Below are 72089 nucleotides of genomic sequence, written 5' to 3'. Positions count from 1 at the left end.
AGTTGAACTTGAAATAATTTTAGAAGAAAAGGCCCAAGGGATCTATATGCGAAGGCTAAGTGAACCCAACAGCAAGAGGCTATAAGGGGTACGTCATACGAAGTAAGGAAAGCCTCTTGAATTATCATTTGAGAGTGGGAAGAGGGAAAACAAGGAGAACTAAAACTACTCCACATTCATAAATAAAATTATAATTCCATTGTAGACATTTGTTTTATGACTATATGGAGTTAATACTGTATTTGTTTTCTCCTTATCAATTTATTTTGTGCTAATCCTGAAAATTATTGCTTTGTAGGGGTAAGTGTGTGTGTGTGTGTGTGTGGTGTGCACATGTTTGATAGAACAGTCAGGTGTTGGATACTGGGAAAGTAGGGCCATGTGTGTCACTCCCATAGGGGGACATATTGAAGGATAGTTAACATTAGTAGATCTCATGACCACTCCTGGATGGTCCCACCGACCTTAGACTGTCAAAAACCACTGTAGAATGACTATGGAGTTTATCATTCCAAAGTGCCTGATCTATTTCGAGGAAAATTGGCTTTGGGGTAGGAGAGAGAGGTTCATCCATTTGATCAACAATTATGTATTGAGGGCCTATTATGTTTAGAATAAAACTAAAATAGAGATCACTGCACTCATAAGGTTACATTCTACCTGGGGAGATTTATCTGATATTACACTATGAGGAAAAATGGATAGTGAAAAAAGGATGTGGAAAAGGATATTATCAGAGTGATAGCAGATGCTATTTTATATAGGATGGATGGAGAAAGCTTCTGTAAAGGGGGAAATGTTTTTCTTAATGCCCTTTTGGTCCCTGGGTAGGTCTTAAAAGAAAACTGACAGAGAAAGAGAAGAAAAGGATACATATTTTTTTGATTTACAATGTTCTGTCAATTTCTTCTGTAGAGCAAAGTGACCCAGTTATATAGACCCCAGGCTAGGGGTCTAATCACAGCTGCAGCTGCCAGCCTATGCCACAGCCACAGCAATGCCAGATCTGAGCTGCATCCGTGAACTACACCACAGCTCATTACCACACAGGATGTTTAACCCATCAAGTGAGGCCAGGGATTGAACCTACATCCTCATGGTTACTAGTCAGATCCATTTCCACTGTGCCACAATGGGAACTCTGAGAATGGTTGTTTTCATTGTTATTTGTCTCAAGTTATTTTTTAATCACCCTTTTGATTCCTTGTTGACCAATTGGTTTTTAGTAGCATGTTGTTTAGTCTCCATAGTCAGTTTTTTTTCTTATTTCTTTTTCTGTGGTTTCACACCACTCTGATCAGAGAAGATGCTTGAAATAATTTCTATACTCTTAAATTTGTTGAGGTTAGTTTTGTGCCCCAGGATGAGAATGTTCCATGTGCACTAGAAAAGCATACATATTTATTTAAGTTTTACATGATACAGAGCCTTCAGGAGGAAATGAAGACCCAATGAAATTGTTGGATGTGAGTATTTTTATGCTAGTTGATGAAGAATGGACAGCCAGGTAGGTGAAGTTACCTGGGAAAATCTAGCAAGATCTCTTCAGAGTCTTCTCCATGTACCTTTGTTTTCAGAGGTAAGGATGCTCCTTCCCTACTGGTGTAGGGAGGGCAACTCTTACATGAGGGTTTTATGACCTGTTTCGATGGAAGAGGGAGGAAGGAAGGTCTGATCTTGCTTCTGCTATTTTTCTCAAACTTCTTTAGCTTAAAGGATTCATTAAGCCAAGTCCCCATATTTTGGAGTACCATGTCTTGAACTTTCCAGGTAAGGTAACAAGTGAGCACCAACAATATTCAAATATTTAACAACCTCTAAGGCAGATCGTTTCTCAGTTAGAAAGAGCTCTGATTACTCATGAAGATAAAACTGCTGCATGACACTCAGCAGGCTTTAATGGCAATAATTCACTGAATTGCATCCTTCCATAAGAATAGCTTAAATAATGGGAGAATAATGCCTTTGACTATCTGGAGCCTGAGCCAAATAGGCATAGGGAACAGTGAGTACACAGAGCCCAGGACTGCTAAATGCTTGGTAAGTGTGAAGATCAGTAAGAACCTGAGTGGGAAGGAGAAAAGTAAAATGAGAGAGAGCTGGGGACAGATCATACAGATCTGATAAGACATGTATACAAGACATTTAGATTTTTTCTCTATGTGGTGAAGAAAGAAATACAATATATTTTTTTAAGAATCCCTTTGGAATAATGTGGCAAAACAACAACAACAACAACAAAAAAAAGCAGGGAGAAAATTTAGAAACGTATCATGAGTTTTCAGGTTGGGAGACATAATTGTAGTACAGAGTAGGATACAAGATGAGAACTTATTGAGGAGTGGTCAGTATATTTAGGATAAAATTTGAGACCACTGTCAGGCTAAACAATTTTCTAGAAAGACTTACAGAACTCAGAAAAGTTGTTATACTCATGGTTACTTATAACAGACAAGAATACAAATCAGCAAAGGAAAAAGTACATGGAGCAAAGTCCAAGAGAAACCAGGTGTGAGTTTCTAGCTGTTCTCTCTCTGAGGAGTCACATGGGTACAGTTAAGCACTTAAATTTCCCATAATGGCATATGACAGCACGTGAAAATACTGTCCGGATATATGCCCAAGAGTGGGATTGCTGGATCATATGATAGTTCTATGTGTAGTTTTCTAAGGTACCTCCATACTCTTCTCCATAGTGGTTGTACCAGCTTACACTCCCACCAACAGTGCAGGAGGGTTCCCTTTTCTCCACACCCCTTCCAGCACTTGTTATTTATGGACTTATTAATGATGGCCATTCTGACTGGTGTGAGGTGGTATCTCATGGTAGTTTTGATTTGCATTTCTCTAATAATCAGGGATGTTGAGCATTGTTTCATGTGCTTGTTAGCCATCTGTATATCTTCCTTGGAGAAATGTCTGTTTAGGTCTTTTGCCCATTTTTCAATTGAATTGTTGGCTTTTTTGCTGTTGAGTTTTGTAAGTAGTTTTGTATATTTTAGAGATTAAGCCCTTGTCAGTTGCATCATTTGAAACTATTTTCTCCCATTCTGTGAGTTGTCTTTTTGTTTTCTTTTTGGTTACCTTTGCTGTGCAAAAGCTTATCAGTTTGATTAGGTCCCATTGGCTTATTTTTGCTTTGATTTCTGCTGCTTTGGGAGATTGACCTGAGAAAACATTTGCAAGGTTGATGTCAGAGAATGCTTTCTTTCCTTAAAAAAGACACATGCACCCGCATGTTCATTATAGCACTGTTCACAATAGGCAAGACATGGAAACAACCCAAATGTCCATCCACAGAGGATTGGATTAGGAAGATGTGGTGTATATATACACAATGGAATACTACTCAGCCATAGAAATGAACAAAATAATGCCATCTGCAGCAACATGGATGGAACTAGAGACTCTCATCCTGAGTGAACTAAGAAAGAAAGAGACAAATACCACATGATATCACCTATATCTGGAATCTAAATATATGGCACAAATGAACCTTTCCACAGAAAAGAAAATCATGGACTTGGAGAACAGACTTGTAGTTGCCAAGTGGGAGGGGAGGGAATGGGATTGGGAGCTTGTGGTTAATAGATGCAGACTATTGCCTTTGGAATGGATTAGCAGTGACATCCTGCTGTGTAGCACTGGGAACTATGTCTAGTTACTTATGATGGAGCTTGATAATGTGAGAAAAAAGAATGTATACATGTATGTGTAACTGGGTCACCATACTGTACAGTAGGAAAAAAAATGTATTGGGGAAATAACAATCGATTACAATTAAAAAAAGAAAAAGCACTGTCATTCAGGGAAGAAGCCCTGATGTTCAGAATTTTTATTTGGGTGGGTCACGCAGGCATGTAGCACCTGTGTGTGGGATTTCAAGTACTCAGACTTTAGTCCTCCAGAGAAAAAATATTAATTACCATTAATTGCATTGTTAGCATAAACTATCCCATCAAAATTGAAACAACATGGCTTCAAATCTCAGGCTTATAAAAACACTCTTATCAGGCAAAATATTCCAAGGTCACAGAGATCATCTCCCAGGGCCTAGCAAAGGGCTAGTCCTAAGGATAAGCTTTTCTTGAGAATGCACAGGGGAGGAAAAATCCAATCCTGCTGAGTTTGCCTTTTCCAGCACAGTAGTCAACAATAAAATAAGGCCAACTGGCATGGGTCTAGCACAAAAGCCAAAAATAAAGCAGGCTAAAAACCATGAAAAGAACTAGAGGTATAGAAATTGGTACTGACTAAAAGTCAATAGTCCAGATATATAAAGTATTTGAGGAAATTGCTCTGATAAAGAAAGAAACAAAAGGAAGGAAGGAAGAAAGGAAACTGACAAAAAAAAAAAAAAAACCCACATAATTTTCTAATCTCTAAACTAGTAGCCATGGAAGATATACTCTCCGAGATCCTTTCCTGATTATTGACTCAGATATAGACTGTGTAAGAAAAATAAATGTAACTGTACTTTATGTCAACATTCTGTTGGTCTCTTTAGTGGAAAATCTTAAATTTAATTCTAAATAATAGAATTCTAAAAACAAATCTATGAAAATGTTCCATATGGAAAAAAACTTAGAGCTCACTGTAAGATATGAAGGAAACCTAAATAAATCAAGAGATGTTCTCATGTTTATGGGTAGAAAGATGTCACTTTTCTTCAAATTGATCTGTTATGCATTTTAACTCTAAACAACTCACAAAAATTTAATAGTGTTAGTAAGATATAATTGACATGCAGAAACTTAATATATATAAACACATCATCAAAGTATTCAATTTGAAATGTGACAGACATACGTATCCATGAAACATCCCAGTAATGGGATATCCATGTCATCTATAAAGAAAATCTAAGACAACTGCAAAATCTATTAGAAGTAATTATGAATTTAGCAAGTTTGAAATATATGGAATCATTATTCAAAAATCAATTTTATTTCTATCTATATCCAATAATTAAGTAAAAATTGAAATTGCAAACAATACACTTGTACTAATAAAATCATAACCACCACTACAATCATGATAACAAACACGAACAACATGATAACAAAAATTGAAATTGCAAATAATACACTTGTATTAATATAAAATCATGATATCCACCACTACAATCATGATGACAAACATTTCCAGCATACTCAAAAGTTTTCTCAGCCCTTTTGTAATTCATATCCTCTCAGTTCCTCTCCCCACAAGCAAAGCACTGATGTGCTTTTTGACACTATAAATCAGTAAACAGTTTATGGAATTTTATACAACTAGAATCATACTGTATGAACTTTTTTTTCCCTTGGTTTCTTTCACTAATAATTATTTCAGGATTCATTCATATTTTCGCATGTATTCATTGTTCTTTTTAACACTGAGTATTGTATTCTAAATATAAATCATTGGTTAAATGTTTTCTCCCAGCGGGTTTGTTTCTTTTTTACATTCTTAGCATTGTTCTTTGAAAAGCAAAATTTGTAATACTAGTGAAGTCTAATTTATTGATTTTTTTAATGTTTTTTTGGTGTTTGTATTCTTTGCACACAAAAAGTCACCAAGATTTTCACGTTTCCTCCTAGAAGATTTTAGTTTTCCTATAAGATTATAGTTTTAAGTTTTATACTTAAACCTATATTTAGTCAAGTTAATTTTGTGTGGCTTCAGGAAAAAGATTTGTTTGTCTTTAATGGTTGTCACAGCATCATTTGTTGAAAGATTTTGTTTTTGCTATTGAATCTCCCTGGAACTTTTGTCAAAAATCAATTAGCCATATACACATGGGGCTCTTTCTGAATTTTGTTCAGTTCTATTGATCTAATTATCTATGTCAGTATTATGTTGTTTTGACTACCATAGCTTATTTAAAATCAGGTAGTGTAAATCACCAGATTTTATTATGTTTTAAACTTTTGGACTATTCCAAGTGCTTTACATTTTCAAGTATATTTTAGAATCAGCTTAGCAAGTTCTACAAAAAAAATTCTGCTGAGATTTTGATTGGATTGTGTTGACTTCATAAAAATTTAGGGAGTGATGACATTTTGAAAATATTATTTCTCACAGTCTATGATCATGGTATATCTTTCTAATTGTTTAGATAGTATTTAATTTCTCTCAATGATAATGTTGAAAGATTTACTGTATAGGTCCTACACATCATCTATCAAATTTATTCTTAAATATTTCATAATTTTATATTAGTACAAGTATATTGTTTACAATTTCAATTACTTATTGGATATAGAAATAAAATTGATTTGTGAATAATGACTCCATATATTTCAAACTTGCTAAATTCATAATTACTTCTAATAGATTTTGTAGTTGGCTTAGATTTTCTTCATAGATGATCATGTTATCAGAGACTAAGAGACTCTACTTTCTCCTTTCACATCTTTATATTTCCAATTTATTTTTATTCCTGATAATACTGCAGAAACCTCTAGTTAAATGTGATGAGATGAGACAATTTTGTCTTATTCCCAATCTTAGAAAACAATCTTTCACCATTAAAAACTATATAAGATATAGTTTTTTCATAGAAGACATGTATTGCATTGAGGTTTCCTTTTATTAGTTTGCTGAATTTTTCTCAGAAATACATGATGAAATATATCAAATATTATTTCTAAATCTGAGATTTTATTTTTATCCTATTATGAATTATTATATAAATGAATGCAAACTTGCATTGTTGATGAAGCTGTATTTGTCCAAATTTATTCTTTTTAATATATTGTTGGAGTCAATTAGTGAAAATTTTTGTTAAAAAAATTTCTATGTTTGTGAGGGATATTTTTCTGTATTTTTCTCTTTAATGATCTTTTTCAGCATTTTTGTCTTAGAGAGACCTGGCATAATAGAATGGTTAAAAAGTATTTCTTTCTCTTCTATTCTCTGAAAAAGTTTATCTAGAATCAGCATTATTTCCTCCTTAAATATTTGATAGAAACCACCAGCACAGGAAGCTGGACCTGGAGATGTCTTTGTAGAGAGAAATCTTAACTATAAATTCAATTTCCTTATTATAGCATATTAAGTAATCTATATTTTTCTTGGAAAAACATTTATAGGAACCTGTCAATGTCATCTAAGGTATTGAATTTATTTGCACAAAGTTATTCATAATATTCTTTCTTTTATAAGCTACCTGTAGTAACTATAATGATGCCTCCTTTCTATCTCCTGCTATTCACCATTTGAGTCCTCTCTTTTTTCCCCAGTCTTGGCTATAGTTTAGTTTTGTTTTGCTTTTTGGGTTTTTGTGTTTGTTTGTTTGTTTGTTTTTGTCTTTTGAGGGCTGCATCTGTGACTTATAGAAGTTCACAGGCTAGGGGTCAAATAGAATTTGTAGCCACCAGCCTAGGCCAAAGCCACAGCAGCGCCAGATCTGAGCCGCATCTGTGACCTACACCACAGCTCACAGCAATGCCAGATCCTTAACCCACTGAGCGAGGCCAGGGATCAAACCTGTGTCCTCATGGTTACTAGTCAGATTCGTTTCCACTGAGCTACAATGGGAACTCCCAGTTTCGTCAGTTTTATTGATCCCTCTGTCTTAATCCATTCAGGCTTCTATAACAAGTATTCAATAAATGGGTGGCTTAAACAACAAACATTTATTTCTCACAATTCTGCAAGAAACTCTAAGATCAAGGGATTAGCAGATTCAGTGTTTAGTTAGGGTCCACTTTATGGTTCTTAGATAACCGTCTTCATACTATTTCCTCACATACTAGAAGGCACAAGGGAGCTTTCTGGAGTCTATTATTCTATTATCAAGGGTTCCTGATCACCCACCTATAGTCCCAGCTTCAAACATCATGACATGAAGTGTTGATTTTTTCAATCCAGGAATTTGGGGGGATACAAATATTCAAAGAATTAGGTTTTGGCTTCACTGGTTTCCTTCATTTAAAAAAAATTGATTATGCTCTTATTATTAACTCTTCTGTTTATGTATATATAACTCAGTTTTGTTTCTCTAGTTTAAGGCAAAAAATTATTTCATAGATTTTTAAAATTTTCTTTGCTAATAATATATTTAATAAGCTTTCCTCTAAGTACTGGTCTAGATGCATCTCACAAGTTTTAATGTGTTGTTTTAAAATATTTTTACTAAAAATATTTTCATATTACTTTTGTGATTTTTTTTTTTTGACCTACAGGTTATTTCGATGTATAAGTGGTTTTGTTTTGCTTTGTAGCTTGCAAATATTTGAAGATTTTTCAGATATCTTGCTCTTATTAACTTCTAATTTAATTCCATTATAGTTATTATTCATGAATGATACTTTGTATGATTTTAATACTTTTTTCTTTTTATGGCTGCACCTGTGACAAATGGAAATTCCCAGGCCAGGAGTTGAACTGGAGCTGCAGCCCAGGCTTATGCCACAGCCACAGCAACACTGTATCCAAGCTGCCTCTGCAACCTACACTGAAGCTTGCAGATTCTTAATGCACTGAGTGAGGCTAGGGAACGGACCCACATCCAAACAGAAATATTGAGTACTTAATCACTGAGCCACAACAGGAAATCTAATTTGAATACTTGTGAAATACACTGAAGCTTTTCTTATGATCTAGAATACCTCTTTTATGGGAAATTTTATTTATATACTATAATTATTTTTGAAAATAATTTATATTTTTCTGTTGTGCTTGCAGTGTTCTAAATATGTTATTTAGGTCGAGCTGGTTGATTAATTTATTCTTACTGATTTTCTATTTACCACATGTTATTTCAATTATCAAAAGAGTAGTATTGAAATGTCTTGCTACAATTATAGATTTGCCTACTTCTCTTTGAACTTCTAATAGTTTTTGCTTTATATATTTTGAAACTTTTTTATTATATTTATAAACTTTTAGGATTGCTAAGTCCTCTTAATGAATTTATAACTTTATCACAATTAAAAGACCTTCTTGATCCTAGGTACCATTTCTTTCCTGTGATAGTAGTGCCCATATATTGAGTGTTTTGAGCCCCTATTATAAGTCTGTCAGTGTAGGGGTGGATTTCATCAGCGTCCTAAGGTTACATATAGAGAATATGTAACGTACTTAGGAAGAACTTGAGATTTGCTATCATGCCAAAGCAATCTTCTTGCTAGTAGTGGACTAAGGGGCCTGAGGGAAATTAAATCCATACAGGTGGGTTGTAAGACTTATAAGAAGATGAGTGGAGGTTTTTCACAGATGAGATTAGAAGTGAGAGACTGAGACATTAGACAGGAAAACGTAGCTGTAAAGTTTGGAATAGGATATACCTTTGAGGGAACAATCCTATGAATATTCAACCCTTTGATTTCTTTTCCCCTTAACTTTAAGAATAGCTATATCTTTTTAGTAATTTAAAATTAATTTATTTTTCTGTCATAATTCCATTTTTCCCCCAAACCTACAGAAAATAACTTTATTATACAGAGACTTTTGTGGGATAAAGTGATGGTTGAAACCAAAATAGTAGTTATTTCTGCCCAAAATTAAACAGCCATGTCTACCCCATGTACCATGTTGCTATTTCTGATAGGTCCACACTGAAGAAGGTGCAACCCACATTTTCCAGGCTGCAACAATAGTGAAGTAACAGGTATCCTTGAAAAAATTACATTTAAGCCGAAATGGGAGATATGAGTTCTATTTAGCTTTCTTTTTTTTTTAACTTCTCACTATATACATGTGACCCATGTATGTTATATTTCACTTACAGTCTTTTTAACCTCTCACTATGTATTTGTATTTGTATATATAAATCCTCACATACACATAGTGAGAGATTAGATATGTGTGTATATTTACATACAAACACAGAAATATATACATATGTGTGTATATATACACAAAATATATGTATGACATACACATATGTACATATGTGTATATACACAGCATATATAAATACATGAAGGATATAGCATGTGTATAACAAATGATTTTAAATGAATAAATAAAATATGCAGGCAAAAAGATTACAATAGATGATAATATGCTTATAAATAATTAATTCTCACAACAGAAGGAAGTAACTGTATAGCTGATTCAATTGTAACTAGCTCATAAGATTTCAAAAGTTAATAATGAAAAAGTTACTGAGAACAGTTCTTCAGTTATTCTTACTTTAATACATTTTTGAATGCTGCATTGTTAAAAGATGAAATAATTCACTACAAAAAAAGAATTGAATGATTTATTAATAATAGACCCATCTTTGTGATTCATATGACATTTAGTTTGTTAAATAGCATAACTTACAATCTATAATTGTCAACAAAAAAAAACTATCCAAAGTAAAATAAAGGGTATTATATACTACTTAATGTTTGTCATATTACTGTTAAACATAAATTTTCAGAATTTTGAGGATGAAAGTGTTTTATAAAGGCAAGAAAAACATTTTTTAGTAAGCTATGAATAGCTATAATTAGAATAAATGTTACTTCTTTATATTTCTACATTTTTTCAGCCTTGACTAATTTGAAGTCAATGGTTTGCTTCTTGAAAATAATATCTCCTTAAAGACGTTCCAAAAATTTCCAAACCTAAAGGTTTCTCTGACATTTTCCCCTATGTGAAACTTTTGTATACAAACAGGTTTTTGCTCTAGGATTCATAAATAGCTAAGACAGCACTTGCATTGAACCAGATAGAGTTCTAAGTGTTGTCCCACGAGATTTGTATAATTATCTTCCTATTTTATAGAAAGAAAACTGGAGCAAGAAAAGTTTAGTAACTTCCTCAAAACCACACAAGTAATAAAGGTAGGGTCCAGATTGAAAAGTCTGACATTAAAGCCCATGAACTTAGCTTAAAACATTTTCCAATGCCCTAGTGCTCACTTCTCAGAAATTTTAATATTTGCCTTCAAATCTTTTTATTTACTTCTAATTTTCTTCTACTATGGTGTTAAACATACTTAAGGTCAAAATATAAATAATAAATTTTAAATCATCCACAACTAATATCAGAGTCAAAGGACTACTTTCTTTGAAATATAGTTATTACAAACCAGTAAGTTCAATGTCAAAAAATTAATAGAAATAGAATAGTAAATAGGATTTGCTTGAACAACTAATGCTTTAGGAAGATATTTGTGGTTTACCAAAATATACTACTACATAATATTCTAGTTAAATATCTTAAGAAAAAAAATGACCTGGTCTAGAGTAAAAGAAAGGGTAAGGAAGTTGCTTAGATCTAGATATCTGTTAGATCTACACAGAGTATAAGAGAAATGGGAATGCCAACTAAAAATTGTCACTTGCCATCTGCCTCTATAAGAATTAGGTCACCAGCCTTCAGTTGCTGACTTTCAACACTCCCTGAAATGAGTTCAGGGTAGAAATCAGGAGTGAGGCACTCTATGCTCTGGGAAAATGTGAAGAACAGGCCTCCAGATAATTAGATATTTGTAGAAGAAGATTTTAAAACTCCTATTTCTTGCATCTTCTCTTACCTGGAAAAGCAATGAAATCACTAATGGAGACATCTACTTCTCATGTCTAGCAGAAACCTTGTGACTAGCAACAAATTTCTGCCAAAATGGGTGCTATTTGCAAGTACCCGTCTTCACCAAAATCACAAATATACTGACCTTGCCACTTATCTCTTTGAAGTAGTCCCTCAAAGCTCTGAAAGCTGTCTCCCAGGCTGTGATCTTCATTTCACCCCAAATAAAACTTAATTTATAACTCTTATGTTTTGCATTTTTTTCAGTCATCAGAATCAAGATAATAAATAATTTTTTTCATTTAATTGATTTATATTTTGTTCAGTTTTCTAGATGCTTAAAGTAAGAAGGGAAATTCAGTCTGTCTTACTCCATTAAAGACAAGAGTAGAAGATTCCAATGGATTCTATTCATTGGATAGAATGGAGGAGTAAATGGAAACAGATTGTCATCATTTTCTTTCATTGTTTATAAAGTCGTAAAAGTACTAACTTAAGGTAACTTACCAGGCTGAAAGAAAATTATCCAAGATAGAATTATTATAGAAATTAATACAGAAGAAAATTATTTGAAATAGATAAGTCTAGACATGAAAAATATAGTTTGTAGAAATAAATACATGAACATATCTCTCTGATCTTGGATTAGACAAAGTTTTTTTTTTTAAAAAAGGACACAAGGAATTCCCATTATGGCACAGCAGAAACAAATCTGACTAGTATCCCATGAGGACACAGGTTCCATCCCTGGCCTCTTTCAGTAGGTTAAGGATCCAGCTCTGCCATGAGCTGTGGTGTAGGTTGCAGATGCCACTCAGATCTGGTGTTGCTGAGCCTATGGTGTAGGCCACCGGCTATAGCTCTGATTCAACCTCTAGCCTGGGAACCTCCATATATCAGGTACGGCCCTAACAAACAAACAAAAAAGGAAAAACAGAAAAGAAAAACAGTACACAAAACCTATACCATTAAAAAATTCCACACTGATCCATGATGGAGTAAACAATTCTCTCTTACTTTAAATAACTACAAAATCTGACAAAATATTTGAAGCAATTATTTTTCAGATACTGGACAACTGGCAGCAAAGCTATCTCTGAGAGAAGAGAAAAATTGAGGTGAGATCTACAGTTAACTCAGCCTACTGCCTGGAGAGAATTTCCAGGCAAAGCACAGAGAAGAGGAAAGAGACTTTGTATTATAAACTCAAATTTTGGAGTTCTAAGAGGGCAAGTTGGGCAGTATTTGAGAGGCAAAATATTCAATAGGAGGGAGCTTCAGAGGAGAAAGAGAGAGAGACAAACTCTAGGATCTGCATAATGGTCCCCTCAAGCATTTTGATTGGGTACTTTATGGTGCATGCATGTGAAAAAAAAATGGTCCAAATCTAGAGAAAGAACAACCATAAAAAAAGGTCCAAATCTAGAGAAAGAACAACCATAAAAAGTCAACCATAAAAAAATTACTGGAACTATGCAATCTGGGAACAGTTCACGATCTTCCTAGCTAGGGTAAAATGCCCACCTAATAGAGAAAACATTATTAAATCCTCAGAACAGTTTTTCCTTAACTGTGGAAAAAGGAGTAGCACTGTACTAAAAACTGATATGGATTCATTCTTACAAAGATTGAAAACAAATTTGAAAAGATCACACTGATTACAGGTAAGTTAATGGCAATATCTTATAGGAAAAAGATAAAGCTAAAACCTAACAAAGTAAAACTAATAATTCAGAAATCATAATAATCTAAAAAGCATTCATAGAAACAAGAAAATAAGGACCATGACTAAGAAAAAAAAAATAGTCAATAGATTCTGACTTAGAAATGACATAGTTTATAGAATTAGCATGTAAGTTAGTAAAATCAGCTATTACAAATATCAACTATAGGTCAAAAAATAGAGGAACACATGAGTATGTTCATGAAATATAAAATAAAAAATAAACTTATAGAGATAAAAAACATACAATGTGTGAAAAGGAAAATATACTAGATGGGATTGACAATATATTGGGCATAGCAAAAAAAAAGTTAGTAAACTAGAAGACATCCAAAATAAAAAGCAGATAAATGGTCAAAACAAAATAGGAGATTAAAAAGGGACTCTATCCAAATGAAAAGTGGAGATAAGAGATCTCACGAAATAAAACAAGGAAGGCATCTGTGAACTGAAGGACAATGTTAAGCAGTGTAAATATGTATCATTAGTGTACACAGAGAAGAAAGACATTAGGGCACAGAAAAATATTTGAGGACATAATGGTGGATTTTTTTCATGCTTGATGAAAATATAAAACCACAAATCAAAATCATCAACAAACTCTAAGCAGAAAAATATAAAGCAAAGCATATCAAGACACATAATTATCAAGTTGCTGAAAAAACCATCTTAAAGCAGTCAGTGGAGGTTGGGAGAATGCATTATGTACTGAAGAAAAAGATTAAAAAAAAAGCAGAGATTTCATCAGGCACTCTGCAAGTGAGCAAACAATGGAGCAAGACCATTAAAATCCTAACAAAACAAAATAATTGGCAAGAGAATTCAACAGAGCATTTTAAAAATAGGAGATATTTTAAAACAGAAAAACCTAAAACAATTTATTTATAACATAGTTATTATACTAAAAGAATGTTAAAACAAATTCTCAGAGGGAACGAAAATTATACTAAGATTGGGATCTACCTTAGTATACACAAATGAATAAAATAATGAGAAATAATAATTAATAAATATAATTATATTTTTCTCATTTTTAAAAGACTTTAAAAATTATTGACTAAAAACAAAATAAAGAAGTTTAGTTGATAATTTATTAGTCAAGATCAGTTGGAATTACAAAAATATTCACACCAAAGAAGTTTGGAAAAGATGGGGAAAAAAATAAAGAAATTGATGAAATTTAAAAAAAGCAAGATGGTATACTTAAACTCCATTATAGCAACAATTAAATTAAAAAATGCAAATTATCTACACACTGAAATTTAAAGGTAGAGACTTTTTAATTGCATCTAAAGCAAAATCTAATCATATATATGTGTATATGTATAATATTATATATATATATGCAGTTCCTATTTTAATATTATGCAATGTAGATTTCAGAGCAAGAAATATTACTGGGGATGAAGAAGAACATTTTATAATGATGAAGGGGCAATATATCTGGAAGACATAATAATTCCAGTGTGCATGAACACAACAGTAGAGTTTTGAAACACACAAAACAAAAACCAATGGAGCCACGAGGAGAAACAAATTTTACAACTCTAGTCAGAGATGTCAATCCCTCCCTCTCAAAAACTGCCAAAGAAGTAAATATAAAACTGTTAATAACAGAGAAATCTTGAGCAACACCATGAAAAAAGCTTGACTTTTCCGTTATTTCTAAAATACTCAACTGATTTAGTCCAACCATAACATACTACACTTGCAAATTCATCTCAATTCTGCTATTTTCCTGATTATATCTCTTCCTCTTTTCCTCCTGGTCTGGTAGTATTTCCTCAATTTTCTTAGAACGCACCACCATATGGAACATATTGTAAATGGATTTTAGGCTTTAAACTCTAGTTACATCCAACTCTCTGTGGCTTTGTTAAGGATGTTTCAAACCCCAGGAGAGAAAAGAAAATTTTAGTGAAATTTTTGGATTATATTGGGATGTATATCTTTACTATGTTCCTGGTATCTACCAATATGTCTATCTTTCTGTGGGACCAAGAAATTAAAAAAAAAAAAAAACAATAGGTTCAATAGGTTCAATGGCCAATCTGTATGATCCTTAAAAGAATTTAGAAGTTAAGGAGACTTTAAGTTGATATTTGCTGACAATTTAAAAGGAAGGGTCACTGGAAAATTAATTATCTTTAATTTCCATCTTACTAAAGCCCAATATTCAACAAAATCAATAAAATAAACCATAATTTCAATAATGACCTTGTTTACTAATTCAAGACAAGGAGAAAAGCAGTATACAGAGCTTTTGAAATGATTTTAAAAGTCTTTAAATTTTGGTATATCAATAGAGATATTTACAAATTTTATTAGAAAGAAGTACGTGTAATATTCTTGCCAAATAAAATAATCACATGGAAAAATGTTCAACATCATTAGCCACTAGGGAAAAGCAAATGAACTGTAATGAGATATTATACAAACTAACAGAATGCTAAAATTAAAAAATAAATAATGCTAGCATCAAAGGTTGGTATGGATTTGAAAAAAAAAACCCATAAATTTCTAAATGTAAAATTATTCAGATACTGGAATACAATTTGGCAGCTTCTTCAAAAGTATGTGTTTACTATATAACTCAGCAACTGTACTCCTGTGTGTTCATCCCAGAAGAAAAAGTTTATGTTCATATCAACACTTTCATACAAACACATGAATGTTTATATAAACACATGAATGATCATAGCACCTTTATTTATAGTGATACCCATAAACTGGAAAAAAAAAAAAACAAAACTAAAAACCGCAATGTCCCTCCACGTCCCTCCCTGGATGAATAATTAAACAAATTATAGTTTGTACACACCATGGAATACTACCCAGTGATAGAAAGGAACAAACGATTGATATATGCGACAACTTGGATGGGATATCAAGGGAATCAGGTGAAGGCGGAAAAAATGTTATATGCTATATAATTATATGGTTGCCGGAGGTTAGGAAGGAAGCTTGGAAAGAAGGTGACTGTGACTAAAGTCAGTAGCACAAGGGATTTTTTTTCTTTTTGGCCTCCTCTTGGCACATGGAGCTCCTGAGCCAGGGATCATATCCAAGCCACTGTCCCAAACTAAGCCACAGCTGCGGCAATGCCAGATTCTTTACCCACTGTGCCCGCCTGGGGATCGCACCGGTGTCCCAAAGCTCTCAAGACTCTGCTCCCAAGCTCCTGTTTCTCCACAGTGGTAGGTCCCAAGGGATTTTTTTTTTAATAGTGTTTTCCTATATTTTGACTGGTAGCGGTAATACAAATCTACACATTTGATAAAATTACAAAAAAATAAAAATAAATGCACATACACACATGCACAAATGAGTGTTTGTGGGAAGCTAGTGAGATTGGAATAAAGTCAGTAGATTGTATCAATGTCAATTTCCTGGTTATGATAGTGTACTATAGTTATATGTTACCATTGGGGAAAGCTGAGTGAAGAGTATGTAAGGTCTCTATAATTTTTCTTACCACTGCATGTGAATTCACAATTATCTCAGAATAAAAAGCCATGAATAAACAAATCAAAAGGGAAATTCAATCATTTGAGTTAATTATGTGTAATTAATATATACTAACACAAATGTGTTTTAAGGAGTATATTCTTTTCATGTTAAAGGAATATCTAAGCACAAAGGCTAACTTTGTCAAAGTTTTTAGATATTAATAATTTTTTTCTATTGGGTTCAGCATTAATATACTTTATGGGACCTATTAAGTACTCTAGGGATCTGCCAGTGATCTCATTATTTTTCTCTGCATCAAATATCACTATCCTTCGCTCCAACAGCCTGAACCCAACAACTCTCCTTCCCCTTTCTCAGAAAGGAAAAATCTCACCATTTAATTTCCTTATGGAAATAATATATGCCCCATACAAAACTCTTGAAGACTCTTGGATAATTCTGATTTGATAATTTTCTGCTAATGGGTCACACTTAATAACAGACACTAGAAATTCCAAGTTACTATGCTATATCATGCATTTAAAATCACAATTTCTTCCCAAGTAGCTGAACTATCTGTCCTCAGTTTTTCAAAAGCTAAAAAAGAATAAAAGAGATGGGTTTAGGAGATATACACTTCCTTGAAAATATTATGTTTAAATTTTACAAAGCCTTGCCCTTTTACCCAATACTTTATTGACCATCAATTTTCCTCAATCTTCCTATGTGCTTAGGAATTTTACCCCATTCCTAGATTCTCCCTTACAGCAAGTTCTAATGAAAAAGATTCAAACATTATTAAAAAATGAATCTCTAAAACACATGACCTAGCTTTTGCAGTGTTTTTTTTTTTTTTTTTTTTGCCTATTCATTTTTTTTTTTTTTAATTTTCCCACTGTACAGCAAAGGGGTCAGGTTATCCTTACATGTATGCATTACAATTACATTTTTCCCCCACCCTTTCTTCTGTTGCAACATGAGTATCTAGACATAGTTCTCAATGCTATTCAGCAGGATCTCCTTGTAAATCTATTCTAAGTTGTGTCTGATAAGCCCAAGCTCCCGATCCCTCCCACTCCCTCCCCCTCCCATCAGGCAGCCACAAGTCTCTTCTCCAAGTCCATGATTTTCTTTTCTGAGGAGATGTTCATTTGTGCTGGATATTAGATTCCAGTTAGAAGTGATATCATATGGTATTTGTCTTTGTCTTTCTGGCTCATGTCACTCAGGATGAGATTCTCTAGTTCCATCCATGTTGCTGCAAATGGCATTACGTCATTCTTTTTTTATGGCTGAGTAGTATTCCATTGTGTATATATACCACCTCTTCCAAATCCAATCATCTGTGGATGGACATTTGGGTTGTTTCCATGTCCTGGCTATTGTGAATAGTGCTGCAATGAACATGCGGGTGCATGTGTCCTTTTTAAGTAGAGTTTTGTCCGGATAGATGCCCAAGAGTGGGATTGCGGGGTCATATGGAAGTTCTATGTATAGATTTCGAAGGTATCTCCAAACTGTTCTCCATAGTGGCTGTACCAGTTGACATTCCCACCAACAGTGCAGGAGGGTTCCCTTTTCTCCACAGCCCCTCCAGCACTTGTTATTTGTGGATTTATTAATGATGGCCATTCTGACTGGTGTGAGGTGGTATCTCATGGTAGTTTTGATTTGCATTTCTCTTATAATCAGCGATGTTGAGCATTTTTTCATGTGTTTGCAGTGTTTTCTTAGCCTTCGTTTGGTCATATAAGCTCCTGTTTACATGATCTATTATAAAAACTAATAATCATCTTCTTTCTGATTCTGGCCTGTATTATAGTTTGCTGATGCACGCTATCCAGAGTTTAAGTGAGTCTTTATAGTTATTATCATATCAGATGTTTTAGCAATTCACAATGAAACAAAAAGGGCAGACAATAGTAACTCCAGTCCAACTACAAAGAATATTTTCTACATAACCTCCTAGTCAATAGAATTTTGGCAATAGTGCCCTTCTGAACACCACAGATTAATACCATGGAACCTGATTTTACTACCTTTGGCCAAGATGGTGAACTGAGAAATAAAAAAATAGCCCCATTAGCTGACAGCTGGTAGCTGGCCTGGTAGATCACAGCAGTACATGGTGCTCCCTGCTGAATATAAATAATTTAATAAAATATCAACATCTGATGCCATTGCTCCATGATTTTAATGGAATAAAACAACACAAAGATATCACACAATCAAAAAAAAAACTACTAAATATCCCTGTTTCCAGGTCAAATAATGGACCATTATTTTTTAATATGATAGTCCTAGCTCTACTTTTTCATTTTGCCTTCAAGACTAAAAATTATTAAAGTATGCAGTTACTAAATTGACATCATTTCTTGACAAATCCTAATCCAGTTCAGATCTCTTTCTTTAATCTTTCTAAAAAATCCCCTAGGATAAATCCATGCCATCCTTCACTAAGACAACATACAATTCCCCTTTGTGCAGTCATCTATGGCAAGTTAGTATATCTACTTTGACTCTAGGTGTGTTCCTGGTGATCTTTAAACATTAGACTTTATCGAACTCACAACAGGAGGGCTTAATTAGAAATACTATTGCAAATCTTGGTTAGATTGTAGAGTAAATAGAACTTTCATGGTTTGTTAATGTGAGTGCAAATTTTTAAAACCATGTTGGAAAATCATCTATGTCTACTTAAGCTAAATTTATACCTGTCCCATCCCCCAACCATTCCACGCTAGATTTACATACAAGAAATAAGAGAATACATATCTACTAAAAGATAAGCATAGACAGTACAAAAGCTGTTTTATTCATCATACACCAAAGTGGAAGCAAGCTATGTCCACCCCCACAATCCCTCCAAAAAAAAAAAAAAGAAAAAGAGCAATTGACTGAAATACTACTCAGCAACGAGAATGAATGAATTACAATTACAATGAACAAATGTGAATTAATCTCAGTAATAATGTTGAACAAAGACATTAAAGTGCACACACTGAATAAAATCCCTTTATATAAATTTCAAAAAGAACTGAGACAAATCCACACTGTCCAAAGTTAGGATGCTGGTTAGACTTGAGAGAGTAGTACCTAGAAGAAACAGAAGGGGCTTTTGTGGATCCGGTAATGAAATCCTCTGCTTCCTGACCTGGGTGCTGACTACATGAGTATATAAAGCCTGCAGAAATTCATCAAGCTGTATATGTATATAAGATTGCGTGCTTTTTTCTGTTTGTTAAAAGTTGTGAACTTACACATTTTTATAAAAATGTAGAAGCATGGTAAAATTAAGCTTTCGTTGCATAGTAAAGATTCTATTCAATAGAATTACATTGAGCAGAGTTACTGTATCATTCAGAGTACCACCATGAAATAGATAGCACACTCCAAAGGCTGGTTGAAAGAAGTTTAAGGAAGAAACAATATATTGAAGTCAAAGCAGAGTTAAGTGAACCAGTGTGTGGTGATGATGCATCTGGGAACTAGCAAGAGTGGGAAGGTCTTAAGGTCCCTGGGCCTTGGCTGGAAAGGGGCAGGGGTTACCAGATACCAGCAAAGACAATAGCTGCTGGAGAAAAGCACCTCAAAAGGAGCATCCAATGCCAAAATCGTCTGACAGGGAAAGGGAAGAGGAAAGAATTATTTCTCTTTTTCCTCCCACTGTCAGCTCTCCTGTTGCCTACTCCAGCTAGAACCAGTGAGAAAGGGATTTCAGCAGGCACATTTACAGAAGAGTTTCCCCAGAGTACAGAGCAGAGCAGAAGAGGGTAGAGAAAGGATCTGCAGGGGTAAATTGAGAAAAACTAGCAGTTTTAGAGTCTGTATAGTAAATATTTACAGTGGACTTGTTTCAGTGAACTGGTTATTTGCCTCTAGAAAGAAAACACGTGCTTTTCATTTTGCCACAATCTCCTTCACCTTTTTTTCATCCTCTTTTCTGAGACTAATTGCCATCTGAATCATTGTTACATTTTCAATGTTGCATTTTTTAAAAGATAAATATCTCTTGGTTTTTTAGATTTTGATTAAAATAAAATTGTGTGGTGAGTCAGGAGGGCAGAATGTTTCTCCCCTCAAATGGCAGAAAATATGTATTTTAGTGGCTCTCAAGAATATTGTTCCTTGTTTAATTTGTGTTATAAAACTTATTTATCTAGGCATTTCAACTTTTAACCCATAATCTAGACTAGTGATAAGAAAATATTTAGTTCAAACCTGTCATCGGTCAGAATAAGGGCAAAATAACAAGATAACTAAACATTTACTTTAGACCATTTATTCCTTGATTTTAATGAACCCAGTCTTATGCAAAAAACTCAGTTTGCATTTTAGGTTGCTTTTGATGAGTATTTTACCTGCAATTTCTGTCCCTAAAAGAAAAGTATTTTGTACTTAAGCAAAAATTAACAGGTTTTTTCCCCCTAACATATATAAAAATATATATAACTAATAGATTACTATGTTTATACAATGAGTAAAGAAAATCCTGAAATTTTAGATATTAATATAAATATAAATAATTAAAACTCAGTACATATACACAACTAGAATTTATCACCTCGATGAGATATTTTTACATATTTTATCCATCATTTTATGGCCTTAAAATTTCTGATCACTGGCATAACTGTAAAATAGAGCTTTAGAAAGCATAAATGATTATCACTAGTTACTGAAACATGGCTTTTAAAAACTTGAAAAATAAGGACAGATTAAAAATGTGATCACCCTAATCTAAATTCTTATCAAATCTCTCTGAAGGGAATTCAATACTTTAAATTAAAATTATCTTCTGAATGTGAAAATCAAAGTTATGCTTATAAGTGCTAATTAGATTAAATATAATTAAATCCCAGTTATTCATAATAGAAATTTTAAATATTATTAAAATTACATGCCAGAAGTAATTACTGAAAAAAATCTAGACAATCTTGCAAAAACTCCAGGCAAATATAATTTTTATCATTTTATAGTGTCATCATTTCACTTCACATAGTGTTGTTGAAATAGCAAATTGAGAATTATTTACCATCTTACAAAATAAAAATTTCTCTCAGTATAACAAAAAAGATTTTTTTTAAGTTCTCTATTCAGTTTACTCATAGGATAGGTTGAAGACAAGACATGGAGAGTATGACATTCATATGGATATTGTTCCCATACCCCTATTCTCCACACCGCCAACTCTGGTAACAAGAATGAATATACAAAGCCTCACAGTAAATTCTCACATAAAGTAATATCTACAACTGCAGAAAGAGCTACGATCTTAAAATGGTATTTTTGGTTTTTGGCCATGTCTATAGCATGCAGACGTTCTCAGGCTAGGGATCAAATCCACACCATAACTATAACCAGAGCCACAGCAGTGACAATGCCAGATCCTTAACCCTTGGAAGCATCAGGGAACTCCTTAAAATGGTAATTTTTGAGGATTTAAAAAAAAAAAAAACTCAGAGTTCCTGTCGTGGTTCAGCGGTTAACAAATCTGGCTAGCATTCATGAGGACGCAAGTTAGATCTCTAACCTTGCTCATTGGGTTAAGGATCCTGCATTGCCATGAGCTGTGGTGTAATTGGAAGACATGGCTCTGATTCCATGTTGCTGTGGCTGTGGTGTAGGCCATCTGCTACAGCTCCAATTTGCCACCTAGCCTGGGAGCCTCCATATGTTGATAGTGCAGCCTTAAAAAGAAAAATAAATTAATTAATTAAACAAATTAAAAACTCCATGCATCCAAAATAATGAAGGTATTCTGTAGGTATTAAATGCAAGCTATTTTCTATTTGAGAACATTTTCCCCCACAGCACCCTATACATTAACATACAATGAAATATTTGTTTTTAAATGCTCATAATTTTTCTCAGAAGGGTAAGCTTGCATTTCCATGCCATCTCTAACAGCAACTTATTTTTGTATTAATATGTTGGTGATGAAGAACAAAACTCACATTGATGATGATTGCTATCATTACAGAATAGACAATCATGGTTGCTGAGATAATACATATCACCAAATAAGACTCAGACAAATCAGAAGCCTTACTCCATATCAAGCCTTACTAGTAATTTCAAAGATATAATAAAGGAAGAGGCAGACAAAGCATGGAGAAACTGGAATATCTCATGTAGTTCCCTAGGTAGTTCTTTCTCACATGGGGCATGTGCTCTTTTGTCCAAATTAATAGGTGAGGCTGAGATAAAACTTAGAAAAGAGTGAATTTAATCTATAACTCCAATAACAAAGAAAAAGGCAATATGCTTCCTTCATGCGTAATGACCATCCAAATTATGCACTTGGAAAAAAGTGACATAGCCATTAGATGATCTGTCTGGTCAAATTTTCTAATTCATATTGTCACCCTTATCCAAAATGCCTCCACCATGACCTTTCCTACCCTCTCACTTTCTCTTCAGGTCTTTAGGAGCACTGTCTCTATCCCCCACAGAGATTACTAAATATCAAAGTTTCTTAACCTCAGCACTATCCAGTTTTTGGACGGGAAAATTCTTTGTTGCAGGTGGGGAGGGGGGCTGTTCTGTACATTGTAGGATGTTTAGCAGCATCCCCAGCCTCTATAACATAGTTGTCATCACAACCACTTTGTTGTGACATGTCTCCAGGCATGCCAAATGAATGGTTTTGAACTGTCAAACTGCTCTCAATTGAGAACCACTACTGTTTATTGCTCACCCTCGTCTGGAAATCCTAAGAGATTTTATATACCTGACCTCAGATCACTGCAAAAGGCCCAAGATTTCTCACTGTGAATTGTGCAAGCCCATCTCAGCCTCCTAGAGAAACTGTCCAGAGTCTAAGGGTAAATTCAGCACCTATCCAAGTATTTTTCATTCTCAATCACAATTTTAATAATTGCATTTTTCTCTAGACTAGAATAAAGCTTCCATGGTATTTTAAGTCATAAGAGTGGGTACACTGTTTTTCCAAAGTCACCCAAATAGGTTGAGTCAGTTATTTCCTCCACCATATTTTCCTGTTTCCTCTGTGCTTTTTTGTGCCTTTGATCTCTTAGCCATCATGAATCCCATACACATTAACTGAGTCTGATAGTCATATACTTCCTCCTGAATATTCTCTGGATTTCCTAAAAACTAAATTATATAAATCATCAAATATTAGAAAGCACTTCAGATCATGCACCTAACATCATCTGAATCAGTGTCATTTAATTAGGTATCTCTTTCTGATCATGAAAAAATCAGTTAGTGTCACTTGCAGCATTCCAATTACTTTGGAAAAATTACTCCATTTATGGATGAGGGAGTAGGTGGGACAGATACACTTCTTAGGGCAATACTGTCACTCCTATGTCATAAACAATGACAGCAAATTAACCATAACAATGTCCAGAAACATCTGTATACAGAAGTTTAAAACCACTTGGGGATCAGTCATCAAGACAAAAAAAAAAAATTGCTTCCTTTTAATAAAATATAAAATTACCAACATAGTTCTTGAATTAGTTTCCTGAGACTGCCATAATGAATTTCCCAAACTATGTTGCTTAAAAAATAAAAAAATTACTCCTTCACAGTTCTGGAAGCTAAGAAATCTGAAATTAAGATGTTGGTAAGGTCAAGTTCTCTGTGAAGGCTCTAAGGATTGATCCTTCCTTGTTTCTTCCCAGCTTCTGGTGTTTGTCAGTATTCCCTGGCATTTCCTGGCTCATTCATGTGTCATTCCAAGCTGTGTCTCCATTTTCACATGACCTACCCTCCTGTGCCTGTGTTCAAACTCCCTCTCCTTATAGCAACAAAAGTCATTGGATTAGAGTCCCCTTGGATCCAGTTTTGCCTCATTTTTACTTGATTACATATGTGGAGACTATTTTTCAAAGAAGATCACATTCGCAGGTTCTGGGTAAGCATGAATTATTGGAGGGAGACTAATCAATCCAGTATAGTCCTTGATCATTAATTGTAAGAATCTATACCAATAATAATTTGCCAGACTTTGGCTAGTATTTCCCAGAAGAATGCTTGCTTTAATAATTACCCCTGGTATTCTTAGTCACATGATCTTAGCCTGTTTAGTTTTATAGTTAAGCAAATAGGACATCTTATCATATAGCCATGGAGTCACAAAGGAACATTCTAACATCAAGAAAATTCAACCCCAGAGTTCCTGTCGTAGCTCAGCAGTAACCGTGAAGATGCAGGTTTGATCCCTGGCCTCATTCGGTGTGTTAATGATCCAGCCTTGTCATGAGCTGTGGTGTAATTCCTTGATTTCTGGCCCAGAATTGTAAATATTTTTTAATGAGGTTGGCATGTTAATAAACAGAGTTGTAAGTATTCAGATTATAAAACACCTCCATTTTATAGTCTATTAGTTGTATGGTATTCTTCTTGCAGTTCTTATTTAATGTTCATGAACCATAGATTTGTTTACTATAAGCAACTGTAAATCAGGAAAAACACAGCTAACAGTATCCTTAAAAGAGACTCTTCTAGCAAATGTCTAGGCAGATTTTGTCCAGAGGTTCAGTTATCATAGACTTTGACACCTGCCTGCTTTATTTCCTCAGAACTGCGTCCCTACTGGGGGGCACAGGAATAGATCACAGGGAATCTACTTTACCTTCTTCCTCCCTAGATGCTTTTCTAGAAGTCATTTTTGCTGATGATGCAAGAAAACGCTAAGGAAAGGAGTAAAATCTTTTTTTTACTGTACCGAAGGAATAAAAACCATTTCTAATGGAAAAAGGGATGAGTATATATGTAATGCTTAAAAAAAAATTAGTTTTACAGAAAATGTTGTCATGTCTAAGCCTATGTAAAACAAAAATACTTGAAATAGTTAAAAATCAACAAATGAATGCCTCCCCAAAATGGGAATATCTGTAAGGACAAGGTTGTAAATAGACATTTACAGTTCTGATGGTATATTAATTTTCCATAAATCACTGTATTAAATGTAAAGGAATTAATAAAAATCCAAAAATAAATTTAATCTTTTGGAAGTTTTAGTATAAATATATTCATAAAATTGTTAGAATTTATCAAAAATAAAAATAAACAAAAGGCAAAATAATCTAAATATGACTTCTAAGAGATTAAAAGAAAAAATAGATCAAGGAAGGGTAGTAGTACAGGTAGTAATTTAAAAAATGAGTTGAAAGGCATATTACAGCCAAATATAAATGAGAAAGCTATTAATGTAAACAAAATTGATTTTTTTTTTCTTTTTTAGGGCCACACTCATGGTATATGGAAGTTCCCAGGCTAAGGGTCGAATCAGAACTACAGCTGCCAGCCTAAGCCACCACAGCAATGCAGGATCCATAGGATCTGAGCCGTGTCTGCAACCTACACCACAGCTCACGGCAATGCCAGATCCTTAACCCACTGAGCGAGACCAGGGATAGAATCTGCACCCTCATGAACACTAGTCAGATTCATTTCCATTGTGCCACAACAGGAACTCCCAAAATGGATTTTAATAGCTGAAATAGTGTCCACATTATGCCACTGCCTATAAATAGTTGGCAATAAGTAGACTTATTTTATCTAGATATCTGCTTGTTTTCTTAATGCCATGGAATTCCTCAGTTTCACAGTCAGACTCCTCAGTTTCCAGGATATTAAGAAATGTCCAGGAGTTCCCATCATGGTTCAGTGGGTTAAGAATCTGGCTAGTATCCATGAGGAGGTGAGTTTGATCCCTGGTCTCACTCAGTGGGTTAAGGCATTGCCATGAGCTGTGGCATAGGTTGCAGACGTGGCTTGGAACTGAAGTTGCTGTGGCTATGGTATAGGCCAGCAGCTGTAGCTCAAATTTGACCCCTAGCCTGGGAACTTCCAAGTGCTGAAGATACAGCCTTAAAAAAGGAAAAAAAGAAAAAAAAAAAAAACAAACAGAGAAAGAAATGTCCAGTTATGTGTAATATATCCTGGGGAAATTCTCATGTTTCATATCTATACATATGCTTATCTATGTTATAAATGGCAAATGCAGCTGATTTTTAAAAGAGTAATTTATCATAGAATTAAACTACTTTGTTTTTAGATATTTAAAACGATAATTTTATATTATAGAAAAACATATTTAAATAAAACCTAGACTTAAATTCTAACCTTTTAAAAAATTACTTTTATGGGGAGCCTATAAAATAATTTTTTCTTCCTTTCTTTTTTTTTTCTTTTTTGTCCTTTTTTAGGGCTTCACCTACGGGAAATGGAGGTTCCCAGGCTAGGGGTCAAAGTGGAGCTGTAGCTGCTGTAGTACACCACAGCCACAGAAACATGGGATCCAAGCCGCATCTGCGACCTACACCACAGCTCATGGCAACACTGGATCCCTAACCCACTGAGTGAGGCCAGGGATAGACCCACAACCTCATGGTTCCTAGTCGGAGTTGTTTCTGCTGCACCATGATGGGTACTCCTTCCTTTTGTTTTTTAATAGTAGTTCAACAAAAAAGTTTATCCTTAGACCTTTGTCTCTCTCTCTTACAGATAATACTCATTTTAAAAACAAAATAAAGGTCATATGGCTTAAACCACAAATTGTTGGATATATTGTAAAATATAGAAAACAGAGGCGCTTAAAAAGTATTTATGAGAAAAAAGATCTCCCACTTCTTTAGCCTTCAATGTATTTAATCAATTAGTACACACATTTTCAAGCTTAAAGAAAATTTCTAATATTGACTTCTCTTAATGTGGAAATTCTACAAATGTTTACATAAGTTAAATATGGTCAAATATTCTCTCAATAGTTTATATAAAACATGTTTCTTGGAATAAATATAATTATCTCAAAGTGCCCATTTAATGATAGCCATCATAAAAGCAAAATAACAAAAACAATAAAAAAGCCCAGACACCAAATTAACTCAGATGTTTTTCTAGTATCTATTATGAATAAATTGGCCTCCTGCTATTGTTGTACAGAATCATGATTAAATAAATAACCCCAGTGATATTACCTCTGTCTACGTGAGGAGCAGCTTGATTTGTCAAAATATGCTGTTTAGGGCATTTGCCCTTGTTATTCTTTTTTTCCTTTCTTTTTAATTGTAGTATAGTTGATAGGTAAGATTATATTACTTTCAGCTATACAACATAGTAATTGGATATTTATGCTACAAATTGATCACCATAATGACTAGTAACCATCTGTCACCAAAGTTATTATGTTATTATTGTCTATATTTTCTATACTGTACATTATATCCCCATGACTTATTTATTTTATAATTGGAAGTTTGTACCATTTGATATTCTCTACCTATTTAGCTCAAACTCCCCTTCCAGGGGAGGAGCCTTATGGTGACCACCATTTTGTATCTGCATCTGTTTCTGCTTTGTTCAGTTTTGTTTTTTAGATTCCACAAATAAGTGAAATCATATGATATTTGCTTTAATCTTTCTGACTTATTTCACATAGTATAATACCTTTTAGTTCCATGCATGATGTTACAAATGGCAAGATTTCATTTTTACGGATTTAATTGTATGTATATACTATGTCTTCTTTATCCATTCATCTTCTATGGACACAGGTTGCTTCCATATCTTAGCTATTGTAAATAATGCTGCAATGAAATAGGGGTGCATATAGCTTTTCAAAGTAGGGTGTTTGTTTTCTTCTGATAAACACCTGTAAGTGGAATTGCTAGATTATATTATAGTTCTATCTTTTTATTTTCTGAGGATTCATCTTGTTTCTTACAGTGGCTGTACCAGTCTACAAACTCACCAACAGTGCATAAGTGTTCCCCTTTCTCACATCATTGCCATCGTTTGTATCGCTTATATTTTTGAAGCTAGCCATTCTAACGGGTGAGGGGTGGCTTCTCACTGTGGTTTGGATTTGCATTTCCCTGATGATTAGTGATGTGCCTATTTTCATGTGTCTGTTGGTTGTCTTTTTCTTTTCCTTTTTTTTTTTTTTAGGGCTGCACCTGCAGAATATGGATGTTCCCAGGCTAGGGATCAGATTGGAGCTGCAGCTGCCAGCCTACACCACAGCCATAGTAATACCAGGTCCAAGATGCATCTGTGACCTAAACTTACACTGCAGCTCATGGCAATGCCAGATTGTTAAACTACTGAGCAAAGCCAGGGATCGAACCTGCATCCCCATGTACACTGGTTGGATTCTTAACCTACTGAGCCACAATGGGAACCCCTCTCTTTGTTATTTTTGATATATCATTCATACTGAGGCCACCTTTCCCCTTTGTCCACTGTGTGTTCATTGATCAGTCCACTCTCTCCTACCAATTGCTGTATTGGCTTCTCTTGATACATTGGTTTTAGATATTCTAATGGCAACAGTTCATATAATTAAGATACAACAAAGCAACAAATTAATTATATATGATGTACATACTATATTTTAATTTAGATCACTTCAATTTTACAAATTTGAATTTTAATATTTGAAATTTTATAAAACTTCATTTAGCCATAATTCGTATAACTTGGTGACAGGTTAGCTAATACCTCTGTTACATGGATGCACCTGCCTAAAAGAAAAAAAACTAGAGAGAATGCATTATACATTTTTTGTCTCAGTCATGCATGGTAACTGTCATAAATTTTAAGTATAATGTCAAAAACTGATTGATTTCAACACAATAATTTCTAGAAACTTGGATAACTCAATGACAACTCACACCTACAAACTCTTTTCTATAAAATTTCCTAAGGGGAGATTATATGAACCCCTCAATCCATGTCTGGAAGGGACATTTTTCAATATATACTTATTGGCTTCTTAGCATGGAACATATTGGGAAATAAGCTCTGGCAATTCAAAGTGAATTAAAGAAAAGAAACCTGTTCTCATGAAGCTCGAAGTTTCATGGAGGAGATATATAAACTAATAAAAACTTACAAATGGTTGAGGTGACATAAAGAACAAAGTGGATGCTAATTTGGAGAAAATAAAAATGGAATGGAGTGAAGGTGGGAACTTTTGTCAATAGGATACTCTGGAAGGGTATCATTCGAAAGGTGTCTTTTTGGCTGAGAACTCAAGGACAAAATTGGGTGTTTCCATAGAAAGGGTGGCAGGAAAAGATGTCTCAGGCAATCTAAACATCCTGAGAAAAAGGTCTTACAGAAGAACAAAGAACTTGATTTATATATGAAGCTAAAAAGAAAGACAGTTTTCAGCTTGGAGGTAAGAAGAAAAGGTGGCAAAATAAGAGCTTGGAGATATCAAGGACCAGATTATGAAGGAATTTATAGTACATAGTAAGGAGTTTGATCTGTTTCATTTGCAGTGGGAAACCATTGAAGAGTTTTAGGGAATGACTCTTTATTAAATTGTATTCAGGTAACTCTGATGAAGAAATGATGGCAAGAGAAAGAGAATGAAAGGGAAACTAGTCTGATTCCTTTGGGGATCCAAGAAAGACGTGGTAATGTTTAAGATAAGCATTATGAAGACACAAATACTTGCTGCTGAATTTGATATGGGACTGAAGTAACAGAAAGAACAGAGATGACTCAACAATCCAGCTTCTGGCTTAAAGCAACTGGTTGAATAGTTCAGCAAAATCCTGAGATGGGTAAGTCAGTAGAAGAACAAGGGAGGAAGTGGGTAGAGAAAAGATCATAAGAGTTCAGTCTTGAAGATTTAAATGTTTCTGAGATAAAAAGTCTGAAATGCTTTAAAAACATCAAAATGTCTACAATTCGTCTGGAGCTTAGAAAAGAGACCTGAGATCTAATTATTTGGGATTCATAAACATAGAGTAATTAAAGGCAGAAACTAAAATCCCTGTGTGCTTTAATATGGTTTTACTCACCATACCTGGCCTTATCTTTACTTGGAATTCAATGTTTTTTGGTTAGGTCTTAATTCCTACTTTGTTTCTTCCACAGGATGGAATCTAATTATAGTGTTTATTTTGACCTAACATACGACTTGTTACCTAAGACGTCTGTGCCTGACTCCAATATCAAATGCCTTTGTTTCCACATCTGGGTTTTTCCAGACATTTTTTTTTCATTACCACCTTTCTTATGAGCCTTTACAGACCTTTTTTTCCCTAGTTTTCCCCCATGATATTTTGCTACCATAGATAGATCATTTATCTGTTGATGATGTAATGTATCACAATCTCAGTTATCTACATAAAAGAGAATAAATAAATTTACAAAGCTTCCTCTTTGTATTCAATGCAGGATCAAAAATGGCTAAATATAAATGGATATTTGGAAAAAATATTTAATGACTGGAAAGTTTATTTTTTTATTTAAGAATATAAATCTTTTGGGTTTTTTGGTTTATTTATTTATTTATTTTTTATTTTTTTATTTCCCCAATACCTTATTTTTTTTCTACTGTACAGCATGGTGACCCAGTTATACATACATGTATACATTCTTTTTTCTCCATTACCATGCTCCACCATAAGTGACTAGACATAGTTCCCAGCAGGATCTCATTGCTAATCCATTCCAAGTTTTAAAATGCATGCTTCTATCCCTTTCTATTTCAGGATACCTTGACCTCATTCTTCTACATATCAGCCTTTTCTTTACAGCAACTGCTGATCCATGGATAACCTGGCCCAGAGTTGTCTGAAAGCTCGTGAATCATTTCGAAAAACTAGGCTAAATTCAAGATAATCCAAAAATCTTGCGGGGGAATTAATATCTAAATAGAATTACTGTTTAGAGACAGATGTTTCATGTATAATGCTACAATTTAGAAAAAGAAAAGAAAGCAAATAGTTAACAATCACTTCCACTGCCTTTTTTACTCAATCTTGGGAAAATCCAACTGCCAAAAAATGCATTTTTAAATGCAGCAAAAATACAAGAGAATTGCCTCTGAATAATTTTTCTTAATTATGCAAGTATGAAAAGTTGCATGGTTAAAAATAGCAAGATTTTCTCAGGAAATAACATTTTTAAGTAATCGGCAAAAATCCCAGCTGGAAGTGGAATAGTCTTATTATCAAATTTAGTAAAGTATAGAGCAAGGCACAAGTGGCAATTTGCAGATCACATGGAGAGAGATGAAGCTGGCAGAGTTGAAAGAAGTAAACACAGCTCTGGAGCTATGAGGCTTCCCAGAGTTACATCTACACTCTCAGAGACCATAATAGCCACATTCTACCTACTAATCATATCTCTAGAAATCTTTCTAGTCTTTAGAATAGCTAATGAATAGTTGTCTCGATCTGCCACTGATTGAAATGGTTTAGGACACAGTTACATAAGGAAAAAAATATCTCATGCAAGTTCAGTTTGGCTCAAATTCAGCAACAGAAGTTTTCAACATCTTTATTTCCCCCTCCCCTGCCTCTGAAGCATAAGATCTATAGCCTAATGTTCTGAAAACCTGTATTTTGTTGAAAGGAAAGGGGTTGTTTTGTTTGTTTGTTTGTTTTTTTTTTTTTTGTATTTGAACACAATTTGTCACCCTCTTAAATTTCTAATTCTTACTTTCTGTCTGGGTTATGGTTCTATCTTCTGTTTTAAGCTCCTCAAATGCAAGATCCATTACGTTTTAACCGACTCTGAATAGCAAAGTAGAAATGCCATTTGCAAAAAGGTGTTTAAAAGGCTCTGAGTGATGGAATGATGATTTGACATATGGTCCTAGCAAATAAATGAAATTGTTAAAAACTGGAAGAGAAGTGTAAGCTTGGTATAAACAGGATTTTTATCTCTAAATGGTGAATGATTTGCCTAAAAGATGTGTAGTTAGCAGAGTTGAAAATACATCAAAATATTAGCATGGTGTTTCAATACTAACAACTTTAAATTAAAAAAATAAAGCAAACAGGACTCAATTCTCAGGAAAGTGACAAAGTCATGTATCTATCCCCCAGAAGTTGGGTTGGATTAGGAATACAATTAATGCAGATATCAGAACATAATTTTGGCATTAAGTTTTGATCTTGTTATAATTTTTTCAGAAATATGCTTTCTGATTACAATAATGCCTAAAAACTTGAAGATTTAAATCAATAGATATTTGGAGCTGTTTCTTAGCAGATGACTGACAATCATTCTTTTTTCAGAGACTCCTTCAATTAGCAATTAAGAAAACAGTAATTATTACCGTTTGGTAACTAGGTGACTTTGGTCACTTTAATTCTTTCAATTTAAAAGTGTCCATTTAATATATCATAAAAATATTTTCTATTTCTCCCCAACAAATTTCATATGAACTGAAAAAAAGATGTTTTACATAATCAAAAGCATAGCTCTCCAAATATTAGAGATCATTGTTATAATACTCATGTTGGTGATGATGACAACAATGAGGAGCATGAATTAGACAGTTTTCATATATATTTTATACAAAGTAATCTTAGGGCATTCATTGAAGAGATGTTAGCAAAGGAAAACATTTGTACATTTGTAAAAGTGATCTTTTGCATTCTCTATAGCCCTAGTTTAATGGGATTGTGTGGTATACATTGTTTTGCATTTATTTTTACTCAATAATACATCTTGGCTATATCATTATAGATCAATTGTCTTCTTTGAACTGCTTAACATACATTGTGCCAAGATTTAAGAATATTAAGACATTGCTTAATAAAAACTACTCCAATTGATAAAATGAAAATTCTGTATCTAGTACTGTTTATGTACCTCCTTATTCATATGTAGAAAACGTCCCAAGAATAAATCCCTGGAATGAAATGGCATGGAAAAAAATATATTACCAGCAAAACATGTGTCTCCATTCTGGACAAACAGAGAGACTATACTTTGCAACTTCAGTGCACCTGGATGGAGTAGTGTGACCAAATGTAGAAAAGGAAACATTGGTAGAAATATATGTTTGATCCATGTACGGTCCTTAAGTTTCCCATGAGATTTTTCACTTAATTTTATTATTTAGTCTCCTGGCCAGATGCCAGACACTAAATAATGTTGCCCAGTCATGTATATTTCTTCTTCCATGAACTTGGCCATTTATATTGCTTTTCTGTTGTTTTGTTCATCTCTTTCATTTTTATTTGTAAGATTTCTGCATTTACTAGTAAAAATACCTGTGTCATATTGAGGTAAATAGTATTTCTGTAAGTCTACTGAGTTTGTTTACATAAATTTTGATCATTTTAAATGTTTTTAAATACTCTGTTATCAAATTATAAATTCGGGTTATTTCACCATGTTTTTAGGAAGCTCATTTTAATCCTCCACAAAAGATTATACAAAATTAGTCAATTTTTTTATACAAAGTCTCTTAGAATTAACTTTTTGTGTTTTTGTCTTTTTTAGTCAATTTTTTTATACAAAGTCTTTTAGAATTAACTTTTTGTGTTTTTGTCTTTTGGGGGGCATATGGAAGTTCCCAGGCTAGGGGTCTAATCAGAGCTACAGCTGCCAGCCCTCACCACAGCCACAGCAACACCAGATCCGAGCCACATCTGCAACCTATACCATAGCTCATGGCAACACCAGATCCTTAACCCACTGAGTGAGGACAAGGATTTAACCCATATCCTCATGGATACTAGTAAGGTTCATTACTGCTGAGCCAGTGGGAATTCCCTAGAATTTCACTTTTAAAAGTAATTTTACAAAACTATCCAACTGTTTTTATCCTAAGTCTTCAATAGCTTCAGTTTTTAAAGAAATTTTCATCCATTTGTAATGTATTTTTTGGTGAAGGAAGGAAATTAGGAATGCAACATTTTTCTTTAAATATTTAATCTTTGACAAATCATGATTTGCATAACATAATAATTTATATATTTTATAATACATAATATATAATTAATATAATTTATATTTAATATAAAATATATAATAATAATAAATCATGCTTTACCTAATAATTTGATTCTTCCATATATTTCAATCTACCACTATGATGCTGGGAAACCAACATGTTTTTCTTCCATTGCACATGATAAAATAGTCATTCTCAGATACTTTAGGATTCTTTGTCCTTAAAGTTGAGTCCATTATATATTAAAAACCTCAACATTTTTCTAATTACTGTATTGAAATATAAACCATTTCTAGGTACTAATTTAATCCTTTTGTATATTTTCTTTATTTATCTAATTATTTATTTATTTTATTTATTACTCAATGAATTTTATTATACTTATAGCTGTACAATGATCATCACAACCAAATTTTATAGCGTTTCTGGGTTCATTTTGCGTGTTCATTTGATCTGTACTCTGCCTCATAAATGTCAAGTATGTGTACAGTGATTAGCCATTTTCTGGCTTTTAAGTCTATCAACTTTTCTGGACTAACTTGTATCTTTGTTCTTTTCCACCAAATTCTTTTATTTTCCAGATATTAACCTCAATAACAGTCCTCCTTTTCCCAGCTTCTAAAAAAGAAAAAAAAGGGGGGGGGTTTATTCCTGGAATCGTTTCCTTTTTTCTAATCCTTTACCTTTTTTTCTGCCAGTTTTTTCCATCTCCTCCATTTATCTCTTCATTGATCAATTTTTTCATCTAATTAATCTCCTATTTTTGAAAGCTCACAATCTTTGTAATTTCCTTAAGATTATTCTTGTTATTTAAAGTATTCTTTATTTTTTTTCTAGAGTAATATAGTTCCAAATGTCTGTTTCTGAGATTTACCCTTCATTATATTCATTTTCGTCACTTAAAATTGTTTTCAGATAAATTTTATTTGGGTACTTTCTAATATTTATATTTGCATAGCTATATCCCATGAAAAGTGAAGCTTGGGTATCCTTGACTTCAGGACTGAGCACTATTTTAACTGTATTGTTGGAATTTGAGTTATAGGAGAGGAGATTATTGATTTATGATCATTTTTTAGTTTTTTAGTTGTTTGGGGGCAGCAGAATGTTTGATATGCTAAGTAATTTGAGCAGCCCCAATTCAGGTTTATTTATTTTTTTATCTTTTGTCACTAAATTTTACATGTGCCAGCTCTTTAGAAGAATGCTGTTCCAAAAAGATTTCACATCAGAATTTAGCTCTTTAAGGTCAGTGTGAAACCCAGTGGCTCTATGTGTTTTGTGTTTAGTAATTTTCAAGAGATTTCTGCTTAGATAATTGTGATCAGCAGCACATGGCTATTTTTTGCATCCCTGTGTCTCTTCTTCTACCACACTACATGAGCTTCAAGCTATTTGTCTTTTCTCTGGTGGTCTGCCCCCAGAAACTTACATTTCTTTTTTCCATTTCTTGCTTTTCCTTTTTTTCCTGTATATGTGCATGTGTGTGTTTGTATGTGTAAACATGTTCATGTTTATAGATAATGTTTTGCTGGCCTCTCTTTTTTGAGAGAGAGAAAAATGTTATACTATAATGGGATCTGAAAGTTGCTTGCCACTTCTTGTGATTTCGTTTAAATTTTATATTCTTTGTAATCTATAAGATAGTGAGGCTGTTGTGTCTTATTTTTGTATCTTTTTTCCTATTTCTGATAATTCAGGGAAAGGAAATTAAATGCATGTACTCTGATATCCTTACTAGAAACACTGAACTTTAACTCTAAGAATTGATTTCTAGACTACATCAAAATAAGGGATAAAAAAATGTGAATTTGATTTTAATATTTTTAAAAGATATAACTCTCTTACTCTTATAACCAGACATGGAAGGTTTTAGCTCTAATTTCTTTGAAGCATAATTCCCGAATATAAATAACTTCTCAGTGACTGAAAATCAAATATAGTAAACTAGGGGAAAGAACAAAGAAGGAGATTAAAGGCAATGCAAATGGTGCATCCACCAGAGAAAATTCAAACAACAGAGTTATGAATGTCAAGAATAAACTTGTGTATTGACATGCTTTTGAACAATTTTTGTTGATAAGGATGGAAAAAGGAAAGGACCAAACAGTGGTATATTGAATTAAGGGAAGTGTGACTATGGAAAGAAGGGAGAGAGTCAATAAAATCAGGTTCAGAGTCTGGTTTCTGAGATAGTGAAGCCTTTGACTGGAGTGACAAGAAGATGACATGGTGGGGAGAATGGAAGAACAGCTTTGGTAACGTGAGGGAAAAAATTCTCTACCATGTCCTGAGTTATTTTATCTCAGTCATAAATGGGTTTGGTCTAATAGTACAACACAAGTTTCATTAAAAACAGGAGCAGTATATCATGCAACTTAAACAGATTTTTATGTTTCTTAAGAAGCAAAATTTAGAAAATTTAAGGTTCTCCTATCGCAATCAGAAAAGAGCCAAAAAACTCTTTAATTAAACTGTTTGTTTAATTAAAAACAAAATTAAACTGGTTTTTTTGTTTGTTTGTTTTTTGTCTTTTTGCTATTTCTTGGGCTGCTCCCTCAGCATATGGAGGTTCCCAGTCTAGGGGTCGAATTGGAGCTGCAGCCTCTGGCCTACGCCACAGCCACAGCAATGGGAGATCCGAGCCACGTCTGCAACCTACACCACAGCTCACGGCAACGCCAGATCGTCAACCCACTGAGCAAGGGCAGGGACCGAACCCGCAACCTCATGGTTCCTAGTCAGATTCGTTAACCACTGCGCCACGATGGGAACTCCTAAACTGGTTGTTTTATGTACAATTGTAGGGGGAAAAAAAGGGTGAAGACTTACTGTGTCTAATATGAAATCAAACTCACTTGTTGCAACAGAAGACAACTCATCCCCTGACAACTCATCTTCTACTTGCTGTTGTTTATCTTCTGCATTTACTAAAACTTCAAAGTAGTTTTTCACATTGTGACATTCTTTTGTTCCTGGTCCTTCAGAGTTGAGAAAAGAAAGATGTCCCTCTTTCTGATGTGGTACAAGTTTCTAACCGTTCTTATAACTTCTCCAGTACCCTCCTAGAACTTATTCTTCATTGCACAGGCTTGTTACAGGTTGTATTGTGACCTCCCAAGATTCGTAGATTGAAGTCCTCACCCTAGAACTTCAAAATACGACCTTATTTGGAAAGAGGTCTTTGCCTATGTAATTAGTTAAGGTGAGGTCATACAGGAATAGGATGGACCCTTAATACAATCTGACTGATATCTTTTTTAAAAAGTGATATTTAAAGACAGACACATACACAGAGAAAATGCCATGTGGATACAAAGGCAGAGATTCAGACAAAGCACATACAAGCTAAAGACTGCCAATAAATCACCAGAAGCAAGGAGAGGGACATGAAACAGAGCCTTCTCTAGTGCTTATTGGATCTTGCCAATACCCTGATCCTGGACTTCTAGCCTCCAGAACTATGCGAGAATAAATTTTTATTGTTTAAGCCACTAGGTTTGTGGTACATTGTTACAGCAGCCCTAGCAAACTAATTCAATACCCTGTCTTCTACAGTACAAACTTGGTCTCTATTAACTCCTAAAAGCGCCCATCTTCATCTGTGCCATGCTATGGTTACTAACCTCTCTCTTCCTAAATTCTGTAAGAAAAATAAAACTGCTTCTGGTGGGGTTGATGTGATATACAACCCACTTGCTCTGATAAGAGCCAACAGGATTATTTGTCTTTGCTCAGAACTCACATAGCTTATAGCTATCCTACTTATTCAACCTAAAAAGAGTCTAATGTCTCATATAGTTTTAGGTATTCAGAGGGAGATATTTAGATAAAGAGAGTGGCCTTTGGTGTTGCCATATTTTATATATTCAACTTAATAACTCAGATTATTGTCCTTTATAAGAAATAAATCAGATTGTTGTCCTGCTAAGTCAATATGGCTTTAAAATGAGGGAGAGGTACCATGATGTTGAAACAGATGGGGATCATTTTTTACCCATGATCTAATTTTGCTAAACAATGGATAATGGGTAAGCAGTGAAACAGATTTTATTGAATATATCTATGAACTAGAATCTGTGGTAGCTATTAATGATACACAAAGAAATGACATGACCTTAACCATCAAGTAGCTCAAGAGATAAACCAGGCTAAGGAATATAGTGCTGATTTTTAGGAGGGAGGTAAAAAATGCAGGAAAGTACATTTACCTTGTAGCACTATGTACGAAGAGGGTCTATTTGTGAAGTCCTTTAAAATCAGTTAAAAATTTAGCTCTTTTTTTGGAGGCAATTTTCTCCTTGTAGCAAGTACTTTTTTTTTTTTTTTACTGTTATTACATGTTTGCTTTTAAAGTATAAATTATTGTATGACCCAGCAATCCCACTCTTGAGCATTTATCCAGACAAAACTTTCCTTAAAAAAGACACATGCACCTGCATGTTCATTGCAGCACTATTCACAGTAGCCAAGACATGGAAACAACCCAAATGTCCATCAACAGATTAATGGTTTAAGAAGAAGTGGTATATATACACATGGAATACTACTCAGCCATAAAAAGGAACTAAATAATGCCATTTGCAGCAACATGAATGGAACTAGAGACCCTCATACTGAGTGAAGTAAGTTAGAAAGGGAAAGACAAATACCATATGATATCACATATCTGGAATCTAATATATGGCACAAGTGAACCTCTCTGCAGAAAAGAAAATCATGGACATGGAGAAAACTTGTAGTTGTCAAGGGGAAGGGAGAGTAAATGGGATGGACTGGGAATTTGGGATTAATAGAGGCAAACTATTACCTTTGGAAAGGATAAGCAATGAGATCCTGCTGTATGGCACTGGGAACTATATCTAGTCACTTCTGATGGAGCATGATAATGTGAGAAAAAGCATGTATATATGTATGTGTGTTGCGTCACCATGCTGTACAGTAGAAAATTGACAAAACACTGTAAACCAGCTATAATGGAAAAATTAAAAATCATTATAAAAATAAATTATAAATTATTGTTTTGTTGAGGGGACAGGTGATTGTAATTGCTACCTTTGTTTTTGTCAAAGATTTAAAGAAGAAATTTGGAAACTGCAGGTTTAAAATAGATCTCTGACCACATACGTTATATTATTTTCTTCTGAAATCCTATTAAAATGAGAATAAAGGAATTAAAACTGATATAAACTCTATAAACAATGGGAAAAAACAGGTGACTGGCTATTTCTGATCTGGTAAGATACACCAATATATATCTAGAAGACAGAAAGAAAATAAAGAACTAACAGTGAAAGTTGAGCAGAGAATCCCACAAACTCAAATACTGCACAAAAAGAAGAAAATTGTGGATTGTGACAGTCCCACAACAAATTTCAAAGACCTGCTCTTTATACATGTCATGGCAAACAGAAGATGGATGTGGAACTGAAAAACCATGGTGTTAATTGAGAGAAAAATCCCTCCCACACTCCAGCACCATTCATAACACAGTGCAAACAAGACCCCGATTCCAGCACAGACTAACTCTTCTCTAGGAGATCTATCGGAATACAGAGGAAAGACTCTTCTACTCCAGCATTTAGATGTCTCTATATTAGTAGCTTGTCTTCACGCTATCATCTAAAGTGCAACCTGCATTTGACAAGTCTTAACTTTGTACCCAGATACATCTTACCCTTAAACTGTGAGTGGAGATCAGGTCTGTCAGAATTTCATAAAATTCTCTAAAATGGAAGAGACAAGATAAACAGGAAAACAACAAAGGGAGAAGACAGATTTTCACAAACACTTGTATCCTCATAGATGATTTTAAAAATTCATAAAACAAGAAGATGATGCTTATAGCAAACTTGATAACTAAGACTGAACTCGTAAAAATGAAGAGTGTATTTTCCAAAATTAAAAATTCTACACAAGGGTTAAAAGATAAAGTCAATAAACTCTCCCAGGAAGCACAAAAAATGTTGGACAACATGAGGGACAATTAAAAGATGGGAATTTGGGGTAAATAGATGCAAACTATTGCCTCTGGAAAGGGTAAGCAATGAGATCCTGCTGTATAGCACTGGGAACCATATCTAGTCACTTATGATGGAGCATGATAATGTGAGAAAAAAGAATGTATATAAGGATGTGTGACTGGGTCACCTTGTTGTACAGTAGAAAATTGACAGAACACTGTAAACCAGTGATAATGAAATAAAATAAAAATCATTTTTAAAAAATCAACCCAAGAGATCCATCAACATCATAATATGAGTTTTAAAAAGAGTAACAGTATATTAAGGAGAGGAAACTGTCAAACACACATATACAAATACACGTACATAAAGTTTTCCAAAGAAGAAACACAAGAGATTAGTTTCCAAAATAAAAGAATCTGTACTGAAACTAGCAGATAAAGGGGTGGAGGGGGGAAAGGGATCCATTTCTAAAATCTTTCCAATTATTAAAATGGATCCACTACAAAGGATAATGGCTCTCTCAACAGATGTATTAAATGCTACAAGAAGATGGGACAATGCTTCCAAATATCTAAGAGAAAATTATGCTTAATCTAGAATCCTACAACCAAAATGTAAATATTAGGTTAGAATTAAGGTATTTTCAGATATGAAAGAACTCAGGAGATTTGCCTCCCTGACATGCTTCCTCAGAATGTTCTATGGGTGAAAGCCAAAAAAAAATGAGAGAGAAAAGAAGAAAGAAGACGACGTGGGGGCTAGAGAAAAAATGGAAATAGAGAAAAGCTGGTCCAGGTTGAGGGCCATGCAGCAGTTCTGCAGAGCTAGCAGTCAGATCCGAGCAGGAAAATGAGAGCCAGAAAGGGAGGACAGGGAGAAGTTTGACAGGAAGACTGAATGGAGAATTTCAGAAATCGGCAACCATGAATAACAGATTTTTTTTTTTTTTTTTTTTTTTAGGGCCACTCCTGCAGTATTTGGAAGTTTCCAGGCTAGGGATCTAATCAGAGCTACAGCTGCTGGCCTATGCCACAGCCACAGCAATGTGGGATCCAAGCTGAGTCTTCGATCTATACCACAGCTCATAGCAATGCTGGCAGATCCTTAACCCCCTGAGCCAGCCCAGGGATAGAACTCTTATCCTCATGGATACTAGTTTGGTTCATTTCCACTGCGCCACAATGGGAACTCCAAGTATTTTTAAGTACAAAGAACAGTCAGAAAGCTGTGTTCTGCTATGAATATTATTTACACAATCACAATAATGAAAACAATAGATTTTTTACTGCAATATCCAATATTTAAAACACAGAAGACCTAATTATGATTATAATGATAATATAAACATTATCAACCCTCACAATATAGAGGTAAGCTGATACATGACAGAAATTAAGTAGAGGAAGAAGAAAACCTCAGTAGGAAGTTTTGAAGAATATAATTAAAGACCCAAATACTTTCCCAATCCAGAAACCCCTCCACAAATACAGTAGGGAAAAAAAAATAAAACAACACACACACTTTTGTTATTGAATAAGTATTAAACTAGAATGGGATACATACCACAAGTAATCCCTGAAGAGATCACAAAACCTGAACCACAAAAATGGATCCCTACCTCCTTCCCCTCTCCTTTATTTTATTCTTCTATATAGCTGAGGAGATACAACCCTTTACATACCCATTACGTTTTTGAAATTAAAAAATAACTATTCCTCAAGTGAGAGGATGTGACAACACCATTTGTAACACACAATTCATCCTAACTTTACCATTTGTGGCCATTTGTGTTATCTAACTGGCTTTATTTTTTTAATTTTTATTTTTTGTCTTTTTGCCTTTTCTAGGACCACTCTTGCGGCATATGGAGGTTCCCAAGCTAGGGGTCTAATTGGAGATGTAGCCGCCAGCCTACGCCAGAACCACAGCAATGTAGGACCTGAGCCACATCTGCAACCTACACCAGAGCTCCCGACAACACCAGATCCTTAATCCACTGAGCAAGGCCATGGGATCAAACTCGCAACCTCATGGTTCCTAGTCGGATTCATTAACCACTGAGCCACGACGGGAACTCCCAATAACCGGCTTTAAGGAGGGAAAAATTAAACTTCTCATGTCTTTATGCCAGTGATCTAAAATAAATGGTCTGAGTAAAAAGAGGAGGTGAAGAAATCTCTTTCCTTATTTTCAACAGGGAGAATTAAGCCTCTTATTCTTAATCTGTATTTGTCTTTATAGAAGACAATTTTGTTAGTGGCCTCTTATGGAAGAGCAAGAGATAAAAAACAAACAAACAAACAAAAAACACTGTCTTGAGTTACTGAACCACAAAATAAAGGTATTCAGATATTTTTTGAAGACAGATTGAGAGACTGAAATATATTGTTAATGAGAGGGAGAGAGAGTGGCTGTATTATCTAAACAAGTCAAATTCTCATTCTATGTAGCTAATGACCAAATAAATAAAGAGCTAGAGTTCTAGTATGTAGTTGTTTTGGCAACTGTGAGGCGAGAACAGCTAGGAGAATTAGATATGTTGGCACTGGAAGGAAAAATGTGGGTGAAGTTTGTCACTTACACATGCACACACACCTCTTTTATATTATTAGAGGAAATTTTCTTCTTCCTCTATAAGTGCTATGGAGAAAACATAGCAAGGTAAATTGATAAAAAGTATGAAGTGGTACCTTTAGCAGAGGAGTAAAAGAAATCCTCTATGAAACAGAAACCAGAGATAGAGTGTATACACTGTAGAACTGTGTGGTGTCCTTGGAAGAGGACTCAGATCGCAGCTTCTTAGCAGTTTACCACCTATGATTTAGAGCAGAGAACCTTTTCTAATACTGACATTGATTCCTCTCTGTGTGTGTGTGTGTGTTTCCCACACCACTAATTAATTAATTCAATTCTGATGCTATCTAGTTGGAGAGCATCAGATCCCATAGGTGAAGGATTTGGTCCTATAAGACTGCTTCCTATCTTACCTCCCCACCACCACCATTTCAGATACCAATCACAAGTATAAATTGTCACCTATGCTTCTAACCACCTGGCTATAGGTTGGTATTCCAAGGACTCCCTCTTTGGGTTTTATTTATGTGTCAAAATGGCTCATAGAACTCAGAGATACATTTTACTTACTAGATTTCCAGTTTATTATAAAAGGAGCAGCTAGATGGAAGAGATGCATAAGGCAAGGCAGGTGGGAAGGGGCTCAGAGCTTCCATGCTCTCTGGGCATCCACTCTCACTTATCTTCACACATTTATCAAGCTGGAGGCTCTCCAAACCCCATCCTCTGGAGTTTTATGGAGGCTTCATTACACAGGCATGATTGATTAAACCACTGACCATTGGTGATTGAATTCAGTCTCCAGCCTTTTTCCCCTTTCACCTTAGTAAAACTGAAAAGTTTTAATCCTCTAATTATATGGTTGATTCCTCTGGTGACCAGCCCCAAGACTTACTTCCAAAAGTCACCTTATTAGCATGAACTCAGATGTGGTTTTTTGAAAGAGGTTTGTTATGAATATCAAGATACCTTTATCACTCTTATCATTTAGGACATTCTAAGGGTTTTAGTAACTTTGTGCCAGGAATAGAGACCAGAGATGAATTCCAAATATATATATTTCTTATTATAAATCACAGTCACACCTTCTTTAGTGGATTTCCCTAAGATCTAGAGACCCAAGTGTCTGTAAGATTATTTACTGACCTCTTCCTCAGGTGTCTAAAGCTGATTACTCAATGGTATGAGGATACAAAAGTCCAGTACCTTTGCTCATCTGCAATTCATGCTCCAATTGGGAAAAATGTTTCCTTAGGTCCTTCCTCCCACTAAGGCATTACTTGCACTTGGATCCTTGTCTCTGGGTCTCCTTCTGGGAGAACCTGACCTAAGACATGGGAAAAGAGCATTCCAGGCTAGGAAATGGTAAAAACAAAAGTGAAAAAGAAGGAATATAGTTAATATATTTGAGGAAAAGCAAGGTTAATGTGGCTGACACATGATGGGAGAAGTGTGATAGGAAACAGTATCAGAGAGATAATCAAGGGTTCTAAACTGGTTTGTTTGAGCCTCTCCACCTTTCCCATACTCATATACCACTGTGTGAACTTTGGGGCAGTGACTTGTCCTTTTTCTGTTCATTTCTTTATCTCTGTTGCCAACATTCTTTAGATATGTAATAAATACTAATTTTTTTTTCTTTTAAGTTACTACCAATTAGGTATTTATTTGAGTCCATTGTCTTATCTCCCATTTAGCCAGCTGAATATTATTTCCCCTGATACCTTAGGAATAGCCTTAATTCTCATTTTTAATTAAAAAGGCTGATATAAAGGCAGAAATATACATATAAATAAGTTCAATTTCATAGCAAATAGACTAACTCACCGAACAATTTTATGAGGTGTAAAAGAAAGTGTGAAACATCACCTAAATGGCTAGGGCATTCATGTTTTATAAACTGTCATAGTTTGAAAATACATCCTACATTTTCCTAATTATGAGTTTCTTCTTCACATGCCCAGTTTAAAAAATACACTGGATCTTATGATATCTCTTAATCCTTTCAAATTCATGATGCAATAGGATGAAATATAAATATTAAATTATTTATATTTGATGATTTGAGGTTATGAGAATGGATATTAATATGAATATTTCAGACTAGCTGTGTCTATACAAGGTCGGAGCTTCAAATGTTTTGTTAAAAATTATTTAATTACCCACATACAAAACAACAAAGACAATTTCAAGAGCATAAAACTATTCTGTGAGTGAACTTGTCTGTACCTGGGTAGGTAGCCTGCCAAGCATAAAACGAATCATTAAATATTAATAATTATCAATTTCCTGTATAGCTATCCTGAAAACATTTACTACATCTAACAAGCACTTTGCCATTGCCAATGAGTCATGATTAGCTTCTCGTGTTGGACTGGATCCATCAACTGAGAATGTGGCACTTTTTACCCGTAGAAAAGCTGAGGATAAGTCATGGACTTAAAGTGGATGCTTTTAATAGCATTCAGGATTCTTGTAAGGTATTGGCTTTTTAATTGTAACTATCATTCACCTATCACACCTATCCCATACCTTATCAACAATTTATCCTTTAAAATAAAATATTAAATTTCATCACTGTGTATCATTAGTAATAGGATACTGTATTAGTTTCCTCTGGCTGCTGTAAATTTATCACAAACTTAGTGGCTTAAAACAATGGAAATTTATTCTCACAGTCCTGGAGACCAAAAGTTTAGAAGTCCAAAATAAGTTTCACTGAGTTGAAATCAAGGTGTCAGCAGGACTACACTCTGGAGGCTTTAGAAGAGAATGTGCTGCTTGCCTTTTCCAGCTTCTGAGGGCTGGCATCATTCCTTGGCTTATAAATCATCTTTCTGCTCCTTCTTCACCCTGCCTCCTCTGTGTATTTGTATTACAACTCCTTCCACCTCCTTCTTATAAAGATGCATGCAAGCAGACTCACATCCATAATCCAGAATAAGTACATCCTCTCAATATCCTTAATTTAATCACATATTTTTGTAATGTAAGGTAATATTCACTCTTTTGCCACATAAATATTCACAGATTCAAGGTTATGAACATAGCTTTGGGGCTATTATATGGCCTACTACCCATACCTATTAAAAACCACTTTTTAGATGGAAAAATCTTTATAGTATAATCTTAGATCTTGCCCATTTAAAACTAAAGATTTATAAATTTAAGATACACATGCATTTAATTAGGAAAACTGAGTCTTTGGAAAGGCAAAGTTTAGCTAAAGAAAAGATTCAAAGTTCAGTTTCTTTTCTCATGCTGAGATTGTTCCAAACTGCAAAATCATATATTCTAAATGATTCTACATTGACCTACTTGGTTCTTTACTCTTGGATTCCTCTGCCTTTCAGAGAAAAATCTTTTTTTTTTTTTTTTTTTGTCTTTTTAGGGCCACACCCATGGCATATGGAAATATGGAAGTTCCCAGGCTAGGGACTGAATCGGAGCTGCACCACAGCTACAGCAATGCCAGATCCCAGCTCATCTGCGACCTATACAGCAGCTCAGGGCAATGCCAAATCCTTAACCTACTGAGCAAGGCCAGGGATTGAACCCACATCCTCATGGATATTAGTTGGGTTTGTTTCTGCTGAACCACAATGGGAATCCCTGAGAGAAAAATCTTAATCTCAGACACTCTCAGTCTCTGAGTCCAATAGGGGCTCTGAATGGTAAGAACATAAGAATCTTATCACTGAGATCAGTAATTATATCAGCCAAGTTCACCACTCCTCAAGCCACAATGCTAAGGAAGTATTTCCTTCCATTTCCCAACTGACCAAATTTTTTTAAAAAGATAAAGATCTTCCTGTTTCAACCTATCAAGACTTATATCTGTGTTCCATCTAGAATAACAGACCTTAGGCTCTTCAACATGTGTAGAATCAGCAGTATAATTTGCAATATTCAGTGCAAAGGGAAAATGTGGAGCACATGTGTTAAAAAAAAAAGAAATATGAATTTCAAGATGATGACAGAAACATTAAACCAAGTATGGAGTTTTAATTTTTATAGGCTGCATACGCATGAAGCCAGCCCAACCCTATCTTTAGAACTATTGCATCCACCACAGTGTGGGCTACTGAATCCAGCTTCCTCATTTGACATGCAGTAATGCTACTCTCAGCAATAACTGTCATTGCTATGTGTCCTCAGCAAATCCATTTGCTAACCAATGAGAAAATTAATTCAGCTAAATGCTGGGAAATATCTTGAAAAGTTACATGTTCCCACATGTTTTGCTTTAGAAGTCACTTTAACAGTAAACTCCACTCAGACAGACTTCAAAAAATAGAGGGAAAGTATAGGCCCATGTGATTGAAACGAATCTAGGCATAGGGTTAGAATCAGACATGATTTAACAAGTGTTTTATTTTATTTCCTTGAAGCCCCTTAGCTTTGTCCTCCTCTGCCTATTACCTCTTTCCTCTGATAAGTAGCAAGACAGCCTTTGCAGATAGAGGCTTGATATCCATATCCAATAATATCCAGAGATAAAGAAAAACCATCTTGTCCAGGAATTCTCCCTTAAGAGTGAAGGACTATCATGGTAGATGCCTCCAGTAAATGTTCCTTTGAAGTTCATTGACTCATGTAGAAGAACCAGTGGCCATTCCTGAAATAGCATCTTAAGGTGAGGAAAATTCCCCTTCAAATAGGCATGGGCCTGGGTTCCTAAACTATGGCAAGGAGAATGCGGTTTCCCTCAGATAGTGGATACTTGGACTGAGTGGATAAGGTGAGATTGTCTGAAAAAATTAAAATATAGACAGGAAAGTGAGTGTGAGAAGGGAGATAAAAGCTGGGCAATACATCAACAATTTTTATTAAAAAAAAAAACCTTTCAGACTCACTAATGTATGTATGTCAGAGCTTTTGTTAGCATCTGTGTTAACCGCTAGTTAAAATTGAGATAGATAAAAGAGAAATCTTAATAACTTTATTCCAGCATTTTAAAATGCAAATTCTAAATGATTTTTTAAACTTATATTAAATTGAAATTTTCAGTTAGGAAGAATAGTGTTGCTATATATTAGTTAGCAAAAATATATCAGAAAATGTAGGTTGTAAATTATGAAGCTGAAGGATACCTATAATGGTGCAACAACTTATGTGATCATGCTCATGACTGACAAAAGCTGTGGAAATATAGTTCTGCTGTCCTTGCTCTTTCAAAGATAATGCATACAAGATACAATTTTTAAGTAACATTCATTCTTATATGAAAGACTGAATTTTTAGATGATATGAATGTAAGAAGACTATTAAAGGACTATTGTTGATGAAAGAAAATTTTCAGTACTGCTTTGAAATCAAGTATTCTAACATATTCTCTGTGCAATAGTATATCTGATATCTTTGTAGGTATTGAGCAATACTTCTGATATCTTTGTAGGCATTGAGCAATATCAAGTGATATGTTCTGGAAGAAACAGAGAAAGAAAAAACTGACCTGTCATTTAATCTATAGTTACTTGCAGCCCATTTTATATTTGATGTTAAGTATTTATCAACCAAAGAATGGTTAAGAGATTTCAAAACATGTGCACAAATAAAATGTATCATTTTATTGTTGCCTATGCCTCCACTTGTAGCCATCATAAAATTTTAAGAGAAAAATGCAAACTTGTTTCTAGCGGCAATGCTATATACTTATGCCTCCATTAAATATTTCAACGTAGCCCCTGAAAAATACTAGAAGTATCACATTGTTGACAGAATGGAACATTACTCACTTCTAACACGCTTTCTATGTTTTCTTATTTTCTTTTTCTTCATTGCCCATTTTAAAATGATTTTCTATATAAAATGCCAGAAAGCGGGGGGGGACCTGAATTATAGACATAAAGAGGAACAAAAGACCAGAAAAAATATTTTCCTTAGAAAGATTTACAAAAAAATTAGGGGAAAGGAATATTTATTATTTTAATATAAATTATGAAGAATTAAATAATTTCTGGTTATAAAAGTGATTAGTATAATATAAAGTATTGGGTCCTTAATATAATTTCCTATTTAAAAATTATGTATTGAAACTAAATCCATGAAGCCACAGGAAGATTTGGCTACAAAGAAAGATGTATTTTTATTTTTGAGGATAAATATGGTTATCCTCAAATAAATGTACCTATAATATTTTGTTCCAGGAGACCCTTTACAGTTCAAGAAAATGCCATAAATGTACTTTCAGGAAGGCTGCTTATAATGATATTTTCCTTAAGTCTAATAAAAAATAAGCTTCTTAATAAATCAATGTGTACAGAAAAGCTAAGTATTTGTGAAATAGCCTATTTCTCTTTACTACCTACTCCAAAATTTTTCTTTATATTTTTTCACACACTTTATCACTCTTCCTGTACTATTTTCCTTCCTATCATTAAAGTAATTTGAAAATCAGTATAGCTTTCTTTAGCAGTGTCATCTGAGAGTACATATCTACCCATGTGGATAATATTTTTTGACTCTGATATAAGTATAATATTTAGGCTCTATACAGAGATGTATATGCACATATACAACTTTAAGTTTGTGAGTAGTATGACCAAAACAAACACACAAACAAAAAACCTGAACTTTTTCAAACAAAAAACCTGAGATTTTTCTTTAAACTCATTTAAAAGCTGACTGTGACAAAATAATCTGGAAAAGATATGGTCAGGCGGGTGGATGGGTGGGGTTCATTGCAGTGTAATGGAAATTCCCTTTCCCTAGTGTTTATCCCAAGAGGTTATCCAAGGCTATGTCTTTGAGATCTGGGTTTCCCTTGCCTCATGAGAAAGGTAGCAGATCTTTTGTTTTCAATTTTTCCAAGAGGATTAAGGCAGTAATAGCCAAAATGAAGAATGAAACATGTGTTACTGAGTGGTTATATTTTTCTTAGACTGGGGATGGAATAGGGCTTAGAGGTTCTGCCCTACTAGGTCTCTGCTGGAGCACATCTTGTAGAAGAGGCAAGACCTCTGATGGGTATACAAGCCCACATGGATATACAAGAGAACTGGTCACTGAATGTCATCCATAAGCATTTAGGAAGGATTTCTTCGACTAATCTTACATTTATTTGGGTTGTGAAGCTCTGGGAAGAAGTCACACTACAGCCTTCCTACAGAATCAATGCCTAACAAGAATTAACAACAATGGCTGGTAGGTGAAGAACAGAAAGTGACCATCATTCACTGAATAATTTAATGAGTACTTTCTATAAACACCAGGCATACTGTACTAAAAGCAAACCTGCCTACCCAGGTTTCCAAAGATTATAAAGAACCTGAAGTGATGGCTGCATGTCACTAATAATAGGCAACACTGAATTTCACTGAGCTTGGCAAGTGATGACTAGGACCTTTAGAAAAAGTGAAATAACATGAAATTTATTTCTTTGCAAATTATGAGTCACTTTGGATCCACCTATTATACTCCTAAATACTGAGCTGACACACTGCAGTTCCAGCTCTCAACCCTGCTACTTGTGTGACACTTAATAACACTGTGCCAAATTTCCAGTTTTCTCACTTATGAAATGGGAAAAGAGTCCATCTCTTTTGCAAGATTATTGAGGATCAACTTGTTAGGGAAAAAGCACTGGAAGAATCCTGATGAATTTGTTTGATTGTTGAGGATTTCAGTTACCTCACTTATAAAATGATGGCAGAGTGTCTCAGTCTCAGCATTACTGGCATTTGTTGTAGGGACCATGCTGTTAATTGTATAGGATGTTTAGTCTCTACCTACTCAATGCCATGTAATACCTATCTCTTAGGTAAGACAACCAAAAATGTCTCCAGATTTTACCAAATGTCCACTGGAAGCAAAATTATGCCAGTTGGGAACCAATGGATTAGAGCTATTCTTAATGTCCCTTCAACTTTAAAACACTTCAGACTTCTATGATATTGATAATGGACAATGAGAGCACTTTGTAAATTGTATGGGGAGATAACAAAATTATGTGTCCATTCATTCAGTAATGGGCTTTATTAAACATATACTAGGGACAAAATAATATCCTACAAGAACTGAAGGTAAATTAGACAAATTCTATTTCAAAGGGCTTATTTACTAGGGTGGTAGATATCAGCTATACATATAAATAATATTTTCAACATTCTACAAAGCATTGGAATTTCAGGCTATTAACACATTAATCTGGGTAAGAAAAGAAGCTTAGTGGATTGTTTCTAGGTAAAAGTAGGCCATTTGAGAAAACTGTGCCACAGACTAGGCTAAGAAAAGTGATTACTCTTCCTAATGTGGTTTAAACTTACATTATTAGAACCATAAAATTTTAGAGTTTGAAGGGACCTTGGAGAGCACCTACTACTATCACCCTCATTTTACAGATGAGGAAATTGAATCTTTTCTCACCCCTTGTGCATTAGCAGCACATGTACCAGAAATAAGCATGAAAAATCTACATTGATGCCAACAGCAGCAGGAGGGTGTTCAGTTTGTATATTAAATGTTTAAAGGAATAACACAAACCATGACCTTCTGCTAAATTAGGGGGAAAAATGCTAATATTATATACCAGGATATTGCATGCAATATTAAAATTATGATGATGGAAAAAACATTTGTGTTGCCTGGTGGGGTGTAAGTGATTCTCAATGGGAAGTTCAATGTATGGAAAAATTTTCTTCCAGTTCTGAAAATAGTATTTAAAAGAATTCCCTGTTATATATACAGACATACACATACATACATATATATATACACACACATACATATATACACATATATATGTGAAAAAAATATATATATGTCAGTGACTTCCCAATCTCAACTCTTGCCCTATCTTGTGTAGTGCATTTATTTTAAACTAAAAATGAATAATAATCCACAATTAAAATTATTGCAATATATTTGAGAGTCCTGGTAACTTTCCTGAGTAAGTATGCTAATTCAAATGTCTACAGGGATCAAGGCAATGTGACTGTGTAAAGGAGGCCAAGTATAAAACAATAGTTGTCATAAAGCTTGCAGTGCATAAACTGAACCACAGGTGTGAGAGCACTCATCTATTATACATTTCTCAGAATGCTGAGGAAATAAATTAGAGACTCCCTCAGAAATATATTTTCTGATTTTAAGGTACCTATTAGAGAGATTTAGAAATCCAAGCATTAAGAATAAGAATTGAGAGTGGCTGTGTTGGAATAATTTATTGTGTCTTTTATTTTATTTTTATAAAAAGATTTCAAATGATTTTACCTGGCAGACAGATAATATAGGAAGTTGTCTTTATAAGATTTAAATTAGCAAACATTTGTATTGAGGTTATAGTTCTAAATTATTAAGCAATACTTTAGCATTTCCTTATATTCTCTACTCCTCCCCTTTGCAAGGTGCTAGAAATTCTCATTTTCCTTAAGTAAAGATTGACAAAGAAGAAACAAACAAATAAAAAAGGATCAATTCATGGGTTGTGAATTTCAAATGCCTAGTGTTGTAAACTGGTCTACTTCAATTTGCACATACATACTACTTTTTTGGGCAGGGGCGGCAAGAGAGCTTATCTCAGCATGTTGAAATTCCCTAGCTATTGCATAGACAATGCCATGTAGTTAAGCTGTAGTCCATGAGGGAAGTCCTGAATATACACACTCTTAAATTTAGGGGGGCTTGTAAGAGAAATAGTTAGAAATATTTAAGAATTGGCTACTCCACAGAAACAGATCTCAGTCCAAATTTTAATGTAAACACTATTATTTATTGGTAACCTCGCACATACACACAAAAGTCACACACTAAACTCTTGATGACATCTCAACTTCTTGTCCCATTGCATGCTTTAAAACAACCTTTCATAGAAGGTTTATCTGAGGCAAATATGACAGTATTCTAATATAAGATGTGGTTAATTGTAAGTAGGAGATCAAGAAACCTTCCCAGCAGGAGCAGGCTTATAGGATCAATTGTGGGTTAACCCTAGAAGATCAATTCTAAAAGGTACCGACTTCAGAATAGATGGTATTTTTATACGTTTCTTATGTAAGAAATAGATCTACTACTTATAATACTGTAGCCAATCTACTAACTTCATCATTCAAAACTATTTCCAATATCTATTCTGCTAATTAATGAGTCATTCCTTTCAGCAATGAAAACTTATTTCTAACATTCATTATGAAAATTATGACATTTCTCATGCTGATAGGAAGTAAAGACAGTGGAAGCACTTGTAGGATAGCCTCTGGGTCTGATTAAATATTGGCTGATTCCTCCTAGGTTGTATATTTAGATGAGTCCAACTGAATGCCCTTAGAGACTAACTTAAAGCAGCTAACCCATAGCTCAGAACAGAATATTCATGAACTATTTTAAAGAAAATCATACATATCGTATCACTCAGGTAAAAGGGCCTGATAAATGACTTGAGAAGAGATAATGGAGAAAAATGTCATAAGTCAGGACAAAGTTTCTTTCTTGGAGACAGCAAATAATTCTTTGGGCTGGTAGGTAAGGGAAAAAGTCAGAGAATGCTTGAAAAATGACCAATATCAGTTAGGACACAGAAAAAAGTTGAAAGACAAGAACTGAAGAATTTACTCAGAATTTAAGTTAACATCCAGAAACCATCTATTTAATGAACTCTTTATTTCATCCCACCCAGGAGTAGTCATGTCAGCAGAGCAACCCATTCCTTCTCCATTAAAATAAGCACTCTATAACATCTATGCAAAAATTACACAAGGCATCGAAGACACCACATTAGAAAAAAAATCTACCTCCTTGAAGATTTCATAGTGCAATAAGGAGGATGACCTTACAGGTATTTTAAATATGATATTGTAGAAGGCTTTGGAGGCAGAAAGAGGTGCATTTAAGGCAGAAGTTTCAAAAGAAAACTTTCTGGAGAAGATCGTGGGAATAGGATGCAGTGTTTGTTTTAGGAGTTCCAGTACAGGGAGAGATGATGATAGGCATTAATGTCAAGACTACAGACAGACAGAATTAACAAATACTCAAGAAATTAAATTGATGTCTGAGGAAGGTTGAATGGGCAGCATGGTGATTATAGAGAAATATGGCCAAGACTATTAGCCAGCTCGTCACCGAATCTATTTCCTCTTCTTTGTAGGCACTCAGTTGGACTATGTGACATTGGTGTGACTAAATTCTGTCCTACATCAACATCATGAATATTTTCTCAGGTCAGTCTCCCAAAGCAATAGAAATTAGAGCAAAAATAAACTCATGGGACCTCATCAAACTGAAAAGCTTTTGCACAGCAAAGGAAACCAAAAAGAAAACAAAAAGACAACTTACAGAATGGGAGAAAACAGTTTCAAATGATGCAACCGACAAGGGCTTCATCTCTAGAATATATAAACAACTTATACAACCCAACAGCAAAAAAGCCAATCAAGCAATGGAAAAATGGGCAAAAGACCTGAATAGACATTTCTCCAAAGAAGATATACAGATGGCCAGCAAACACATGAAAAAATGCTCAACATCACTGATTATAAGAGAAATGCAAATCAAAACTACCATGAGATACCACCTCACACCAGTCAGAATGGCCATCATTAATAAATCCACAAATAACAAGTGCTGGAGGGGCTGTGGAAAAAAGGGAACCCTCCTGCACTGTTGGTGGGAATGTAAACTGGTACAGCCACTATGGAGAACAGTTTGGAGATACCTTCGAAATCTATACATAGAACTTCCATATGACCCTGCAATCCCACTCTTGGGCATCTATCCGGACAAAACTCTACTTAAAAGAGACACGTGCACCCACATGTTCATTGCAGCACTATTCACAATAGCCAGGACATGGAAACAACCCAAATGTCCATCAACAGATGATTGGATTTGGAAGAGGTGGTATATATACACAATGGAATACTACTCAGCCATAAAAAAGAATGACATAATAATGCCATTTGTAGCAACATGGATGGAACTAGAGAATCTCATCCTGAGTGACATGAGCCAGAAAGACAAAGACAAATACCATGTGATATCACTTATAACTGGAATCTAATATCCAGCACAAATGAACATCTCCTCAGAAAAGAAAATCATGGACTTGGAGAAAAGACTTGTGGCTGCCTGATGGGAGGGGGAGGGAGTGGGAGGGATCGGGAGCTTGGGCTTATCAGACACAACTTAGAATAGATTTACAAGGAGATCCTGCTGAGTAGCATTGAGAACTTTGTCTAGATACTCATGTTGCAACAGAAGAAAGGGTGGGGGAAAAACTGTAATTGCAATGTATACATGTAAGGATAACCTGACCCCCTGCTGTACAGTGGGAAAATAAAAATAATTAAAAAAAAAAAAAAAGCTAAATTCTGTCCTAGTCCAGGACACTCCTACCATGCCTGATCCTCCATGTTTTTTTTTTTTTTTCTTTTTCTCCCACTGGTAACAGAAGATAATAAAACCATTAGGACAATGTGACTGGTTTCTAAATTGCCTCTTGGAAGAGATATTCCTGCCTATATGTAATACCATTTAAGACTATATATTGAATGGGAAACTAATTTCTATTATATTTGAGTGACTATAAGCCTATCTCATTTTATTGTGTTTCACTTTACTGTGCTTTGCAGAAATTGTGATTTTTACAAATTGAAGGTTTATGGCAAACCTGCATCTAACAAGTTTTATGGGCACCACTTTTCTAACAGCATTTGCTCACTTCATGTCTCTGTATTGCAATTTGGGAATTCTCATAATAGTTCTTTTTTTTCATTATTATTTGTTATAGGAAATTGTGATCAGTGATTTTTGATGCTAATATTGTAAAATGATAAATATTCACTCTAGGCTCATGTGGTAGTGAGCATTTTTTAGTAATGAAGTATTTTTTAATTATGTACTTACATTTTTTTTAAGACATAACACTACCTCACTCTTAATGGATTATAGTATAGTAAAAACATAAAGTTTATATGCACTGGGAAGCCAAAAAACACATATAACTCACTTTATTGCAATATTTTCTTTTTGGTGGTAGTCTGAAATCAAATCTGGCATACCTCTAAGGTATGCCTTTATTTACTTTGGAGTTTGTCATCATAGTAGGATTACTTTGGGAAATGACAGTAAAGGAAAACAACCAGATATTTGAATATGGATTAATATTGATATCAACATCTGAAATACAAATAGAAGAACAGGTCTATGGGAAAAGGTGACAGATCAGTTTGTCACATTCTGTATTGAGGTATCTGTGGGATGAATATTCAATATCCCAAAACAAGTGGGATATTGAAGAGATGAACATTTGAATGTGAAGGAAGTAGAATCTTGGAGATTTAAATAATTTAAATGGGAATATTCAGCAGTTTAGACTTAATTCTAAAGGTGATGATGATGATGCACTGAAATATTACTAAACAAGACAGTGGCACAGTTATATTTGCCTTTTAGAAAAGTCACTTTTTTTTTTTTTTGTCTTTTTGTCTTTTTGCCATTTCTTGGCCACTCCCACAGCATATCGAGATTCCTAGGCTAAGGGTCCAATCGGAGCTATAGCCACAAGCCTACACCAGAGCCACAGCAACGTGGGATCTGAGCCGCGTCTGCAACCTACACCACAGCTCACGACAATGCCGGATCCTTAATCCACTGAGCAAGTCCAGGGATCGAACCTGCAACCTCATGGTTCCTAGTTGAATTTGTTAAGCACTGTGCCACGACGGGAATTCCATGAAAAGTCATTCTTTTATATAGTGTGGAGTACATGACTGGACACTGAGACTGGGTCATGCTTATGGAATTTAATCTTTACAGGATAATATACTATTTATAATTGCAATCAAAGACAAAGACTTTTGACACTTGAGGTACCACCCTGACTGAAGGATGGCCAAGTTAAATTGGAACTTGGATTAAAAAGTAAGGAGGAATATCTGCTTTCTTGATTCTTGTATTCATCAATCATTTGGGCTATCATTGTTGTAAACAGACCTAAACCAGTTTAGCTATTCAACTCTTACCATGTTTTCTCTTTAAATCTGGGAAGTCTCAGGAGATTAGAAGAGTGGGGGCAGAGAGGACCAGGAATGGGGTATTGTACATCCACACCATCTAATTCACCATCCAAAGAGGAAGCCAAAGAGGGAGACATTTCTGAGACTCATTATTATTGTTAATAATCATGCTGGGACAAAAATATAAGCCAGAATTATCTCAGGCAAATATGTGACAACCCTATCCATATGACCCTTTCACCTCCTGCCATTCATTGCTTTAAATACCACAAAGGTGAGACCAGGTTCTCCTCAATACATAGTTGGACAACTTATTTTTATAAGATTAAGGAAACCTTCACTCTCTGTTCTCAGTTACTGAAATAGGTTTTAGTATAAAAGATTTGCTCCAGTTAGTTACATGAGGAAAAGATTCTAAAACTCATTCTGAATAAAGAATCCAAGAGTGGAAATTATTATATTTTTGCATAAATAAAAGATAAGTTCCAAATAATTTAATTTGGATTAAAAAATGAACTCACAGTTCTCTATACCTAACATCATCTCAAATGCAAAGATGCCAGCATTCTTAAAAGAATAATGAAATCACCAGTCAGATTTTTTTTTTCCTAGGGCCACATCCAGGCATATGGAAGTTCCTGAGGCAGAATAATAACTCAGGTAGTCAGTGCAGGAACATGGGCTTTGATGCATTATCTGATATTGCTATTGATTAACATTTGTGGTTTAAGGGCTCCAGAAAGCAATATCCTCACAGGCCTTGTTTACTATAGGAAGTGTACCTAGGCTCACATGGCCCTTAATCTCTAACCCACTCCTCAACTGATAGAAAAGGAATGAGAGGAATGGTGACTCAGTCTAAAGGAAGAGAAGGGAAAAGAAATCATAAAACTTATGGGACATTTCCACCTCTAAAACCCCTATTGGACAAGGACCGATAGAGGTAACTGGGCAAGGCCAATGGGAGAAAAACACATCTTTCTGGACCCCATGTTGGTACCCCCCCATCTTTAAGGGATTAAAAACCCCTATAGGACAATAGAAAGTGGGGGCTCTTCTCCCCCACCCCCAACTCCAGCAGCCCTGGGAACTATTTGCTTTCCTGTAATAAAGACTTTGCTTGCTTGCTGCCTGTGTGTTCGTGAAGTTCATTCTTCATCTGTGTGAACAAGAACCCGGATTCTGGTAGCATCTTTCTGGCGTCATTCCCAGGCTAGGGGTTGAATCAGAGTTACAGCAGCCAGCCTATGCCACAACCACAGCAACACCACATCCAAACCACCTCTGTGACCTACACCACAGCTCACAGATCCTTGACCCATTGAGCAAGGCCAGGAATCTGTATCCTCATGGACACTAGTTGGGCTCGTTACTGCTGGGCCATAAAGGGAACTTCTTAATCAGACTTTTTGAAGTTATTGGTTATATTTCATATGACATAGAAACCACTTGGAAATCTTAAGATTTCTTCACAGACTTCTTTTTACAAATTAGACTCCCAATGATAATTTTACTAACAAAGCAAAATAAAACAGAAAAGGAAATTGATTCATCTTCACACCAGTTTCCGCAATGAATAGGGGAGTAAAATTAATGCTCCTGTGACATTATCACTCCACCATTTTCTGAGAATTAATTTTGAGTTATTGAAAAAAATCTGCTTTTCTGCAACTACAGAAGCAGGGAGTACACCACCTAATTTTTAGTTATGAAATATTTGTTTTCATCAACACGATGACATAGAATTTTTAGGAAAATAACTTGAATTTCATTAGTTAGCAATGAGACAAAAAATATGAAAAAGCATATTACAGAAGACTAAAATTTTCAATATAAAGTATATGAGAGAATTTTAGCAAATGAGATATTATGTGACACTGTGAATCTAACACACACACATCCTACCCTGCCCTGTGGCAAAAAAAGGTATTGTGAATTCAGGACCAGTTAACATTCTAAGTCAAAAGAGATGACAGAATGCTCCATTTAAATTTGAGAAGGCCACAACAAATAGAGTTCTAGAACTTCAGAATGAGTCCCAGTTGGCTATAGAGCCTGTGTGATACTTACATCTTATTAATGCAGGAGTAGTAGCCAACCATTCACCCTGCATATTACTTATTTCCCCATTGTTAAATATGTTCATTTTCTCTTTGCATAGATTTTGGCTACATATTTGAAATGTTTATTAAATTGTCACTTCCACAGTGTGAATACCTAATAATGACACTTTAAATGTTAAGTTGCCTTCACCATACATGCATACTCATATAGACCTAACAATATTCATATTGAAATATTTTAACTATTAGTATTAAAATATTAAATAATTTTAATATTTTTAACAAAGATGATAGATATATAAGCCATGAGTTACAAATAATATAATACCTGTCTCTTTGTGTTCTTAATCCACATGAATAGAACATTCCATTCCAGCCAGTATCCACCTACGTTTTGGGATTTTTGTTTGTTCATTTGATTTCTTTTTATGGCAATACCTGCAGCATATGGAAGTTCCTGGGCTAAGGGTAAAATCAGAGTTGCAGCTGAGTCCTATACCACAGCCATAGCAACAATGGATCCATAAATGCAACCATGCCATAGCTTGTGCAATCACAAGCCATAAGTGCAACCTATGCCATAGCTTATGGCAACGCCTGACCCCTAACTCATTGAATGAGGCCAGGGATCAAACCCTAATCCTCATAGACACTATGTCAGGTTCTTAACCCACTGAGACACAAAGGGCACTCCCCCCTTAAGCTTTAAAAGAATAAAAGCAACTACAATCTCAAATCATTACCTTGTATTATGCAGAAAATCAGTGAGGTCACTGATTTCCTTAGATGTTTTCTCCCATTATATAGAGTATCAATAAAGACCAAAGACAGCCTTAAGATTTTGCAGAATATGAAGAGTTGCCCTGGGATTTCCAAAGTAGTACTACGGGGCCCATTGTAAGCATGAGGTAAATCATGGAGTGTGGAGCTGCCAGGCAGTTCCCAGTGTCCACTTCCTGCCTTAACATTTTTGATATCCAGGGCTTGTGATTACAGTTACTTTACATTTTACAGCACCCTCAAATGGGATTCTTCCTTTACAGCTCTGATTATAGCTAAAATAAAAAAATGAAGATTTTACTTTCTTATTTAACTAATACTCCTTTATTATTTCCAACTGACTTTATACACACACACACACACACACACACACATACATACACACACACACACATATATTAGGTAACTCCCAATATGCATACTTCTTCCTAGCCTCTTAAGACATATTGCCATTCCAGGAATTGTTTCCTATTCCCCGACCTTTCTCAAAGTTAACCTAATTATCTCTTACTCTTCTTGAAATCTTGCTGTGGTAGGAGGCACCCATTCTGGAAAGCAGTCCTTCTGTTCCATATGAGATCTGGCCACTGCTTCTCTGTACACCCAATATTTACTCCATTATAGCACTTTCCAAACTCATCTCAGGAAAAAAGGAACTAATTTTCTCTATTTCTCCCTTATCCCAACCACCACCAGTACTATCTTCAGTGTATTCCATTGTAATGAAATAAATATTCTAAGCTGTCATTAAATAAGAGTGATCTAAATTTTATTCCAGGATTGAATAATCTATGCACTTTCTGTTGATTAAGTTCTTTGAAGTAATTGATAGATGGTTGGCAAAATGATTGAGGCTACCCCATTGTTGAAGACAAATTTACAGATTCTTCAAATAGCACCAGTATATGCATATTTTCAAAAATCTTAATAATGAAACGTTAAACATGGTAATGCAGACTGTCTTATGTCTAGCCTCCCAGGTGCACTGATCATACAGGTTAATTGATGTGTCATACAAACTTGGTTTAATTAAACTGGAACTATAAAGAAGTCAAGTCATCTGGATATAGTACTGTACCATAATTTTTAAGGACACTAAGTTTCACTTTACAAAATATAAAAGGTTATTATGTTCAAGCTTAAAAACATTTCATCATATTGCATTTTGATACATATTTTATTAATGAATTTTCCTAAATGAATAGTTCTCATGAAATTCTCCAGGGTTTTAAGCAATTTCTTCAGCCTTACAATATTAATATAAGATTGTGAATAAGTAGAAAAATATAAAAAGGCTTAAACTTTTAAAAGTCAATCTCAATTTTAATGTATCTATTATTTGGAAAATTCTACTAAATGGATATCTGCATGCCTAACATGTTTATTAAAAAAAGGAAGATAGTGCAGCTAAGAAAACAATCGGATGAAAAGGCAATGTATGGAATGGGAAAAATATTTGCACACCACATATCCCATAAGAGGTTAATACCCAAAGTATATAAGAAACTTAACCAACTCAAGAGCATAAAAATAAATAACCTGAGTTAAAAATGAACAAAGGACTTGAAAAGGCATTTTTCCAAAGAAGACAAAAAAATGGCCAATGTGTATAGGAAAATGTGCTTAACATCACTAATCATCAGGAAAATGCAAATCAAAACCACAATATCACCTCACATCAATTAAAATGGCTATTATCAAAAAGATAAGAGAAAAAGAACACACTTGTGGTTGCCAAGGGGGAGGGGGAGGGAGTGGGGTGGATTGGGAGTTTAGGGTCAATAGATGCAAACTATTGCATTTGGAATGGATTAGCAATGAGATCCTGCTGTGTAGCACTGGGAACTACGACTACTCACTTATGACGGAGCATGATAATGTGCAAAAATAGAATGTGTACATGTATGTGTAACTGGGTCACCATGCTGTACAGTAGAAAAAACAATTGTATTGGGGAAATAACTATTAAAAGAAATAATTAATTAAATATGGCCAAAAAAAGAGAAAAAATTTTGTTGAGGTTGTGGAGATAGGGAGTTCTCGTATACTGTTAATGAGAATATAAATTAGTATAAGTATAGCTACCATGAAAACTATGGAGATGCCTCAAAAATTTAAAAACAGAACTACAATTAAATCCAGCAATTCCACTTCCAACTATATATTCAAAGTAGTCATTATTTCAAAGAGATATCTGCCCTCCCATGTTTACTGTAACATTATTGACAGTAGTCAAGATATGGCAACATCCTAAATCAACAAATGAATGGATCAAGAAAACATGTGTGTACAAATATATACAGACACAAGTGATGGAATGTTATTCAGCCACAAAAAGAAGGAAATCTCATTATTTGTGACAACATGGATGAACGTGGAGGGCATTAGGCTAGGTAAAAAAAGCCAGAGAGAGAAAAACAAATAGTGCAACATGGTACAATTTATACCATGTGGAATTTTTTAAAAAGCCAAACTCATAGAAACAGAGAATAGAAAATTGGTTGCCAGGGCCTGGGTAGTGGGGAAACAGAGGTTGATAAAAAGGTACAAACTTTCAGTTAAATTCTGAGGATACAATGTGTAACATTATGTCTATAGTTGAGAATACTGTATTATACAACTGAAATTGGCCAAGAGGGTAGAACTTAAATGTTCTCACACACACAAAAAGTAAATATATGAGATGATGGATGTGTTAATGAACTCAGAGGCACAGAGAGAATCCTTCCACAGTGTGTGTGTGTGAGTGTGTGTGTGTGTATTTATAATCATAATGTATACTTTAAATATTTTACAGTTTCATCAGTTATACCTCAATAAAGCTGAAAAATAAAAATAATACTATATTGGATATCAACCTTACAAATGTTTTCTCAGGTCAATCTCCCAAAGCAACAGAAATCAAAGCAAAAATAAACCAATGGGACCTAATGAAACTGACAAGATTTTGCTCAGCAAAGGAAACCAAAAAGAAAACAGAAAGACAACTCACAGAATGGGAGAAAATAGTTTCAAATGATGCAACTGACAAGGGCTTAATCTCTAGAATATATAAACAACTTATACAACCCAACAGCAAAAAAACCAATCAAGCAATGGAAAAATGGGCAAAAGACCTGAATAAACATTTCTTCAAGGAAGATATACAGATGGCCAAAAAGCACATGAAAAAATGCTCAACATCCCTGATTATTAGAGAAATGCAAATCAAAACTACCATGAGATACCACCTCACACAAGTCAGAATGGTCATCATTATTAAGTCCAGAAATAACAAGTGCTGGAGGGGGTGTGGAGGAAAGGGAACCCTCCTACACTCTTGGTGGGAATGTAAATTTGTACAACCACTATGGAGAACAGTTTGGAGGTACCTTAGGAAACTATTCATAGAACTACCATATGATCCAGCAATCCCACTCTTGGGCATATATCTGGACAAAACTTTCCTTGAAAGAGACACATGCACCTGCATGTTCATTGCAGCACTATTCACAATAGCAAAGACATGGAAACAACCCAAATATCCACCAACAGATGATGGAAGACAGATTAGGAAGAGGTGGTATATATACACAATGGAATACTACTCAGCCATAAAAAAGAACAAAATAATGCCATTTGCAGCCACATGGATGGAACTAGAGACTCTCATCCTGAGTGAAGTTAAGTCAGAAAGAGAGACAAATACCACATGATATCATTTATACCTGGAATCTAATATAAGGCACAAATGAACCTTTCCACAGAAAAGAAAACCATGGACTTGGAGAATAGACTTGTGGTTGCCTAGGGGGAGGGGGAGGGAGTGGGATGGATTGGGATTTTGGGGTTAATAGATGCAGACTATTGCCTATGGAATGGATTAGCAGTGACATCCTGCTGTGTAGCACTGGGAACTATGTCTAGTCACTTATGATGGAGCATGATAATGGGAAAAAAATAGAATGTATACATGTATGTGTAACTGGGTCACCATGCTGAAAGTAGAAAAAAAAATTGTATTGGGGACATAACAATAAAAAATAAAAATACTATATTGTATACTTGAAATTTCCTGAGACTAATCTTAAGACTTTCCACCGCCCCAAAAGTAATTATGTGAGGTGATGGACGTGTGAACTAATGTGACTGTAGAAACCATCTCACTATGTATGTATACATATCAAACTATTACACTGTATATCTTATATTTATACAATTTTTACTTGTCACTTATACCTCAACAAAGCTGGAAGAAAAGAAAGAAATCTCAACAACAACAAAAAAGGAAGACAAGTCAGAGAGTCAGGTAAAAACAGTCCTAAAGTATGCCTTCCACCCTCAGTGGGTGAGTGGAGGCAGGACCCGAGCCCTCCACAGCCACCAGCAGCCTTGTCCAGGCAGCCATGGTACCTTTCTGGGACTTGATGGCAGTGGGATGGCAAGGCAAGAATAAAGGCAGCCCCTAAAAGCCTGGAGCACCTCAGGCTAAGAAATTTAGCTGATGTAGAGGAAAGCTTGGCTGCCTAAGGCCAGAGCTGAGCAAATCTGGGATCCTGTTTCCCAGATGAAGGAGATGTCACCCCATTGACAATGACAGACAAAACTTGCTGCCTAGCAAGTGTGTGGAGCCCTGAGAGATGAGGAGAAGCAGGAAAATGGTCAGCTAGACCTTAGTAATAGAAGAGAGGCAGGGAAGAATAATGGGCCATGTTTGGCCAACAGAAAGTGCAGACTACCACATGGGAAGACTCATTGCTCTTTACAGAAGGCTTGTGTATATAATATGAAAAAACTGCTCTCAACTTTACCTGCCAGCCTTTTAAAATTCAACTTATTTCTCTACATCTAGGCCTAGTAGATGTTAAGTCAACTACATATAATAAAGCAGTGTTAAAAATCACCTGGCTTGTAAATACTCTTTTGTAAAAAGTAAAAAAGAAAAAAAATTAATCATGGAAAAGAAATACCTTCTGGGAATGACTTTTGGAAATGGAATTGTAGGCCATCTCTATACGTGACACTTCCACATTTGATCAATGGGTTAGGAGTAGTCCATAAAGAGGCTGATTAGAAAACCGAAGACATTTTTCATCTATAATTGGTGTATATTGACTTAGGAAAAAGAGTGACTAACATACTCAATTCATTTATGAAAGAGCTAAAAGCTAGCATAACACCCGAGTTCATAAGAATCTATACAATTATAAACACCAGAGAAGAAAAATATGCATCTGAGTATTACACAAAGACATAAATGAATGAATGCTTCATTCAGAAGCAGAGGTGATCCTGCTATGAACAGGAGAAAGTATCCTATGTCAGACTGTCATATTGAGAAGTCCTATTTATACTATAACCATCTTTCTGGGATGCATTTTATTCCTCACTAGTATGCGTATAGTTAATAGTGCAAAATGATTTTTTGAAGTAGCTAGTTTTGCTAGATGTTCTAAAATATGTATTAAAAGGATGCAGTAAAATAACACATTTTTAAGTATTTCTTATTGAACTTTGAAATACCGTCATTAAGGTGAATGGCCAAACCAACTCTGTGAGCAGTACACCCTGTCCCTGTGTCCTGGTATCCAGGGAGGAGGGAGGAAAATGAGGTGCAAAGGGCCCTATGCCAGTGTATTTGGAACAAATGGCTGCCCCACACGTCTGTGCATTTTGTTCTGCTTTGCTGTTTTATAATGTATATAATGGATTGATAAAGTCCTAATTTTGTAACATCTGGTCTTTACGGATGTTTAAGAGTTTATCACCACATAACAAAAGTAGTTATATGTGTCATATCTGTATAACAAATACATTTTGTGTTAAAATTCATCTTCTTGAAAATAACTTGTAGAAGTGAAATTATTAAAACCATCTCTCATCATTACAGATGCTTACACTTGCAGTGAGTTGATAGAGGCAAGAAGAGGAAGGGATCTAGGTCGGAATGTTCCTATTTATCAGAGGCTTTAATAATGTAGTCTTTATTCCATGTATACAATTTATTCAATAATAATGTGAGTGTAGTGGGTAAAGTCCTACTTAAATATCTGGTCTTTAAAGCTGTTTAGAAGTCTGCAACAAAATGCTACAAGTAGAGAATGTAAAATAACATTTTTTTTTTCCCTTAGGAATCCATAGGGTGGTTCTCTTTTGAGGCTGGGACAGTTAAACTTGAGGTCTTGCAGCAGAAACGTTCACTGAGTAGCAGTGGTCAGGGAAGGGAAAGAGGTATGGAAAAAGGAGTTCTATGCTTAGGAGATGTTTGACAAGACCAGATGTCTTAGCAATATTAACTAAAATACACATAGGAGTTCCCGTCGTGGCGCAGTGGTTAACGAATCCGACTAGGAACCATGAGGTTGCGGGTTCGGTCCCTGCCCTTGCTCAGTGGGTTAACGATCCCGCGTTGCCGTGAGCTGTGGTGTAGGTTGCAGACGCGGCTCGGATCCCGAGTTGCTGTGGCTCTGGCGTAGGCCAGTGACCACAGCTCTGATTGGACCCCTAGCCTGGGAACCTCCATATGCCGTGGGAGCGGCCCAAAGAAATAGCAATAAATAAATAAATAAATAAATAAATAAATAAATAAATAAATAAAATACACATAAAAAATAATGCTATGTATTTATAGAACAGACAGGTCCTAAGTGACCACAAGTAAAGGTCATGAAGTAACCCTTAGGTAAATATACTTTTGTTCACTGATAGGAAAGACTGTCTTTTGGAAATATACTTTGTCCATCATTCTCTTGGAGCTGGATATATTTCTATACCTGGGCATATGTGCAGAATACTTAAAGTATTTGGATAGTGAAGGAGGAAACAGAAAGGTGAAAGGACTAGCTCTTTGCTAGCATATCCATATCTATAAGACAGTATAGACCAGAATTGCTTATATGGGTATCCTCTAAAGTACCTCTATTTACTGTGGACAATGAGCAGTCCTAACTTCACATTTAAGATTTTTAGATTTCTTAAGGTGACAATGAACCGGAAAAAGAGTTAGTGAATTAACTGATTTCTAGATGTCTTTTGTTGTCATTGTAATACTCTTACATAGAAAAGAAGCATCTTGAAGAAATAATTGTTAAACCAGCTTAGTACATACTTCAGGGTTTATTTACCAGGCTCACAGCAGAGGGCCAGAAGGAAGTACAAGCAAAGGGATTACACAGTTGCGATCATGTTTATAATTTGATTATATCCACTGATGCATGAATGTATCTTGTTGGTATAATACACTTTTAAATAATTTGATGGAATTTTCTTGCTAATATTTGAATAATTTAGATTCTGTGATATTGAATTATCTCAGAAGGATTATATATATTGTACTCTATTGCTTTATGTTACATTTTAAATTGAGTATTAAGGGAATGCAGTATTTTAATACAATTCTACTAACATCATTATCCAGAGGTCTGTAGCCATTTTTGTCTTTACGAAAATTTCGTTTCTACAAAAGACAGAATTACATTTCTTTAACTTGATTAACCTGGTCAATCAAAATGCTCATAGCTTTGGAACTTTAAATTTGTAAATACTGAAAACATGTGACAAAGCATGATACACATTATACAAGGTCAAGCACATAAAAATGTATGCTCATTTTGGCATATGAACATACACAAGGACAGACAAATACATAGCAAACTTCAGTCTCCTTACGTTTATGTATGGTCTGTGCTCTTTGTCTCTTATACTTCTCAGTATTTCTATAATATACATATTAACTTTTAAAAGTTTGAGAAAAAATGGTATATTTTTTAAAAGAGAAGAGTTTTTTTTTAGTATATGCTATATAACAAAAAGTTAAAAACCATACATATATGTCTTTGTTTCTGTCTGGAGCTTTTAAAGAAGAATCTATTGTTTTAAAATGTACATTACTCTCACCGCTGCATATCCGCCACTAGAGTCTAAAGTGTTCATGTTCTTAGAATTTCCGTTGTGGCTCAATTGTAACAAACCACTAAAGTGTTCATGTTCTTAGAATTTCCGTTGTGGCTCAATTGTAACAAACCCAACTAATGGTCTATGTGGATGCGGGTTAGGATCTAGCGTTGCTGCAAGCTGTGGTGTAGGCCCCAGACTGCTTGGATCTGGTGTTGCTGTGGCTGTGGCATAGGCCTGCAGTTACAGCTCCGATTCAACCCCTAGCCTGGGAACTTCATATGCCACACCTGCAGCCTAAAAAGACAAAAAATAAAATAAAATAATAAATAATTAAAATGTTAATGTTCTTACAACACTCTTTTTCAAAATTAATAATGACGTTCTCTGAATAAATAGAATTTTATCATGAAGTGAGCCATTCCCATCACATAAGAAATGCAAAACCAGGAAAAGAAAAAGGATAAATAGAAAAATACAGCTATGATAATAACATGCAAATGTACACATATTATTGTACATTTTATATAATATTTTGTAGTAGACCAAAAAACTATATTCAGGTATAAAACCTAAAAGAAGGGAATTGAAAAATACTTGGAACAGAATTTCATGGGAGACTCAATAGCAGAAATCTCAAATATAATCGGAATGAAGAAATCGGATTTCTTCATTCATTCTCATCCAGAGTCTTCACTGCCACATGCAAATCGAGTAATCCCAAGCAGAGACATCCATTTGTTTAAAGGAGTAGGTTTGGGGGAAGAAGTAGTGGTTTGGAGTCAGAGGTAGAGACTCTGAACAGATATTTTAGGTTAAAATGAGCAGGACATTCAATATTCTCTCAAATACTTGCAGCATTTCATCCACCAGTACAGCTTCCCAGTCTGAGAACCACAGTATCCATTATATTATCTTACTTTGTGAAAACTACCCAGGGCAGAATTCAGAATATGTACTGAGTTTTGTGCTTTTTCTACAAAGAACAAAAATTCATCAACTGCTACTTATTTCTTCACTGTTCTATGCTAGCAATAACAAATATGTTATGCTTCTAGTACTCATAAGTAATCACACCATTCTTTTCCTAAGAGTAAACTAAAGTTATCAAATTTATGTCAGAGGTCTAGAGGGCAGCTAATAAAAATCAATTGCCAACATTTGACACAAACAACATGTGACCAATTGCTTAGGGCTATTGCACGTGCACAATTCACAGGGTAAAACTTGGGGAATTGGCTCCTTGGATTTTATACTTCCCATAATAAAAAAATTCATTTTTTTTCCTCCTGCAAACTTGTTATTTTTTATAAGACATCATATTAGCTTTTAAAATAATTTCTGTTTCAAAAAAAAAATCTATCTTCCAGCACTTTTAACACCTCACTGATTAATTATACTAGTTGAACAAAAGTCGAAACAAAATGCACATTGATATTTACCTTTACCTGAAGTTAATTATCTTGGAAATTTAAGCCAGTAATCACACGGCATGAAAGTAAAAGTACATTATAGCTTTTTGTGTGAGTCATCTAAGCTGTGCTCTTAACACACTGTTTCATAAGCACATTTGTCAACACTACCAAAAACTTCACAGTGGATGCAAAGGAAGAGACAGCAACTGTAGCAGTGAGGGAAAAAGGTGAATTCTAGACCCCCAAATCTGCAAAGTTTTCTGTGGCAAGATCAGCCATCAGAATTCTTGGCAGGCAATCACTTCCTTAGACACTATTCCACACTTCCACCCCAGGCAGACAAAAAAAACAAAAACAAAAAAAGAAGATGTTAAAGAGTCATTAAACTAGTTTTAGCTCTTAAGCCTACTTTCCCTTACTCTCGCTAAATCAAACTCCTGTTTTCTAAAGTGGCATTTCCACCAACAATGCATTTTACTCTACTTTTATTCCTCTCTTTCTTATTTTGAAAACTATTAAGGCATTAGAAGCTATAATTCCATCAGTTATGAAGTCTGGATCAAAAAGTTTTTCCATAAACAAGGAAAATGGAAAACGTAGATAAAAATAACTTGGAATTTGATCACATGGGTAACAATGAAATATGAATGTAGGCCACAAACTTACCTAAAATGCCAGGTATTATAGTATTCCTATATTAGCAGATATATGTTTCTTCCAGTCATTATCTGTTGCTTTGACTCAAGCATCAACAATATTTCTCAGACTAATTAGCTATATATGTGGTGATTATTCTCCAATTAGAGAAACTTGATTATTATCACCTAAATTACTCTAATGGGGCTTTTTTAAAATTTGAGGTATCAAATAAACTTATGTTTTCTGCAGATTCAATTTCCTCATTTTCTGCTGATGGGAGACAAGGGAGCAATGAGCCTTCAAACTGTGTATTTGCTAAAATTACTATGAACAGTAGAAACCTGATTGGTTTCTGATAATCACTCATTTTATCATGCCCATGCCCTCTACCATGGTTCATTTTGATAATAATCAGAAGAGTTTTTAATTCAAATACGGTGTTTTGATGATCATAGAATAGTGCCTACAAAACTCTTCAAATGCTGATTTTCAAGATAGATGGCCTTTGCTTGTTTATGTAACCAAAATCTTATTATTTTTCTTACACATAGCAAAGAGCTGCAGTAAATGAATGTGAAAACTTGAAACCCAGAGTACAGTAACAGGAGGAAGATATTGTTCCAAGGCAGAATCATATATCTTAAAGAGTCATCATTTAAAAAACTTGTTCTTCTTTTCTTACATGGAAAACCACTTTCATTAATTTTGACTGAACTTCTCCCTCATTTATATCAATAAATCCCCTGACAAGCTTAAAAACTTTTTCTACCTTTATTGTCTGACAAAGACAACCCACTGTGAGAAATAATGGTGCTCATAAATGAGAGGCAAAGAAGCAATAACAGTTTCATTTACAGATCATTAAACAAGAAACCAGCTCAGAGAAAAGATCTCTGTTTAAGGCTCTGGACTGGGCTGGCATTATTTCAAATGGGTAAATTCATAGGAATACCTTACCACTTCTTATACAAGGAAGGCTGAGGAAAAGCTCTTGTTATAATAATAATTATCTGTGCTGTGCACCAAATATCAAGTTACTTCAGTTGAATTATGCTCTTGGAAAAATACATCAAATGCTTTCATTAAGTAATGAAACACTTGCTATATTCACTCTGTCAAAAGTGGAAAATGCTCTTTACTACAATATCTCGGTTTTTAGATATATAAGCAAAATATGTGCATGCTTACACACACACACGCCTACATATATATAATTCCTAAAGACCATAGCAAGAAAGAATTCTCAAAATATATACCCACATTTTTGATCCAAAAAAACTCAGAGAACTGTCTTCCCAAAATCATTCAGAAATGTATTGAAATCTAGCAATATTTTCCTCTACAATTTCTTCCAGAGCCGTCTTGCTTAAAAGGCACTTTTTTACTCAGATGTCACATATTTATTTATATTTCTTGATTTTGCACTCAAATTCAGTGTTTCCCATCTCAATAAGTGGGAAATCCATTCTAACAACTTCACACATAGATAAACTTTACCTATTCTATACTTTTAATTATTATCATACAGTCTTTATACTTTATGTCCTGTCACCGCAGTTCAACAAAATATTTTAAAACATTGTTTTAAAAATATTTAAGAATTTTAAAATATTTTTCCATGCTAAGTATGAGGGTTTTTTATTCCCTTTTCTTTCTGAGTAGTTCTCTACTGTCTGACATTTCTGATCTGGGAGCATTCAGAATAAAGTTGATACAAACGTTCTTCTATAAGTCATCCTTGGAGAGTCATCTTTTTATTTCTCTTAGATAAATATTTAGGAGTAAAATGGCTGTTGTGTCAGCTAATCAATTTATTGCCCCTCAATAAATCTGTTCATATCCAAGTCTGAAATAATGCAATGGGACCCTGTAAATACCTGGTGCTTTGTCAGCTGGCACCAAGTTAAGTTGGTCAGTAGAGGAAACTGAAGAAAAGGATTTTCTTCCAGTTCCAGTGAGCACCTGTCCTCTTGAACCTGCAGAGCACATGGTGGCTGCAGCACTCAGTGGCAAAGGTAACAGCATATTTCTATGGGTAGCTTCCCCTATTGCTCTCTTGAAAGACTTTCCAGCAAACTTTCAAAACATAGTACCTCTCGGGGAAGGCTCCCCCTGGTGCTCCAAAGGGCATATTTCCAGTGATAGCCCTGGAATAGTACCTCAGCAAAATCCTCTTGTCATCCTGTGAACCAGGGCTGGGCTCCCCAGTGCAGCTGGGATCTCAGCCCAGGATGTGGAAGGGAATGGGGTTCTTTGGTATTACCTCAGCCTCAGGGGTAATAGCTGTTCTCTATATTTACTATTACTGTACTCTAAAATGTTCTTTACCTCTCACGAGCCGAACCCCAATACTCCAAGCCCATTAATTATTTCCACTAAGTGTTCCCTCTTTCAAATTGTTGTGTAGTTTCTCATCATGTGATTGTACTCTGGGTTACAGAGAAAACATATATTGACAAAGTAGTTTTGAAAACAAGTTCTACAATTATACACTGCCATGAGCAATGTA

The sequence above is a fragment of the Sus scrofa genome, chromosome 15 (assembly GCF_000003025.6).
Source record: "Sus scrofa isolate TJ Tabasco breed Duroc chromosome 15, Sscrofa11.1, whole genome shotgun sequence".
In the NCBI taxonomy this organism is placed as follows: Eukaryota; Metazoa; Chordata; class Mammalia; order Artiodactyla; family Suidae; genus Sus; species Sus scrofa.
This window is presented reverse-complemented; position numbering follows the sequence as displayed.